Source organism: Tasmannia lanceolata, unplaced genomic scaffold (genome assembly GCF_043159265.1).
Source record: "Tasmannia lanceolata isolate RefF3 unplaced genomic scaffold, GAP_Taslan_0.1 ptg000002l, whole genome shotgun sequence".
In the NCBI taxonomy this organism is placed as follows: Eukaryota; Viridiplantae; Streptophyta; class Magnoliopsida; order Canellales; family Winteraceae; genus Tasmannia; species Tasmannia lanceolata.
The window spans coordinates 4,631,792-4,703,880 of NW_027518679.1; positions in this window are offsets into that span (position 1 = coordinate 4,631,792).

Below are 72,089 nucleotides of genomic sequence, written 5' to 3' on the forward strand. Positions count from 1 at the left end.
AGGTCCAGCCAAACCTTTAAAAATAAACATTTCAAATATTTCCAAAAATACAAAAAACTTCAAAACCTTTTCAAAAAGATCTTCCCCTAGAGTTAGGAGTCTGTCCAAGATATTTAGGGTGTTTTAGAGTTAGGAGTCGGTCCTGATTTGTATTGATATGGTGTGTCCTGTCGTGTGAGTGTCCCTAGAGTTAGGAGGCCTCAAGTCGATCGGTTAGACATTTAGTCGAACCGATGGCTAGACTAGGAAGCATATAGTCAACCCATGGTTTTCCTTAGAATGCACAGCCTAGATACACATAGGATATAGGGCCCACCTGCATTAGCTTAAGGCTAATCAACTTGCATTAGTTAGGGCATATAGAGTCCTAAAAATTACAATCCACTTGAATTTAAGCAATCGCACAAAAAGCTTTAAACATCAGTCGAGTCTAGTGGATCGAGTCTAGGATAGCGGTCCTAGAGTTTTAGGCATCGTAGTTTAGAATAGGGCACCGAACTACGTTGGCTCTGATTCTTCCCGAGGCCGGGATACGTAGTGCAGCTAGGATGGATGGCCATCCTGGTCCGAGTCAAGTATTGCATTAGAGTCTAGGGTTTGTCGTGTCGGGTCATGTGTCGAGTCGTGTTGTGTTGTGTGTTTTGCTGTGTTTTCTTATTTTTATGTACAGATCCTATACCTTTAGCTGTAGCATGCATGTGCTTGTCCACCAGAACTTAGACACCAATTAGGCATGGCACTCATAACCTAGCTATTCTTAGGCGACATATCTTTCATTTCTTTTGTGTGTGCTTCTTATTCATCTCTGAGACATGCATGATTAGCTAGACGTTACCTCGGGGATATCCGTTCCCATTTCGCATGATTTTCTCCCAAAACTCTTCAAAATTAATAATAAATGGCATGAGAGACCAGGTGCTAGCACTTGGGCGAATTGGGGGCGCCTAATCCCTTCCCCATTCGTCATCAGGCACGAACCCTATTTTATATCTCTGGTTATCCGTTGCAACAGAGCACAGCATGGGATCCAGGGCCCACTTCCTTGGATGGCGACTCTTTCTTTGTTTAAGGTACGCCTCGAATCTGGGCTAGTCCCCGAATCGAGAGGTATCTCACTTTACATCGCCGCTCATGCTGTGAGGGGCACTCTTTCGAGAGTTCCTTGGTGGGGCTCTCCTTCACGTGGACGATCTAGAGAGACTCGCGCGGGGGCCCGTCCCCTCACGCCCGTCCCGGATCTGGTTCCACAGTACATAATAAAACCCTAGAATAAATAAACAGCAGAACGTTTCTCCATTTCACAAATGAATGTCAAACATAAAACCCTAGCAGCAATAAACAACATTTACAAGCATTTACAACTATTTTACTCTGTAGGAGGAAATGTAGTAACTGACATGTATATGAACTGAAAAAAATTAAAAACATATTGCATGATTCCCCCCCCCCTTTTGCATCTCTCTCAACCTCATTTTCCTTTTAAAAAGTAAATAAAAATGAGATTGAATAAAGTAGAGGAAGAAAACGACGTACCAGGTAGGGTTTCCTTCAAATGCGAGGTTTGATACGTGCTTCCCCTTGGTCGAGATCGCCGTCGAGATCGCCGGAGTGATTGCCGTAAAGATCGCCGGAGGAGAGGACGAAAAACAGATGGTCGAGATCGCCGACGAGAGGAGAGAAGAGGGAAGACAGAAAACTTAAAAGCTTTTTTTATTTCTCTACGTCATTTCACTCGGTTTCTGCCAGAGGGGCATTCTCGTCATCCGAAATTTTCAAAACCAAATTTTGACCCCCTTCGGTCATTTTCAACAAACACTTGACCCCTCTGATATTATGCCTTTTATTTGTCCCCCTTATGTCAAATTTTGACCCCGGTTGAAATTTTCAGAAGATGGTCCTTAAGATCAAAGTCATGGGTTTTCAGCTACAAAAATGGGGTTACTAGTACCTAAGGGGGGCTTCTCATGGGTAATATAGGGGACCTGTGCATGGGGTAGCAGAAGAATCCATGGAGGGTCCATCGAATCCAGAAGATGGTCCTCAAATTCAAACTCAGGGGTTTTCAGCTACATAAATGGGGTTACTAGTACCCAAGGGGGGCTTCTCATGGGTTTTCAGCTACCGAGGTGGGGTTACTAGTACCTAAAGAGGGTTTTGAAGGGCAATATAGGGGTTTTTGAAGAAGGTGTTTCTGAAATCCCATTTCTCCACTCCAGAAATTGAAAAAATAAAAGCCGAGCATAAACAAATAGCAGTCGAGCATTTGCATTTATTTTACTCTGTAGGTGGAAATGCGGTAAGTGATATGTACATGAAATGAAATCGCATTTCTCCATTCCACAAATTAACGTAAAAAAATAAAACCCTAGCATAAATCCAGAAGATGGTCCTTAAGATCAAAGTCATGGGTTTTCAGCTACAAAAATGGGGTTACTAGTACCTAAGGGGGGCTTCTCATGGGCAATATAGGGGACCTGTGCATGGGGTAGCAGAAGAATCCATGGAGGGTCCATCGAATCCAGAAGATAGTCCTCAAATTCAAACTCAGGGGTTTTCAACTACATAAATGGGGTTACTAGTACCTAAGGGGGCTTCTCATGGGTTTTCAGCTACCGAGGTGGGGTTTTTAGTACCTAAAGACGGTTTTGAAGGGCAATATAGGGGTTTTTGAAGAAGGTGTTTTTGAAATCCCATTTCTCCACTCCAGAAATTGAAAAAATAAAAGCCTAGCATAAACAAATAGCAGACGAGCATTTGCATTTATTTTACTCTGTAGGTGGAAATGCGGTAAGTGATATGTACATGAAATGAAATCGTATTTCTCCATTCTAGAAATTAACGTAAAAAAATAAAACCCTAGCATCAACAAACACCATAGCATGCAACTCTATTTTACTCTGTAGGTGGATACGCATATATGAAATGAAATCCCATCTCTCCATTTCACAAATTAATGTACAAAAGAAAACCCTAGAATAAAAAAATAGCAGAACGTTTCTCCATTTCACAAATTAAAACAGAAAACCCTAGCAACAACAAACAGCATTTACAAGCATTTACAACTACTTTTACTCTGTAGGAGAAAATGCAGTAACTGACATCTATATGAACTCAAATGCCATAGAAAACGGTTGAAAAACGATTCCCCCCCCCCTTTTGCATCTCTCTCAACCTGATTTTCCTTTTAAAATGTCAAAAAATAAGAGATTGAATAAAGGAAGGGAACGAAACGACGTACCAGGTAGGGTTTCCTTCAAATGCGAGGTTTGATACGTGCTTCACCTTCGTCGAGATCGCCGGACAGATTGCCGGAGAGATTGCCGTAGAGATCGCCGGAGGAGAGGACGGAAAAAAAAAACGTAGACGGGAGGAGAGAAGAGGGAAGAGAAACAGAGGGAAAAAAGTCAAAAACTAAAATGCTTTTTTATTTTTAAAAGTCATATCACCTGTTTCTGCCAGAGGGGCATTCTCGTCATTGAAAATTTTGAAAACCAAATTTTGACCCCCTTCTGTCATTTCCAGCATACACTTGACCCCTCTGATATTATTTCTTTTATTTGTCCCCCCTCTGTCAAATTTTCTAGAAACTTTATAAAACATCCATCTTTTAGACATATGAAACCGTAGAGATGATGTCATGGAGATTTTATCGATGATTTGAGTTGAGAATGAGAGCGTATTAAATATCATATTTAGTTGCTGAAGGATGGAGATTGAAAAAATAAAAAATTTCTTATTTTAGTAACTTTATAAAACATGAATCTTTTATATTTAGTAAACCCTAGAGATGGTGTCTAAGAGCTTTTTGCCAAGTTTTGAGATTTGGATTAGATGGAATCTTAGATTTTGTTGACGAAGGATGGAGATTGAAAAGATAGAAAGTTTCTTATTTTAAAAACTTTATAAAACATCAATCTTTAAGACATAGGAAACCCTCGAGATTGTGGTAAGAAGCTTTTAGCCAAATTTTGAGATGGGGATGAGATGGTATTGAATTTTAGCTTTAGTTCATAAAGGATGAAGATTGAAAAAATAAAAAGTTTCCTATTTTAGAAACTTTATGAAACATTAATCTTTTAGAAATTGGAGACCCTAGAGATGGTGTGAAGGAGCTTTTAGCCAAGTTTTGTGATTAGGATGAGATGGTATTGAATCTTAGATTTAGTTGATGAAAGACCATATTTTATGGTATTGAAACCCTAGAGATGATGTCAACCAGCTTTTTGCCAAGTTTTCGGATGAGAATGAGTAGGTATTGAATCTTAGATTTAGTTTATGAAGGGTGGATATTGAAAAATAGAAAGTTTTTTTTTTTAGAAACTTTATAAAACATCCATCTTTTAGATATAGCAAACCATAGAGATGATGTCTAAGTGCTTTTAGCCAAGTTTTGAGAATTGGATTAGATTGTATTGATTCTTAGATTTAGTTGATGAAGGATGGAGATTGAAGAAATATAAAGTTTCCTAGTTTAGAAACTTTATAAAATATCCATCTTTTAGACATAGAAAACCCTCGTGGTTGTGTTAAGGAGATTTTAGCCAAATTTTGTGATGTGGATAAGATGGTATTAAACCTTAGCTTTAGTTGATAAATGATGGATATTGAAAAAATAATAGGTTTCCTATTTTAGAAACTTTATGAAACATTAATCTTTTAGACATAGGAGACCCTAGAGATGGTGTGAAGGGGCTTTTAGCCAAGTTTAAGGATTAGGATGAGATTGTATTGAATCTTAGATTTAATTGATGAAAGACCATATTTTATGGTATTGAAACCCTAGAGATGATGTCAACCAGCTTTTTGCCAAGTTTACGGATGAGTATGAGTGGGTATTGAATCTTAGATTTAGTTTATTAAGGATGGAGATTGAAAAATTAAAAGTTTCTTATTTTAGAAACTTTATAAAATATAAATCTTTTACACTTAGTATTGATTCTTAGATGGTATTGATTCTTATTTTAGAAAGTTTTTAGATTTGGATTAGATGGTATTGATTCTTAGATTTAGTTGATGAAGGATGGAGATTGAAGAAATATATAGTTTCCTAGTTTAGAAACTTTATAAAATATCCATCTTTTAGACATAGGAAACCCTCGTGATTGTGTTAAGGAGATTTCGCCAAATTTTGAGATGTGGATAAGATGATATTGAATCTTAGCTTTAGTTGATAAAGGATGAAGATTGAAAAAATAAGAGGTTTCCTATTTTAGAAACTTTATAAAACATCATTCTCTTAGACATAGGAGACTCTAGAGATGGTGTGAAGGAGCTTTTAGCCAAGTTTGGGGATTTTGATGAGATGGTATTGAATCCTAGATTTAGTTGATGAAAGACCATATTTTATGGTATTGAAACCAAAGAGATAATGTCAACTAGCTTTTTGCCAAGTTTTGGGATAAGAATGAGAGGGTATTGAATCTTAGATTTAGTTGATGGAGGATGGAGATTGAGAAATTAAAAGTTTCTTATTTTAGAAACTTTATAAAACATCAATCTTCTAGACGTATGAAACCCTAGAAATGATGTCATGGATCTTTTAGCGATGTTTTCAGTTGAGAATGAGAGCGTATTAAATCTTAAATTTAGTTGCAGAAGGATGGAGAATGAAAAAATAAAAAATTTCTTATTTTAGAAAGTTTATAAAACATCAATCTTTTACACATAGTAAACCCTAGAGATGGTGTCTAAGAGCTTTTAGCCAAGTTTTGAGATTTGGATTTGATGGTATTGAATCTTAGATTTTGTTGATGAAGGATGGAGATTGAAAAAATAGAAAGTTTCTTACTTTAAAAACTTTATAAAACATCAATCTTTAAGACATAGGAAACCCTCGAGATTGTGTTAAGGAGCTTTTAGCCAAATTTTGAGATGGGGATGAGATGGTATAGAATTTTAGCTTTAGTTGATAAAGGATGAAGATTGAAAAAAAAAGTTTTCTATTTTATAAACTTTATGAAACATTAATCTTATAGACATAGGAGACCCTAGAGACGGTGTGAGGGAGCTTTTAGCCAAGTTTTGAGATTAGGATGAGATGGTATTGAATCTTAGATTTAGTTGATGAAAGACCATATTTTATGGTATTGAAACCCTAGAGATGATGTCAACCAGCTTTTTGCCAAGTTTTTGGACGAGAATGAGTGGGTATTGAATCTTAGATTTATTTTATGAAGGATGGAGATAGAAAAATTAATAGTTTCTTATTTTAGAAACTTTATAAAACATCCATCTTTTAGATATAGCAAACCATAGAGATGATGTCATGGGCCTTTTAGCCATGATTTGAGTTGGGAATGAGAGCGTATTAAATCTTAGATTTAGTGGCTGAAGGATGGAGATTGACAAAATAAAAAGTTTCTTATTTTAGAAACTTTATAAAACATACATCTTTTGGATATAGGAAACCCTAAAGATGGTGTTAAGGAGCTTTTAGCCAAGTTTTGAGAAGAGGATGAGATGGAATTAAATCTTAGATTTAGTTGATAAAGGATGGAGATTGAAAAACTAGATAGTTTCTTATTTTAGAAACTTTATAAAACATCCATCTTTTAGACATAGGAGACCTTAGAGATGGTGTCGAGGAGCTTTTAGTCGAGTTTTGAGATATGGATGAGATGGTAGTGAATCATAGATTTAATTGATGAAGGACCATCTTTTATGGTCTTGAAACCCTAGAGTGATGTGAACGAGCTTTTATCCAAGATTTGGGATGAGAATGAGAGGGTATTGAATCTTAGATTTAGTTGATGAATGATGGAGATTGAAAAAATAGAAAGTTTCTTATTTTAGAAACTTTATAAAACATCCTTCTTTTAGACATAGGACACCCTAGAGATTGTCTCAAGTAGCTTTTAGCCAAGTTTTGAGACGAGAATGAGAGGGTTTTGAATCTTAGATTTAGTTGTGAAGGATGGAGATTGAAAATATAAAAAGTTTCTTATTTTAGAAACTTTATAAAACATTCATCTTTTACATTTAGTAAACCCTAGAGATGGTGTCTAAAAGCTTTTAGCAAAGTTTTGTGATTTGGATTAGATGATATTGAATCTTAGATTTTATTGATGAAGGATGGAGATTGAAGAAATATAAAGTTGCTTATTTTAGAAACTTTATAAAACATCTATCTTTTAGACATAGGAAACCCTCGTGATTGTGTTAAGGAGATTTTAGCCAAATTTTGAGATGGGGATAAGATGTTATTGAATCTTAGCTTTAGTTGATAAAGGATGAAGATTGAAAAAATAAAAAGTTTCTTATTTTAGAAACTTTATAAAACATCAATCTCTTAGACATAGGAGACCCTAGAGATGGTGTGAAGGAGCTTTTAGCCAAGTTTTGAGATTTGGATGAGATGGTATTGAATCTTAGATTTAGTTGATGAAAGACCATATTTTATGGTATTGAAACCCTAGAGATGATGTGAACCAGCTTTTCGCCAAGTTTTGGGATGAGAATGAGAGGGTATTGAATTGAGAATGAGAGGGTATTTGTAAGCCCAATGGTTCCATCCTTGGCATTACCTTCTTGTTTTGATGACTCCATACACAAGTGATTTTATATCTCTAATATGCTTTTGATTGTCTAAGTTGTAGATCTCATTAGTGTGCAATCAAGGAAGCTTGGATCAAGGCATTGAAGCTAAATTGGAATGCATTTGGAGTGCCAAAGCTAGGATGATCCAAGAAGCTTGGTGGACTTGAAGCCTTGAAGACTAAAAGAAGATTGTAGTGCTTTCCAAGTCAATAGAGCTTTTACTCCTCTCTTTGTTTTTAGAGATGTCAAAGGCATTAAACATAGGATAAAATTTATTTGAAATTGTATTTGAAAATGTAGGATTAAATCCCAAAGTCCATGGCCCAAAAGTCCCAAAAGTTTTTAAAGTAAAAAAGGAATTTCATATAGGGCCGGTCGACTCGGCTATGCCGGGCGAGCGCGAGATGGAACCTGGAATTCCAGGCATCTCGAAACTTATCGGGGCCGGTCGACCGAGGTAGTCCCTGCTGACCACAGATGTGTTGTTATTTCATACAGAAACAATCCAGCATGGTTGGGGTGGACGACCGCCAAGAGTCGGTCGACCGCGTAAAGGTTTTGAGCCGAATTTTTTGAGCGAACAGGTAGTCCTCGCCAGACGACCGCCATTGGGTCGGTCAACCACGATGAAAGAGAATTTGAAAGTAAAAAAGGAGTCAGATAAGGGCGGGCGACCGCTGTGGCCCGGTCGACCGTAGTGGCCTGGCAAAAGTGCCGTTGGGGCTTTTTCTTGTTGACTTTTTCAACTCCGTTTTTTACAGTTTTACCCCAAACGGTCATATTTTCAAATAGGCTTTATCTACACTATCTAAACCTTTCTAAACCATCTTTGAACATTATTTTGAACATTCTAAAGATCAAACCAAAGTGTTCTTAGTGCCTCTCTCATCTCTAAACAATTAAGTGGATTAGGCTTAAATGTGTACATCTACATCCATCCTTTGTAACCCTTGTAAAGGGATTTTTATTTTTCTTTCTTTGAAGAACATTGTATTTTTGGCAAGTGCGAAGACACGTGTAGCCATCTCAAGAGCGAGTGTTGGAGACGCAGAGCTTTCTCCGGTTCGTGGCTAGTCTTGCAAGGCGGAGCCGAACCATTGTAATTTGGTTGATTCCCCGCCATTAAGGGAATCTCTAGTGAAAGCACCAAGAGGTCTTGGTGGAGTGGAGTAGGTCCTTGAATGACCGAACCACTATAAATCTCGGGTGTATTCTCTGTATTTCTCTTACTCTCTTATTTTGTGATTGTGCATTTGTGGTTTATTTTCATTAGTGTTTAAAGTTTTAATTTGCCATTTAGTTTTTCATTTTCACAATTTTTTTGGCAAAATTTTTAAAAAAAAAACCTAATTCACCCCTCCTCTTGGGTTGCCATCACCCCTAGGATTTAACTTGGTATCAAAGCACAAGGCTCTTTTTTATGTTTTTGAAAAAAATTTCAAAAATAGAAGAGAAAAAGATATTGGCAACCCCATCCGGATATGTTGAAGGACAATCCGTATATAGACCTACATACTTTAATGGTTCAAATTATGGGTATTGAAAAACCCGGATGGATTTCTTTTTACAATCCTTAGACTTTGAAATGTGGGAGTTAATTGAAGATGGATACATTCCTCCCACAAGTGATAGAAGTGAGTGGTCGGCCGCTCAAAAGAAAGCCGCATTAAATGCTAAAGGAGTGAACACAATATTTTGTTCTCTATCTCCCAATGAATTCAATCGGGTGTCTACATGTAATACGGCTAAGGATATATGGACAATCCTTGAAACCACTCATTAGGGGACTTCACAAGTCAAAAAGTCTAATGTTAGTCATCTTGTTAGTGATTTAGAAGCTTTTAAAATGAACGAAAATGAATCCATTTCCCAAATGTATTCTCGTTTTACTAATATTGTTAATGAGCTTGAAGGTTTAGGTAAAACCTATGCAAATTTAGAATTGGTGACGAGGCTTCTCCAGTGTCTTCCATTTAGTTGGGACCCCAAGGTTACGGCGATCGAAGAATCTAAAGATCTTGACAATGTGAAGTTATATGAGTTAGTTGGATCCCTCATTACACATGAAATGAAGATGAAGAGAAGGGAAAACCAACAAGCCGAGGCTTCAAAACTCAAGGAGAAAGACAAAGGAAAATCCATTGCCTTCACCGCCAAATCATCGTCTTCTTCCTCAAGTTCCGATAGCGATGAATTGGAAGCTTTCAAGAAGTTTAAGAAGATGTAGAAGAAGAAAGGAAGAAAAGATAAGAAGAAAAAGGAGGAAAAGAGGAAGGAGGAGGACCTAATAAAATGCTATGAATGTGGCAAACCTGGACACATAAAGCCGGAATGCCCTCTCCTCAAGAACAAGAAGAAGAAATATGGGAAGAAGTTTAGAGCACACGTGGCAAATTGGGATTGGCTTAGTGATAGCACTAGTTCATCATCAAGTAAGAGCTCCAAGGAAGAAAAATCAAACTTCTGTATCTCGGCCCATGTTGAACCTACCGTATGTCTAATGGCGAATATCGAAGAAGATAAAAATGAGGTATGCTCCCATCCATCTTCTAGTTCAGGTTCTAATGATAATGAAATGACTTAATGAAGTTTGTGAAACCTTGGATTTGCAAATGTCAAAAAAAAAGCTTTAAAGAAAAATCTTTCTCATATTCAAAAAGAACTTGAATCTTTAAATCAAAACTTTTCTTCTAAGTTTCAAGCCCAACCCAAAATGGAAGGAGATTTAAAGTTTGAAAATGAGACCCTTAAGGGTCGCTTGAGTGAACTTGAGACTCATGTTTTGAGCTTTCAAAACATGGCAAGTTCATCCAAGTCTTTTGAAGATGAAAGATTTGAGTTTTCAAACTATTTAAATCATCTTCAAAATGAAAATGAGAGGCTAAGGATGTGGCTATATGGTTTTATGAATGGAGACAAAATTATAGACATAATCCTTAGAAAGGCTAGTGTAAGATCTAGAAGTGTATATCATAATGTAACTAGGCTAGCTAACCCCTCAATTCGATGCCATTATTGCAACCTTCATGGGCATTATCAAGTCCAATGTGCATCAAAATTGAGTAGAGATATCATTGGGACCAAAATTTCTTGGGTTCCCAAAGCCCCAACTTAATTTCATTTTGAAATTGGTTTAGTATTAGGGGCTTGTGATAAATCTTGAATATCCATTGCATTTAATGATATAAAGCCCAAGGTTCAAATGTATTCTTGGTTATTTGCTTACCTAGGCAAGTTTTGTTTTACATAAAAAAAAACTCCCTCTTGTTTTGAGTGTTTGTCTTTGATAGGAAGAGTTATTTTCATAAAAGGGGAGAGATTTAAACTTAGTTTGTATATTTTTTTCCAATCCCTCATTTATTATATTTGTCAATTAAATAGGGGGAGTTATACGTGTGCATATTTTCCTTGACTTAGGAGGAGTTTCCATATTGCATATATTTTCCCTTGTTATTATCTCCTGCCCCATCTTTTTGTTGATGCCATAGGGGGAGAGAAATGTATGTACTTATTAACAAATATCTTGTGAATGTCACCATAAAAAAGGGGTTGAATATAAACCCACTGGTTCCATCCTTGGCATTACCTTCATGTTTTAATGATTCCATACACTAGTGATTTTATATCACTAATGTGCTTTTGATTGTCTAAGTTGTAGATCTCATTACTGTGCAATCAAGGAAGCTTGGATCAAGGCATTGAAGCTAAATTGGAATGCATTTGGAGTGCCAAAGCTAGGATGATTCAAGAAGCTTGGTGGACTTGAAGCCTTGAAGACCAAGAGAAGATTGTAGTCATTTTCAAGTCAATAGAGTTTGTACTCCTCTCCTTGTTTTTAGAGATGTCAAAGGCACTAAACATAGGATAAAATGTATTTGAAATTGTATTTGAAAATGTAGGATTAAATCCCAAAGTCCATGGCCCAAAAGTCCCAAAAGTCCCAAAAGTTTTTAAAGTAAAATAAGAATTTCATACAGGGCCGGTCGACCGAGCAACCGCGAGATGGAACCTGGAATTCTAGGCATCTCGAAACTTATCGGGCCGGTTGACCGAGGTAGTCCTGGCCGACCGCGGATGTGTCGCTGTTTCATACAGAAACAATCCAGCATGGTTGGGGCGGACGACTGCAAAGGGTCGGTCGACCGCAAAGGGTCGGTCGACCGCGTAAAGGTTTTGAGCTGAATTTTTTGAGCGAACAGGTAGTCCTCGTCGGACGACCGCCACTGGGTCGGTCGACCGCGACGATAGAGAATTTGAAAATAAAAAAAGGCGCTCGATAAGGGCGAGCGACCGCTATGGCCCGGTCAACCGCCGCGGCCTGGCAAAAGAGCCGTTGGGGCTTTTTCTTGTTCACTTTTTCAACTTCGTTTTTTTCAGTTTTACCCCCAAACGGTCATATTTTCAAATGGGCTATATATACACTATCTAAACCTTTCTAAACCATCTTTGAACATTATTTTGAATATTCTAAAGAACAAACCAAAGTGTTCTTAGTGCCTCTCTCATCTCTAACCAAGGAAGTAGATTAGGCTTAAATTTGTACATCTACATCCATCCTTTGTAGCCCTTGTAAAGAGATTTTTAGTTTTCTTTCATTGAAGAACATTGTATTTTTGGCGAGTGCGAAGAGATGCGTAGCCATCTCAAGAGCGAGTATTGGAGACGCAGAGCTTTCTCCGGTTCGTGCTGAGTCTTGCGAGGCGGAGCCGAACCATTGTAATTTGGTTGATTCCCCGCCATTAAGGGAATTCATAGTGAAAGCACCAAGAGGTCTTGGTGGAGTGGTGTAGGTCCTCGAGCGACCGAGCCACTATAAATCTCGGGTGCACTCTCTCTATTTCTCACTCTCTTTATTTTGTGATTGTGCATTTGTGGTTTATTTTCATTTGTGTTTAAAGTTTTAAATTGCCATTTAGTTTTTCGTTTCCACAATATTTTTGGCAAAGTTTTTTTAAAAAAAAACCCAATTCACCCCCCTCTTGGGTCGCCATCACCCCTGGAATATCAGTATTAAATCTTAGATTCAGTTGCTGAATGATGTAGATTGAAAAAATAAAAAGTTTTTTATTTTAGAAACATTAAAAAACATCAATCTTTTACATTTAGGAAACCCTAGAGATGGTGACAAAGAGTTTTTAGCCAAGTATTGAGATTTGGATTAGATGTTAATGAATCTTAGATTTAGTTGATGAAGGATGGAGATTGAAGAAATAGAAAGTTTCTTATTTTAGAAACTTTATAAACATCCATCTTTTAGACATAGGAAACTCTCGAGATTGTGTTAAGGAGCTTTTAGCCAAATTTTGAGATGGGGAAGAGATAGTATTGAATCTTAGATTTAGTTGATAAAGGATGAAGATTGAAGAAATAAAATATTTTCTATTTTAGAAACTTTATAAAACATCAATCTTTTAGACAAAGGAGACCGTAGAGATGGTGTGAATGAGCTTTTAGCCATGTTTTGAGATTAGGATGAGATGGTATTGAATCTTTGATTTAGTTGATGAAAGACCATCTTTTATGGTATAGAAACCCTAGAGATGATGTCAACCAGCTTTTTGCCAAGTTTTGGGATGAGAATGAGAGGGTATTGAATCTTAGATTTAGTTGATAAAAGATGGAGATTGAAGAAATAGAAAGTTTCTTATTTTAGAAACTTTACAAAACATTCATCTTTTAGACATAGAAAATTCTAGAGATGCTGTCAACGAGCTTTTAGCCAAGTTTTGAGATGAGTATGAGATGATATTGAATCTTAGATTTAGTTGACGCATGGTGGAGATTGAAAAAATAGAAAGTTTCTTAATCTAGAAACTTTATAAGACATTCATCTTTTAGACATAGGAAACCCTAGAGAAAGTGTCAAGCAGCTTTTAGCCAAGTTTTGGGATGGGCATGAGATGAAATTAAATCTTAGATTTAGTTGATGAAGGATGGAGATTGAAGAAATAAAAAGTTTCTTATTTTAGAAACTTTACAAAACATTCAGCTTTTAGACATAGGAAACCCTAGAGATGGTGTGAAGGAGCTTTGATCCAAGTTTTAGGATGACTTAGCGATGGTATTGAATCTTAAATTTAGTTGATGAAGGATGGCGAAAAAATAAAAGTTTCTTATTTTAGAATTTTTAAAAGTCATCTATCTTTTTTACATATGAAACCCTAGGAGATGGTGTCATGGAGCTTTTCGCCAAGTTTTGATATGGGGATGATATGGTATTGAATCTAAGATTTAGTTGATGAATGATGGATATTGAAAAACAGAAAGTTTCTAATCTTAGAACTTTTATAAAACATCAATCTTTTAGACATAGGAAACCCTCTAGATGGTACCATGGACCTTTTAGACAAGTTTTGAGATGAGGATTACGTGGTACTGAATATTAGATTGAGTTGATGAAGGATGGAGATTGAAAATATACATCCATCTTTTAGACATAAGAAACTCAAGAGATGGTGTCAAAGTGGTTTTAGCCCAGTTATGGGATGAGATTGAGATGGTGCGAAGGAGCGCTGAGCCATGTTTTGGGATGAGTTAGCGATGGTATTGAGTCTTAAATTTAGTTGATGAAGGATGGGGAAAAAATAAAAAAGTTTCTCATTTTAGAAACTTTATAAAACATCTATCTTTTAGACATATGAAACCCTAGAGATTGTGTCAAGGGGCTTTTAGCCAAGTTTTGAGATGACGATGCGATAGTAATGAATCTTAATTTTAGTTGATGAAGGATAGAGAATGAAAAAAGAAAAAGTTTCTGATTTTAGAAACTTTAAAAAACATCAATTTTTTAGACATAGGAAACCCTATAGATGGTGTTAAGGAGCTTTTAGCCAAGTTTTAGGATGAGGATGAGAATTGAAAAAACAGAAAGTTTATGATTTTAAACACATTATAAAGCATACATCTTTTAGAAATAGAAAACCCTAGAGATGCTGTCAAGGAGCTTTTAGCCAAGTTTTGTGTTGATATTGAATCTTAGACTTAGTTGACGCATGATGGAGATTGAAAATATAGAAAGTTTCTTAATTTTGAAAGTTTATAAGATATCCATCGTTTAGACATAGGAAACCCTGGAGATAGTGTGAAGGAGAGTTTAGCCAAGTTCTGGGATGAAGATAAGATGAAATTTAGTCTTAGATTTAGTTGATGAAAGATTGAGATTGAACAAATAGAAAGTTTCTTATTTTAGAAACTTTACAAAACAATCATCATTTAGACATAGGAAACCCTAGAGATGGTGTCAATGAGCTTTTAACCAAGTTTTGAGATAAGAATGAGATGATATTGAATCTTGGATTTAGTTAACGGAGGATGGAGATTGAAAAAATAGAAAGTTTCTTAATTTAGAAACTTTAGAAGACATCCATCTTTTAGACGTACGAAACCCTATAGATGGTGTCAAAGAGCTTTTAGCCAAGTTTTGGGATGAGGATGAGATGAAATTCAATCTTACATTTAGTTGATTAATGACGGAGATTGAAAAAATAGAAAGTTTCTTATTTTTGAAAATTTACAAAACATCCATCTTTTAGACATAGGAAACCCTAGAGATGAAGTCAAGGAGCTTTTAGCTAAGTTTTGAGTTGAGAATGAGGGTATTGAATCTTAGATTTAGTTGAAGAAGAATGAAGATTGAAAAAATAGAAAGTTTCGTATGGTAGAAACTTTATAAAACATCAATCTTTTAGACTTACTGAACCCTAGAGATGTTGTCAAGGAACTTTTAGATTGATCTTTTATAGTATTGAAACTCTACAGATGATGTCAACGAGCTTTTAGCCACGTTCTGAGATGAGAAAGAGAGGGCAATGAATCTTAGATGAGAAAGATGAAGATTAAAAAAATAGAAAATTTCTTATTTTATAAACTTTATAAAACATCCATCTTTTAAACATATGAAAGCCTATAGATGGTGTCAATGTGCTTTTAGCGATGTTTTGGGATGATGATAAGAAGATTTTGATTCTTAGATTTAGGTGATGAAAAATGGTGATTGAAAGAATAGAAAGTTTCTTATTTTAGAAACTTTATAAAACATCCACCTTTTAGACATAGGAAACCCTATAGATGGTGTGAAAGAACTTTGAGCCAAGTTTTGGGATGAGGTAGCGATGGTATTGAATCTTAAATTTAGTTGATGAAGGATGGCGAAAAAATAAAAAGTTGCGTATTTTAAAAACATTTTAAAAGATCTATCTTTTAGACATATGAAAACTAGAAGATGGTGTAATGGAGCTTTGAGCCAAATTTTGATACGAGGATGAGATGGTATTGAATCTTAGATTTAGTTAATGAAGGATGGAGATTGAAAAACAGAAAGTTTCTAATCTTAGAAACTTTATAAAACATCCATCTTTTAGACATATGAAATCCTAGAGATGGTGTGAAGGAGCGTTTTGCCAAGTTTTGAAAAAAGGATGAGATGGTATTGAATCTTAGATTTAGTTGATGGAGGATGGAGAATGAAAAAATATGAAGTTTCTTATTTTAGAAACTTTAAAAAATATCTATCTTTTAGACATAGGAGACCCTAGAGATGATGTTAAAAAGCTTTTAGCCTAGTTTTGGGATGATGATGAGATGGTTTTAAATCTTAAATTTGGTTGATGAAGGATGGAGATTGAAGAAAAAAAAGCTTCTTATATTAGATACTTTATAAAACATCAAATTTTTAGACATAGGAAACCCTATAGATGGTGTGAAGGAGCTTTTAGCCAAGTTTTGAGATTAGGAAGAGATGGTGTTGAATCTTAGAATTGGTTGATGAAGGATTGAGATTGAAAAAACAGAAAGTTTCTAATTTTAGAAACTTTATAAAACATCCATCTTTTAGACATAGGAGACCCTAGAGATGGTGTCAGTGTGCTTTTAGCTAAGTTTTTGGATGACGATGAGATGGTATTGATTCTAGGATTTAGTTGATGAAGGATGAAGATTGACAAAATAGAAAGTTTCTTATTTTAGAAACTTTATAAAACATCAATCTTTTAGGAATAGGAAACCTTAGAGATGATGACAGCAAGCTTTTAGGCAAGTTTTGGGATGAGAATGAGAAGATATTGAATCTTAGATTTTTTTGATTAAGGATGGAGATTGAAAAAATAGAAAGTTTCTTATTTTTAAAACTTTATAAGACATCCTTCTTGTACACTTTGTAAACCCTAGAGAAGGTGTCCAAGAGCTTTTAGCCAAAGTTTGAGATGATGATTAGATGGTATTCAAACTTAGATTTAGTTGATGAAGGATGGAGAATGAAAAAGCAGAAAGTTTCTGATTTTAGAAACATTACAAAACATTCATCTTTTGCGCATAGGAAACCCTATAGATGGTGTCAAGTAGCTTTTAGCCAAGTTTTAGGTTAAGGATGAGAATTGAAAAAATAGAAAGTTTCTGATTTTAAAAACTTTATAAAGCATACATCTATTAGACATAGAAAACCCTACAGATGCTGTCAAGGAGCTTTTAGCCAAGTTTTGAGATGAGGATAAGATAATGTTGAATCTTATATTTAGTTGACGCATGATGGAGATTGAAAAAATAGAAAGTTTCTTAATTTAAAAACTTTATAAGACATCCATTTTTTAGACATAGGAAACCCTAGAGATAGTGTGTAGGAGCTTTTAGGCAAGTTTGGGGTGAGGATGAGATGAAATTTAATCTTAGATTTTGTTGATGAAGGATGGAGAATGAAGCAAATAGAAAGTTTCATATTTTAGAAACTTTACAAAATATTCATCTTTTAGACATAGGAACCCTAGAAATGCTGACTAGGAGCTTTTAGCCATGTTTTGAGATTAGGATGAGATGATATTCAATCTTAGATTTAGTTGATGCATGAGGGAGATTGAAAATATAGAAAGTTTCTAAATTTAGAAACTTTATACGACATATAAGAAAACTTAGAGATAGTGCCAAGGAGCTTTTAGCTAAGTTTTGGGATGGCGATGAGATGAAATTGAAACTTAGATTTAGTTAATGAAAGATGAAGATTGAAGAAATAGAAAGTTTCTTATTTTAGAAACTTTACAAAACATTCATCTTTTAGACATATGAAAGCGTAGAGATGGTGTTAAGGAGCTTTGAGCCAAGATTTGAGATGAGTTAGAGATGGTATTAAATCATAAATTTAGTTGATGAAGGATAGCGAAAAAAATAAAAAGGTTTCTTATTTTAGAAGTTTAATATTAGATCCATCTTCAAGATATAAGAAACCCTTTAGATGGTGTCAAGGAGCTTTCAGACAAGTTTTGAGAAGAGGGTTAGATGGTACTGAATCATAGATTGAGTTGATGAAGGATGAAGATTGAAAAAATAAAAAATTTCTTGTTTTAGAAACTTTTTAAAACATCCATCTTTTAGCAATAGGAAACCCAAGACATGATGACAAAGAGCTTTTGCCAAGTTTTGAGATGAGAATGGGATGGTGTCAAGGAGCTTTTAGCCAAGTTTTAGAATAAGAATGAGACGGTACTGAATCTTAGATTTATTTGTTGAATGATGGAGATTGAAAAAATAGAAAGTTTCATATTTTAGAAACTTTGTAAAACATCAATCTTTTACACTTAGTAAACCCTAGAAATGGTGTCAAGGAACTCCGAGCCATGTTTTGGGATGTGTTAGCGACGGTATTGAATCTTATATCTAGTTGATGAAGGATGGGGACAAAATAAAAAGTTTCTTATTTTAGAAACTTTATAAAACATCTATCTTTAGACATATGAAACCCTAGAGATTGTGTGAAGAAGCTTTTAGCCAGGTTTTGAGATGAGGATGCGATGGTAATGAATCTTAAATTTAGTTGATGAAGTTACAAGGGTAGGCCCAAGTACTATTCTAATGGCAACTTATGAGGAGGGAAATTTGGTTCCTAACAAGTTTTAAGCTTATGAAAACTCTAACCAAATTTGAAGATTTAAAAGATCAAAAGGCAATTAAGCATACAAGTTAAATCCTAAGTGCAATGAAAATGTAAAGCAAGAGATAAGAGAAAGTGCACCAAAGATTTAAAGTGGTTCGATCCTCAAAACGCGACGCCTACTTCACTCCACCAACCAAACCCGTTGGTGGCTTCACTATGTTGATCTTCTTAACTTCGGCGAAGATCGACTCTTAGGATATTCGAATAGGTTTTTAGAGTGTTAGGATTGATAGTTGGGAAGTTTAGAACCCACATATATATAGAAAACCCAAATATGACCGTTTGAGGGGCATAGTGGTAATTCTGGCAAAATCCCCAACTGCTACAATTTTGTTTCCGACATAGTGGTCTCGGAGTTCCGAGAATACAAACAGAAGATGAAAAAATGTTACTGGACCATTTCTCGGAGTTTCGAGCTCGGAGCTCCGAGAAGCCTAATTCCAGCTTGTTTTCAAATATGTTTTACAGTTTGTTTTGGGCTTCAAGACTTCCACATTTTATACAAGGTTGGGATTGTTATGAGTGTTTCAAAGGCTTGGAACACCACAAGGGCAATCACTTAAACATGTTAGTCTATTAGGGGTGTGTGATTACATTATTTATGCCTCTTAAAATCTAAACTAGAATTGGATCTTAATATAATCTAAACGACTTCGATCTTCAATTGCGATGCTTCAAGTCTTCATGCGTCTTGGATCTCCGATGTCTTTGGCCTTCTGAATGCGGTCCGATGAGAGCTTCTTGGCCTCAATCCAAGCAATTTTGTCTTAACACAATCATGATCTACAACTTAGATAATCAAACACATTAGTGATATAAAATCACTTGTGTATTGGAATCATCAAAAGAAGATGGGAATGCCAAGGTGGGAACCATTGGGCTTACAGTTGATGAAGGATGGAGAATGAAAAAACAGAAAGTTTCTGATTTTAGAAACTTTATAAAACATCCATCTTTTAGACATAGGAAACCCTATAGATGGTGTCAAGAAGCTTTTACCAAGTTTTAGGATGAGGATGAGAAATGAAAAAACAGAAAGTTTCTGATTTTAGAAATATTATAAAACTTACATCTTTTTTACATAGAAAATCCTAGATATGCTGTCAAGGAGCTTCTAGCCAAGTTTTGAGATGAGGATGAGATGATATTGAATCTTAGATTTATTTGACGCATAATAGAAATTGAAAAAATTAAAAGTTTCTTAATTTAGAAGCTTTATAAGACATCTATATTTTAGACGTAGGAAACCGTAGAGATGGTGTAAAGGAGCTTTTAGCCAAGTTTAGGGAAGAGGATGAGATGAAACTGAATCTTAGATTTAGTTGATGAATGATGGAGACTGAAAAAATAGAAAGTTTCTTATTTTAGAAACTTTATAAAACATCCATCTTTTAGACATAACAAACCCTAGAGATGATGTCAAGGAGCTTTTAGCTAAGTTTTGACTTGAGAATAAGAGGGTATTGAATCTTAGATTTAGTTGATGAAGAATGAAGATTGAAAAAAAAAAGTTTTGTATTTAAGAGACTTTTAAAAACATCAATCTTTTAGACTTAGTAAACCCAGGAGATGTTGTCAAGGAGCTTTTAGAATTATCTTTTATAGTATTGAAACTCTACAGATGATGTCAACAAGCTTTTAGCCAAGTTTTGAGATGAGAATGAGAGAGTAAGGAATCTTAGATTTAGTTGATAAAGGATGGAGATTGAAAAAATAGAAAATTTCTTACTTTATAAACTTTATAAAACGTCCATCTTTTAGACATATGAGACCCTATAGATAGTGTCAATGAGCTTTTAGCCATGTTTTAGGATGAAGATAAGATGATTTTGAATCTTAGTTTTAGTTATTGAAAAATGGAGATTTAAAAAATAGAAAGTTTATTATTTTAGAAACTTTATAAAACATCCACCTTTTAAACAGAGGAAACCCTAGAGATGGTGTCAAGGAGCTTTGAGCCAAGTTTTGGGATGAGTTAGCGATGGTATTGAATCTTAAATTTAGTTGATGAAGGATGGCGAAAAAATAAAAAGTTTCTTATTTTAGAAACTTTATAAAAAAATCTATCTTTTAGACATATGAAACCCTAGGAGATGGTTTCAAGGAGCTTTTAGCCAAGTTTTGATCCTAGGATGAGAATGTATTGAATCTTAGATTTTGTTGATGAAGGATGGAGATTGAAAAATAGAAAGTTTCTAATCATAGAAACTTTATAAAACATCCATCTTTTAGACATATGAAACCCTAGAGATGATGTGAAGGAGCTTTTTGCCAAGTTTTGATAATAGGATGAGATGGTATTGAATCTTAGATTTAGTTATTTGAGGATGGAGAATGAAAAAATAGGAAGTTTTAAATTTTAGAAACTTTATAAAACATCCATCTAATAGACATATATGACCCTAGAGATGGTGTCCAAGAGCTTTTAGCCTGGTTTTGGGATGATGATGAAATGGTTTAAAATCTTAGATTTTGTTGATTGAGGATGAAGATTGAAAATATAGAAAGTTACTTAGTTTAGAAACTTTGTAAAACATCCATTTCTTAGACATAGGAAACCTTAGAAATGGTCTTAAGGAGCTTTTAGCGAAGTTTTGAGATTAGGATGAGATGGTATTGAATCTTAGAATTAGTTGATGAAGGATTGAGATTGAAATAATAGAAAGTTTGTAATTTTAGAAACTTTATAAGACATCCATCTTTTAGAAATGGGAGACCCTAGAGATGGTGTTAATGTGCTTTTGGCCAAGTTTTGGGATGATGATGAAATGGAATTGAATCTTCGATTTAGTTGATGAAGGATAGAGATTGACAAAATAGAAAGTTTCTTATTTTTGAAACTTTATGAAACATCCATCTTTTATGGTATTAAAACCCTAGGGACGTACCAACTAGCTTTTAGCCTTGCTTTGGGATGAGAATGAGAGGGTATTGAATCTTAGATTTAGTGGATGAAGGATAGAGATTGAAAACATAGAAAGGTTTTGATTTTTGAAACTTTATAAAACATCCATCTTTTAGTCGTAGTAAACCCTAGAGATGATGTCAACTAGCTTTTATCCAAGTTTTGGGATGAGAATGAGAGGATATTGAATCTTAGATTTACTTGATGAATGATGAAGATTGAAAAAATAAAAAGTTTCTTATTTTAGAAACTACGTAAAACATCAATGATTTACACTTAGTAAACCCTAGAAATGGTGAGAAGGAGCTCTGAGCCAAGTTTTGGGATGGGTTAGCGATGGTATTGAATCTTAGATTTAGTTGATGAAGGATGGGGAGAAAAAAAGTTTCTTATTTTAGGAACTTTATAAAACATGTATCTTTTAGACATATGAAACCCTAGAGATTGTGTCAAGGAACTTTTAACCATGTTTTGAGATGAGGATGCGATGGTAATGAATATTTAATTTAGTTGAAGATGGATGGAGAAAGAAAAAACAGAAAGTTTTTTATTTTATAAACTTTATAAAACATTAATCTTTTAGACATTGGAAACCCTATAGATGGTGTGAAGGAGCTTTTAGCCAAGTTTTAGGTTAAGGATGAGAATTGAAAAAGTATAAAGTTTCTTATTTTAGAAACTTTATAAAACATACATCTATTAGACATAGAAAACCCTACAGATCTGTCAAGGAGCTTTTAACCATGTTTTGAGATTAGGATGAGATGATATTGAATCTTAGATTTAGTTGACGCATGATGGAGATTGAAAAAATAGAAAGTTTCTTAATTTAGAACCTTTATAAGACATCCATCTTTGAGACATAGAAAACCCTAGAGATAGTGTCAAGGAGCTTTTAGGCAACTTTTGGGAGGATGAGAGGAAATTGAATCTTAGATTTAGTTTATGAATGATGTAGATTGAAGAAATAGAAAGTTTCTTATTTTAAAAACTTTGTGAAACATTCATCTTTTAGACATAGAAAACCCTAGAGATGGTGTCAATGAGCTTTAAGCCAAGTTTTGAGATGAGAATGAGATGATATTAAATCTTAGATTTAGTTAACGGATGATGGAAATTGAAAAAATAGAAAGTTTCTTAATTTTAAAACTTTATAGACATCCATCTTTTAGACATAGGAAACCTTAGAGATGGTGTAAAGAAGCTTTTACCCAAGTTTTGGGATGAGGATGAGATGAAATTGAATCTTAGATTTAGTTGACGAATGATGGAGATTGAAAAAATAAAACTTTATAAAACATCCATCTTTTTGACATTGGAAACCCTAGAGATGATGTCAATGTGCTTTTAGCTAAGTTTTCACTTGAGAATGAGAGGGTATTGAACCTTAGATTTAGTTGATGAAGAATGGAGATTGAAAAAATAGAAAGTTTCGTATTTTAGAAACTCTATAAAACATTAATCTTTTAGACTTAGTAAAGCCTAGAGATGTTGTCAAGGAGCTTTTAGATTGATCTTTTATAGTATTGAAACTCTACAGATGATGTCAACGAGCTTTTAGTCAAGTTTTGAGATGAGAATGAGAGGGTAATGAATCTTAGATTTTGTTGATAAAAGATGGAGATTGAAAAAATAAAAAATTTCTTATTTTTGAAACTTTATAAAACATCCATCTTTTAGACATATGAGACCCTAAAGATGGTGTCAAAGCGCTTTTAGCCATGTTTTGAGATGAAGATAAGATGATTTTAAATCTTAGATTTAGTTGATGAAAAATAGTGATTGAAAAAATAGAAAGTTTCTTATTTTAGACATAGGAAACCTTAGAGATGGTGTCAAGGAGCTTTGAGCCAAGTTTTGGGATGAGTTAGCGATAGTATTGAATCTTAAATTTAGTTGATGAAAGATGGCAAAATATAAAATGTTTCTTATTTTAGAAACTTTATAAAAAATCTATCTCTTAGACACATGAAACCTTAGGAGATGGTGTCAAGGAGCTTTTAGCCAACTCTTGGGATGATGATGAGATGGTATTGAATCTTAGATTTTATTGATGAATGATGGAGGGTGAAAAATAAAAAGTTTCTTTTTTAGGAAACTTTATGAAACATCCATCTTTTAGACATATGAGACCCCAGAGATCGTGTCAATGTTCTTTTACCTAAGCTTTGGGATGATGATGAGATGGTATTGAATCTTAGATTTAGTTGACAAAAGATGGAGATTGACAAAATAGAAAGTTACTTATTTTAGAAACTTTATAAAACAACTATCTTGTATGGTATTGAAACCATAGAGATGATGTCAACGGAATTTCACCCATGTTTTGGGATGAGAATGATAGAGTATTGAATCTTATATTTAGTGGATGAATGATGGAGATTGAAAAGACAGAAGGTTTCTTATTTTAGAAACTTTATAAAACATTAATCTTTTAGACATAGGAAACCCTGTAGATGGTGTCAATGAGCTTTTAGCCAAGTTTTAGGTTGAGGACGAGAATTGAAAAAACAGAAAGTTTCTGATTTTAGAAACTTTATAAAACATACATTTATTAGACATAGAAAACCCTACAGATGCTGTCAATGAGCTTTTAGCCAAGTTTTGAGATGAGGATGAGATGAATTTGAAACTTAGATATAGTTGACACATGATGGAGATTCAAAAAATAGAAAGTTCTTAATTTAGAAACTTTATAAGACACACATCTGTTAGACATAGAAAATCCTAAAGATAGTGTCTAGGAGCTTTTTGCCAAGTTTTGGGATGGGGTTAAGATGAAATTGAATCTTAGATTTAGTTGATGAATGATGGAGATTGAAGAACTATAATGTTTCTTATTTTAGAAACTTTACAAAATATTCATCTTTTACACTTAGCAAACCCTAGAAATGATGTGAAGTAGGTATGCGCCAAGTTTTGGGAGGAGTTAGGGATGGTATTGAATCTAAGATTTAGTTGATGAAGGATGGTGAAAAAATAATAAAACATCTATCTTTTAGACATATGAAACCCTAGAGAGTGTGTCAAGGAGCTTTAGCCAAGTTTTGAGATTCGGATCCGATGGTAATGAATCTTCAATTTAGATGATGAAGGATGGAGAATGAAAAAACAGAAACTTTCTGATTTTAGAAACTTTATAAAACATCCATCTTTTAGACATATGAAACCCTATAGATGTTGTGAAGGAGCTTTTAGCCAAGTTGTAGAATGAGGATGAGAATTGAAAAAGCAGAAAGTTTCTGATTTTAGAAACATTATAAAACATACATCTTTTAGACATAGAAAATCGTAAAGATGTTGTCAATGAGCTTTTAGCCAAGTTTTGAGATAAGGTTGAGATGATATTAAATCTTAGATTTAGTTGACGCATGATGGAGATTTAAAAAGTAGAAAGTTTCTTAATTTATAAACTTTATAAGACATCCATCTTTTTGACATGGACCCGTAGAGATAGTGTCATGGAGCATTTAGCCAAGTTTTGGGATGGGGATGAGGATGAGATGAAATTTAATCTTAGATTTAGTTGATGAAAGATTGAGATTGAAGAAATATATAGTTTCTTATTTTGGAAACTTTACAAAACATTAATCTTTTAGACATAGGAAACCCTAGAGATGGCGTCAAGGGGGTTTTATCCAAGTTTTGAGATGAGAATGAGATGATATTGAATCTTAGATTTAGTTAACGGAGGATGGAGATTGAAAATATAGAAAGTTTCTTATTTTAGAAACTTTATAAGACATCCATCTTTTAGACGTAAGAAACCCTAGAGATGGTGTCATGGAGCTTTTAGCCAAGTTTTGGGATGAGGAGGAAATGAAATTGAATCTTAGATTTAGTTAATGAATGATGGAGATTGAAAAAATAGAAAGTTTCTTATTGTAGAAACGTTTTTAAACATCCATCTTTAAGACATAGGAAACCCTAGAGATGATTCAAGGGGCTTTTAGCCAAATTTTGAGTTGAGAATGAGATGGTATTAAATCTTAGATTTAGTTGATGAAGAATGGAGATTGAAAAAATGGAAAGTTTCGTATGTTAGAAACTTTATAAAACATCAATCTTTTAGACTTAGTAAACCCTAGATATCTTGTTAAGGAGCTTTAAGATTGATCTTTTATAGTATTGAAACTCTATAGATGATGTCAACGAGCTTTTAGCCACGATTTGAGATGAGAATGAGTGGGTAATGAATCATAGAAAAAATAAAAGTTTCTTATTTTAGAATTTTTATAAAACATCTATCTTTTAGAGATATGAAATCTTAGGAGATGGTGTCATGGAGCTTTTAGCCAAGTTTTGATATGAGGATGAGATGGTATTGAATCTTTGATTTAGTTGATGAAGGATGGATATTGAAAAACAGAAAGCTTCTAATCTTAGAGCCTTTATAAAACATCTATCTTTTAGATATAGGAAACGCCTCTAGATGGTGTCAAGGAGCTTTTACACAAGTTTTCAGATGAGGATTAGATGGTACTAAATCTTTGATTGAGTTGGTAAAGGATGGAGATTGAAAAAATATAAAGTTTCTTATTTTAGAAACTTTATAAAACATCCATCTTTTAGGCATAGGAAATCCAAGAGATGGGGTAAAGGTGCTTTTAGCCAAGTTTTTGGATGAGAATGAGATGGTGTCATGGAGCTTTTAGCCAAGTTTTAGGTTAAGAATGAGACGGTATTGAATCTTAGATTTATTTGTTGAAAGTTTCTTATATTAGAAACTTTGTAAAACATCAATTTTTTACACTTAGTAAACCCTAGAATTGGTGTCAAGGACCGCTGAGCCAAGTTTTGGGATGAGTTAGCGATGGTATTGAGTCTTAGATTTAGTTGATGAAGGATGGGAAAAATATAAAAGGTTTCTTATTTTTGAAACTTTATAAAACATTAATCTTTTAGACATACGAAACCTTATAGATGGTGTCAAGGAGCCTTTAGCCAAGTTTTAGGATGAAGATGAGAATTGAAAAAACAGAAAGTTTCTGATTTTAGAAACATTATAAAACATACATCTTTTAGAAGTAGAAAACCCTAGAGATGCTGTCAAGGAGCTTTTAGCCAAGTTTTGAGATGAATGTTTTATTAAAGATGGATGTTTTATACAGTTGCTAAAATAAGAAACTTTCTATTTTTTAATCTCCATCCTTAATCAACTAATTCTAAGATTCAATACCCTCTCATCATCATCTCAAAACTTGGCTAAAAGTTCATTGACACCATCTCTAGGGTTTTCTATGTCTAAAAGATGGATGTCTTATAAAGTTTAAGAAATAACAAATCAATCTCCATCCTTCATCAACTAAATCTAAAATTCAATTCCCTCTCATTTTCATCTCAAAACATGGTTAAAAGCTCGTTCAATTCCCTCTCATTTTCTGGGGTTTCATATGTCTAAAAGATTGATATTTTATAAAGTTTCTAAAATAAGAAATTTTCTATATTTTCAATCTCCATCCTTCCTTAACAAAATCTAAGATTCAATATTATCTCATCATCAGCCCAAAACATGGCTAAAAGCCCTTTGACACCGTCTCTAAGGTCCCCCATGTCTAAAAGATGGATGGTTTATAAAGTTTCTAAAATTTCAATCTCCATCCTTCATCAACTAAATTTAAGATTTAATACATTCTCATCCTCATCTTAAAACTAGGCTAAAAGCTCTTTCACACCATCTCTAGGGTTTCCTATGCCTAAAAGATGGATGTCTTATAAAGTTTCAAAAATAAGAATTTTTCTATTTTTTCAATCTCCATCCTTTATCAAGTAAATCTAAGATTCAAATCCTCTCATTCTCATCCCAAAACTTGGCTAAAAGCTCGTTGACATCATCTCTTGGGTTTACTATGTCTAAAAGATTAAAGTTTTATAAAGTTATTAAAATAAGTAACTTTCTATTTTTTCAATCTCCATCGTTTATCAACTAAATCTAAGATTCTATACCATCACATTATCATCTCAAAACTTGGCTAAAAGCTCCTTCACACCATCTCTAGGGTTTCCTATGTTTAAAAGATGTCCATCTTACAAAGTTTCTAAAATAAGAAACTTTCAATTTTTTCAATCTCTATCCTTCATCAACTAAATCTACGAATCAATATCATCTCATCGTCAATCCAAAACAAGGCTAAAAGCTCATTGACACTATGTCTAGTGTTTACTAAGTCTAAAAGATTGATGTTTTATAAAGTTTCTAAAAAAAGAAACTTTCTTCTTTTTAATCTCCATCCATAATCAACTAAATCTACGATTAAATACCCTCTCATTCTCATCCCAAAACTTGGCTAAAAGGTCCTTCATCTTTAGGGTTTCAATACCATAAAAGATGGTCCTTCATCAACTAAAACTAAGATTCAATACCATATCATGCTCATATCAAAACTTAGCAAAAAGCTCCTTGACACCATCTATATGATCTCCTATGTCTAAAAGATGGATGTTTTTTAAAGTTTCAAAAATAAGAAACTTTCTATTTTTTCAATCTCCATCCTTTATCAACTAAATGTAAGATTCAATACCATCTCATCCTCATATCAAAACATCGCTTAAAGCTACTTAAGACCATCTCGAGGGTCTCCTATGTCTAAAAGATGGATATTTTACAAAGTTTCTAAAATAAGAAACTTTCTAATTTCTCAATCTCCATCCTTAATCAACTAAATCTAAGATTGAATACCATCAAATCCTCATCTCAAAACTTGGCTGAAAGCCCTTTAACAACATCTGTAAGGTTTACTAATTGTAAAAGATTGATGATTTCTAAAGTTTCTAAAATAAGATACTTTTTATTTTATCAATCTCCATCTTTCAAAAACTAAATCTAAGATTTAATACCCTCTCATTCTCAACTCAAACTTTGCTAAAAGCTCCTTGACATCATCTCTACGGTTTCCTATGTCTAAAAGATGGATGTTTTATAAATTTTCTAAAATAAGAAACTTTCTATTTTTTCAATCTCCATCCTTGATCAACTAAATCTAAGATTCAATACCCTCTCATTCTCATTCCAAAACTGGGCAAAAAGCTGGTTGACATCATCTCTAGGGTTTCAATTCCATAAAAGATGGTCTTTCGTTAACTAAATCTAAGATTCAATACCAACTCATCCTAATCTCAAAACTTGGCTGAAAGCTCATTCACACCATCTCTAGGGTCTCTTATGTCTAAATGATTGATGTTTTATAAAGTTTTTTTAAATAAGAAAGTTTTTATTTTTTGAAACTGCTTCCTTTATCAACTAAATCTAAGGTTCAATACCATCTCATCCTCATCTCAAAATTTGGCTAAAAGCTCCTTAACAAAATCTCGAGGGTTTCCTATGTCTAAAAGATGGATGTTTTATAAAGTTTCTTAAATAAGAAACTTTCTATTTCTTCACTCTCCCGCCCTCATCAACTAAATCTAAGATCAATACCATCTAATCCAAATCTCAAAACTTGGCTAAAAGCCCTTTCACACAATCTCTAGGATTTACTATGTGTAAAATATTGATGATTTATAGAGTTTATAAAATGAGAAACTTTTATTTTTTCAATCTCCATCCTTCAGCAATAAAATCTAAGTTTCAATACCCTCTCATTCCCATCTCAAAACTTTACTAAAAGCTCCTCGACAACATCTCTACGGTTTCTTATGTCTAAAAGATGGATGTTTTTTAAAGTTTCTAAAATAAGAAACTTTCAATTTTTTCAATCTCCATCATTCATCCACTAAATCTAAATTGGCTAAAAGCTCGTTGACATCATCTATAGGGTTTCAATACCGTAAAAGATGGTTCTTCATCAACTAAATTTATGATTCAATACCATCTCATTCTCATCTCAAAACTTCGCTAAAAGCTCCTGGGCACCATCTCTAGGGTCTCCTATGTCTAAAAGATGGATGTTTTAAAATAAGAAACTTTCTAGTTTTTCAACCTCTATCCTTTATCAACTAAATCTAAGATTCAATACCATCTCATCATCATCTCAAAACTTGGCTAAAAGCTCCATAACACCATCTCTAAGGTTTTCTATGTCCAAAAGTTGGTTTTTTATAAAGTTTCTAAAATAAGAAACTTTATATTTTTTCAATTTACATGCTTCGTCAACAAAATCTAAAATTCAATAAAATCTAATCCACATCTCAAAACTTGCCTAAAAGCTCAATCCTTCATTAACTAAATCTATGATTCAATACCCTCTCATTCTCATCTCAAAACTTGGCTAAAACCCCTTTAACACCATCTCGAGGTTTTTCTATTTCTAAAAGATGGATGTTTTATAAAGTTTTAAAAATAAAAAACTTTCTATTTTTCCAATCTCCATCATTTATCAACAAAATCTAAGATTCAATCTCATCTAATCCTCATCTCAAAACTTAGCTAAAAGCTCTTTGAACCCATCTCTAAGGTTTACAAAAAGAAAACGTTTACTGTTTTATGAAGTTTCTAAAATAAGAAACTTTTTATTTTTTAAATCTCTATCCTTCAGCAACTAAATCTATGATCCAATACCCTCTCATTCTAACATCAAAACTTGACTAAAAGCTCCTTCATACCGTTTGTAGGGTTTCTTATGTCTAAAAGATGGATGTTTTAGAAAGTTTCTAAAATAAGAAAGTTTCAATTTTTTCAATCTCCATCCTTAATCAACTAAATCTAAAATTCAATAACCTCTAGTTCTCATCCCAAAACTTGGCTAAAAGCTGGTTGACATCATCTCTAGGGTTTCAATACTATAAAAGATAGTCCTTCATCAACTAAATCGAAGATTCAATACCATCTAAGATTCAATACCATCTATAGAGTTTCTAAAATAAGAAACTTTCTGTTTTTTCAATCTTCAAACTTTATCAACTAAATCTAAGATTAAATACCATCTCATCCTAATCTCAAAACTTAGCAAAAAGCTCATTAACTCAATCTCGAGGGTTTCCTACGTCTAAAAGATTAATGTTTTACAAAGTTTCAAAAATAAGAAACTTTCCATTTCTTCAATCTTCATCTTTCAACAACTAAATCTAAGATTCAATACTATCTAATCTTCATCTCAAAACTTCGCTAAAAGCTCTTTGACATCATCTATAAGGTTTACTAAGTATAAAAGATTGTTGTTTTATAAAGTTTCTAAAATAAGAAACTTTTTATTTTTTCAATCTCCATCCTTCAGCAACTAAATCTAAGATTCAGTACCATCTCATTCTCATCTTAAAACTTTGCTAAAAGCTCCTTAACACAATCTCTAGGGTTTCCTATGTCTAAAAGATGGATCTTTTATAAAGTTTCTAAAATATGAAACTTTCTATTTTTTCAATCTTCATCTTTCATAGACTAAATCTAAGATTCAATACCCGCTCATTCTCATTCCAAAACTTGGCTAAAAGCTCGTTGACATCATCTTGAGGGTTTCAATACCATAAAAGATGGTCCTTCATCAACTAAATCCATAATTCAATACCATCTTATCTTCATCGCAAAACATGGCTAAAAGCTCCTTGACACTATCTCTAGGGTTAACTAAGTGTAAAAGATTTATGTTTTATAAAGTTTCTAAAATAAGAAACTTTCTAGTTTTTCAATTTCCATCCTTCATCAACTAAATCCAAGATTCAACACCCTCTCATTCTGATCTCAAAACTTGGGTAAAAGCTCCATGGTACCTTGTCCAGGGTTTACTATGTTTAAAAGATGGAAGTTGTATAAAGTTTCTAAAATATGAAACTTTCTATTTTTTCAATCTCCATCCCTCATCAACTAAATCTAAGATTCAACTCTTTCTCATTCTCATCCCAAAACTTGGCTAAAAGCTCGCTGACATCATCTTTAGGGTTTCAATACCATAAAAGATTGTCCTTCATCAACTAAATCTATAATTCAATATCATCTCATTCTCATCTCAAAACTTGGCTAAAAGCTCCTTCACACCATCTCTAATGTTTCCTATGTCTGAAAGATTGATGTTTTATAAAGTTTCTAAAATTAGAAACTTTCTACTTTTTCAATCTCCACCCTTCATCAACTAAATCAAAGATTCAATACCCTCTGTTTCTCATCTCAAAACTTGGCAAAAATCACCTTAAAACCATCTCTAGGGTTTCCTATGTCTAAATGAATGATGTTTTATAAAGTTTCTAAAATAAAAAACTTTCTATTTTATCAATCTTCATCCTTCATCAACTAAATCTAGGATTCAATACCATTTAATCATCATCTCAAAACTTGGCTGAAAGCTCAATGACACCTTCTCTAGGGTTTACTAAGTGTAAAAGATTAATGTTTTATAAAGTTTCTATATTAAGAACTTTTTTTTTTCAATATCCATCGTTTATCAACTACATCTAAGATTCAATACCATCTCATCCTCATCTCAAAATTTTGCTAAAAGCTCCTTAAGACCATCTCTAGGGTTATCTACGATTAAAAGACGTATGTTTTTTAAAGTTTCTATAATAAGAAACTTTCTATTTTTTCAATCTCCCTCGTTCAGCAATAAAATCTAACATTCAGTACCATCTAATCCTCATCCGAAAACTTGGTTAAAAGCTCCTTGACACCATCTGTTGGGTCTCGTATGTCCTATATCTAAAAGATGGAAGTCATATAAAGTTTTTAAAATAAAAAAATCTCTATATGTTCAATCTCAATCCTTCATCAACTAAAATCTATGGTTCAATATCATCTCATCCTCATCTCAAAACTTAGCTAAAAGCTCCTTCACCCTATCTTTAGGGTTGTGCTATGTCTAAAAGATGGAGGTTTTAAAAAAAATTAAAATAAGAAACCTCCTATAATTTCAATTCCCATCCTTGATCAACTAGATCTAATATTCCAATAAGAAAAGCTCCTTGACACCATCTCTATGGGTCCCTATGTATAAAAGACAGATGTTTTATAAAGTTTCTAAAATAAGAAACTTTCAATTTTTTCAATCTCCATTCTATATTAACTAAACCAAAGATTCAATACCATCAGATCCTCATATCAAAACTTGGCTAAAAGCTCCTTCACACCATGTCTAGGGTTTCCTATGTCTAAAAGATGGATGTCTTACAAAGTTTCTAAAATAAGAGACTATCTATTTTTTCAATCTCCATCCTTCATTAACTAGATCTAAGATTCAGTATCATCTCATCCTGATTCCAAAACCTGGCTAAAAGCTCATTGACACAATGTCTAAGGTTTACTAAGTCTAAAACATTAATGTTTTTTAAAGTTTCTAAAAAAAGAAACTTTTTTTTTCAATCTCTATCCTTAATCAACTAAATTTAATATTCAATACCCTCTCATTCTCATCCCAAAACTTGGCTAAAAGCATGTTGAGATCATCTCTTGGGTTTCCTATGTCTAATTATGGATGTTTTATAAAGTTTCTAAAATAAAAAACTTGCTGTTTTTTCAATCCCCATCCTTTATGAACAAAATCTAAAATTCAAAAACATCTCATCCTCATCTCAAGACTTGGCTAAAAGCTCCTTGACAACATATCAAGGGTATCTTATGTCTAAAAGATGGATGAGTTATTAAGTTTATAAAATAAGAAACTTTTTATTTTTTCAATCTCCATCCTTCATCAACTATATCTAAGATTCAATACCATCTCATCCTACTATCAAAACTTGGCTAAAAGCTCCTGTATACCATCTCTAGGGTTTATCAAATCTAAAAGATTGATATTTTATAAAGTTTCTAAAATAAGAAACTTTCTTTTTTTCAATCTCCATCCTTCATCAATTAAATCTAAGATTCAATATCATCTCATCCTCATCCCAAAACATGGCTAAAAGCTCATTGACGTCGTGCTAGGGTCACCTATCTCTAAAAGATGGATGTTTTATGAAGTTTCTAAAATAAGAAACTTTCTATTTTTTCAATCTTCACCCATTATCAAGTAAATCTAAGATTCAATGCCTTTTCATCATCATCTCAATACTTGGCTAAAAGACCCTTGACACCATCTTTAGGGTCTCATGTCTAAAAGATGGTTGTCTTACAAAGTATCTAAAATAAGAAACTTTCTATTTGCTTCAATACCATCTCATCCTTCTCTCAAAACTTGGCTAAGAGCTCCTTTACACCATCTGTAGGGTGAGCTAAGTCTAAAACAAATATATTTTATTAAGTTTTTAAAATAAGAAATATTCTGTTTTTTCAAACTCCATCCCTCATAAACTAAATCTACAATTCAAAATCATCTCATCCTCGTCTCTAAACTTGGCTCAAAGCACCTTCACACCATCTGTAGGGTTTCTTTTGTCTAAAAGATGGATGTTTTATAAAGTTTTTAAAATAAGAAACTTCCTATTTTATCAACCTCCATCCTTTATCAACTAAATCTAAGATTCAATACCATCTCATCCTCATCTCAAAACTTAGCTAAAAGCACCTTCACACTATCTCTAAACTAGTTTCTAAAATAAGAATTTTTCAATTTTTTCAGTATCATCTCATCCTCATTCTAAAACACTGCTAAAAACTTCTTAACACCATCTCTAAGGTCTCCTAAGTCGAAAAGTTAGATATTTTATAAAGTTTTTAAAATAAGAAACTTTCTATTTTTATCAATCTCCATCCTTTATCAACTAAATCTCAGATTAAATACCCTCTCATTCTCCTCCCAAAACATGCATAAAAGCTCGTTGACATCTTCTCTAGGGTTTCCTATGTCTAAAAGATTGATGTTTTATGAGAAACTTTCTATTTTTTTAATCTCTATCATTTATCAACTAAGTCTAAGATTCAATACCATTTCATCCTCATCTCAAAACTTGGCTAAAAGCTTCTTGACACCATCTCTAGGGTTTCCTATGTCTAAAAGATGGTTGTTTTATAACCTTTTAAAAATTAGAAATTTTCTATTTTTTCAATCTCCATCCTTTATCAACTAAATCTAAGATTCAATACCATCTCAACCTCATTTCAAAACTTGGCTAAAAGCATCTTAACACACTCTCTAGGGTTTTCAATGTCGAAAAGATGGATATTTTTTAAAGTTTCTAATAAGAAATTTTCTATTTTCCAATCTCCATCCTTCACCAACAAATTCTACGATTCAATACCATCTCATCATCATGCCAAAATTAGGCTAAAAGCACATTGACACCATCTCTAAGGTTTCCTAAGTCTAAACGATTGATGAATTATAAAGTTTCTAAAATAATAAACAATCTATTTTTTCAATCTCCATTTATCATCACCTAAATACAAGATTCAAAACCATCGCATCATCATCATAAAACTAGGTTAAAACCCCTGACACCATCTCTAGCGTCTCCTACGTCTAAAAGAAGGTTGCTTTATAAAGTTTCTAAAATAAGAAACTTTCTATTTGTTCAATCTCCATCCTTCATCAACTAAATCTAAGATTCAATACCACCTCATCCTCATCTCAAAACTTATCTAAAAGCTCATGGACATAATTTTTAGGGTGTCCTACGTCTAAACGATAGATGTTTTATAAAGTTTCTAAAATAAGAAACTTTCTATTTTTTCAATCTCAATCCTTAATCAACTAAATCTAAGATTCAATTCCATCTCATCCTCTTCTCAAAACTTCGCTAAAAGCTCCTTCACACCATCTCTAGGGTTTACTAAGTCCAAGTGATTAATATTTTATAATGTTCCTAAAATAAGAAGCTTTCTATTTTTTTCAATCTCCTTACTTAATCAACTAAATATAAAATTCAACACCCTCTCATTCTCATCCCAAAACTTGGTTAAAAGCTCGTTGACATCATCTCTAGGGTTTTCCATGTCTAAATATGAATGTTTTATAAAATTTTTAAAATGTGAAACTTTCTATTTTTTCAATCTCCATCTTTCATCAACTAAATCTAAGATTAAAAATACCATCTCATCATCATCTCAAAACTTGGCTAAAAGGAACTTTACACCATCTCTAGGGTTTACAAAGTCTAAAAGATTGATGTTTTATAAACCTTATAAAATAAAAAACTTTATATTTTTTCAATCTCCATCCTTCATCAACTATATCTAAGATTCCATACCAACACGTTCACATCCCAAAACTTAGCTAAAAGCTTGTTGACTTCATCACTAGGGTTTCCTATGTCTAAAAGATGTATGTTTTATAAAGTTTCTAAAATACGAAACTTTTAATTTTTTCAATCTCCATCCATCATTAACTAAATCTAAGATTCAATATCATCTCATCCTCATCCCAAAACATCGTTAAAAGCTCCTTGACACCGTCTCTAGAGTCTCTTATACCTAAAAGATTGATGTTTCATAAAGTTTCTAAAATAAGAAACTTTCTATTTTTTCAATCCTCATCCTTTATAAACTAAATCTAAGATTCAATACCATCTCATTCTCATCTCAAAACTTGGCTAAAAGCTACTGGACACATTCTCTAGGATTTTCTATGTCTAAAAGGTTGATGTTTTACAAAGTTTCTAAAATAAGAAACTTTCTATTCTTTCAATCATTATCATTCATCAACTAAATCTAAGATTCAATACCATCTTATCCTCATCCCAAAACTTGGCTAAAAGCTCCTTGATACCATCTCTACAGTTTACTAACTCTAAAAGATTTATGTTATATAAAGTTTCTAAACTAAGAATCTTTTTATTTTTTGAATCTCCATCCTTCATCAACTAAATCTAAGATTCAATACCCTCTCATTCTCATCTCAAAACTTTGTTAAAAGCTCGTTAGCATCATCCTTAGGGTTTCCTATGTCTAAAAGATAGTTGTTTTATTAAGTTTCTAAAATAAGAAATTTCTATTTTTTCAATCTCCTTCTTCATCAACTAAATGTAAGATTAAATATCATCTCATCCTCATCCCAAAGCATGGCTAAAAGCTTATTGACGCCTTGCTAGGGTCTTCTATCTCTAAAAGATGGATGTTTTATAAAGCTTCTAAAAATAAGAAACTTTCTATTTTTCCAATCTTCACCCATTATCAACTAAATCTAAAATTCAATGCCTTTCCATCCTCATCTCAATACTTGGCTAAAAGCTCCTTCACCCCATCTTTAAGGTTTCCCATGTCTAAAAGATTGAAGTCTTATAAAGTTTCTAAAATAAGAAACTTTCTTTTTTTTCAATATCCATCTTTCCCCAACTAAGTATATGATTCAATACCATCTCATCCTTATCTCAAAACTTGGCTAAAAGCTCCTTTACATCATCTGTAGGGTGAACTAAGTCAAAAAGAAATATATTTCATAAAGTTTTTAAAATAAGAAACATTCTGTTTTTTCAAAGTCCATCCCTCATAAACAAAATCTACGATTCAAAATCATTTCATCCTCGTCTCTAAACTTGGCTCAAAGCACCTTGACACCATCATTAGGGTTTCTTATGTCTAAAAGATGGATGTTTTATAAAGTTTTTAAAATAAGAAACTTTCTATTTTTTCAACCTCCATCCTTTATCAACTAAATCTAAGATTAAATACCATCTCATCCTCATCTCAAAACTTAGCTAAAAGCAACTTTACACCATCTCTTGGGTTTACAAAGTCTAAAAGATTGATGTTTTGCAAACCTTATAAAATAAGAAAATTTATATTTTTTAAATCTCTGTCCTTCATCAACTATATCTAAGATTCAATACCAACACGTTCACATCCCAAAACTTAGCTAAAAGCTTGTTGACATCATCTCTAGGATTTCCTATGTCTAAAAGGTTGATGTTTTACAAAGTTTCTAAAATAAGAAACTTTCAATTCTTTCAATCTTTATCATTCATCTACTAAATCTAAGATTCAATACCATCTTATAATCATCCCAAAACTTGGCAAAAAGTTCCTTGATACCATCTCTACGGTTTACTCACTCTAAAAGATTTATGTTTTATACAGTATCTAAACTAAGAAACTTTTTATTTTTTAAATCTCCATCCTATCAACGAAATCTAAGATTCAACACCCTCACATTCTCTTCCCAAAACTTTGTTAAAAGCTCGTTAACATCATCCTTAGGGTTTCCTATGTCTAAAAGAAGGTTGTTTTATTAAGTTTCAAAAATAAGAAATTTCTATTTTTTCAATCTCCATCCTTCATCAACTAAATCTAAGGTTCAATATCATCTCATCCTCCTCCCAAAGCATGGTAAAAGCTCGTTGACGCCGTGCTAGGGTCTCCTATCTCTAAAAGAATGATGTTTTATAAAGTTTCTAAAATAAGAAACTTTCTATTTTTTCAATCTTCACCCATTATCAACTAAATCTAAGATTCAATGGCTTTTCATCCTCATCTCAATACTTGGAGAAAAGCTCCTTGACACCATCTTTAGGGTTTCCCAGGTCTAAAAGATGAGGGTCTTATAAAGTTTCTAAAATAAGAAACTTTCTATTCTTTCAATCATTATCATTCATCAACTAAATCTAAGATTCAATACCATCTTATCCTCATCCCAAAACTTGGCTAAAAGCTCCTTGATACCATCTCTACAGTTTACTAACTCTAAAAGATTTATGTTTTATAAAGTTTCTAAAATAAGAAACTTTCTATTTTTTCAATCTCCATCCTTCATCAACTAAATCTAAGATTCAATACCCTCTCATTCTCATCCGAAAACTTTGTTAAAAGCTCATTAACATCATCCTTAGGGTTTCCTTTGTCTAAAATATGGTTGTTTTATTAAGTTTTTAAAATAAGAAATTTCTATTTTTTCAATCTCCATCATTCATCAACTAAATCTAAGATTTTATATCATCTCATCCTCATCCCAAAACATGGCTAAAAGCTCATTGACGCCGTGCTAGGGTCTCATATCTCTAAAAGAAGGATGTTTTATAAAGTTTCTAAAATAAGAAACTATCTATTTTTTCAATCTCCATCATTCATCAATTAAATCTAAGATTTAATACCATCTCATCATCATCCCAAAACATGGCCGAAAGCGCCTTGACACCATCTCTAGGATCTCCTATGTCTAAAATATGGAAGTTTTTTAAAGTTTTTAAAATAAGTAACTTTCTGTTTCTTTCAATCTCCATCCTGGATCAACTAAATCTATGATTCAATAACATCTCATCATCATCCCAAAACATGGCTAAAAGCGCCTTGACACAGAAAATCCTATAGATGGTGTGAAGGTGCTTTTAGCGAAGTTTTGAGATGAGGATTAGATGTTATTGAATCTTAGATTTAGTTGATCAATGATAGAGACTGAAAAAATAGAAAATTACTTATTTTAGAAAATTACTTTTAGCCAAGTTTTGAGATGAAGATGAGATGTTATTGAATCATAGATTTAGTTGATCTAGGATAGAGATTGAAAGAAATAGAAAGTTTCTTATTTTTGAAACTTTAAAAAACATCCATCTTTTAGACATAGAGATCCTAGAGATGGTGTCAATGCGCCTTTAGCCATGTTTTGGGATGATGATGAGATGTAATTGAATCATAGATTTAGTTGATCCAGGATGGAGATTGAAAGAAATAGAAAGTTTCTTATTTTAGAAACTTAAAAAAACATCAATATTTTATACATTTAACTTCCTAGAGATGGTGTCAAGGCGCTTTTAGCCATGTTTTGGGATGATGATGAGATGGTATTGAATCTTAGATTTAATTGATGAATGAAGGAGATTAAAAAAATAGAAAGTTACCTATTTTAGAAACATTATAAAACATCAATCTTTTATGGTATTCAAACCCTAGTCGACGAGCTTTTAGCCAACATTTGGGAAGAGAATGAGAGGGTATGGAATCTTAGATTTAGTTGATGAATAATGGAGATTGAAAAAACAGAGAGTTTCTTATTTTCGAAACTTTATAAAACATCAATCTTTTAGACATAGGAAACCCTATAGATGGTGTAAAGGAGCTTTTAGCCAATTTTGAGATTAGGATTAGATGGTATTGAATCCTAGATTAAGTTAATCCGCCTCGCATTAATGCCATTTTTTTTAGTGTATTTTTTTTTGGGAAAACTACTAGAAACCCCTTTGAATCAAAACATATCTACAAGATTCCCCCAGAATTTTCATAATTTCCATTACTACAGTTTTGTCCCTTAAATAGCTTTTTATGTTTTCTTTTACCCATAATCCATTGGGCATTGTCCCTCATTATATTAGTATATTACCCTTCGAAATCCTTAAAATCTCTCCATCGAACCATCACTGTAAGGCAACATTAAATTCTTTGAAAATCTCCCTCCCCCAAATAAAGGCAACATCTCTCTGATGAGTGATGAGATTTTATATGGTGTGCGCTCGTATAGTCCATTATTTTTCAAAAAGTAATGTATGGGTTACGCCATAGGATGATCCAAACCGTCCATTTGATAGGCTACAATTTAAAAGCACTTTACAGGCCACACCATAGATCATCCAAACTGTCCATTTGATGGGCCACAACGTAAATAAATTGTGGCCCAAAAATCATTTCCATAGGATGATTGCAACCCTCCGATCTATAGAAGGTACCATAATATGGAATTCCTCTATAGATCAGAGGGTTGGGATTATCATATGGAAATGATTTTTGGGCCACAACCTATTTACGTTGCGGCCCATCAAATGGACAGTTTGGATCATCCTACAATGTGCCCATCAAGTGGAAGGTTTGGATCATCATATGCCTATGGTAGTATGGTGTGCCCATCAAATGGACGGTTTGGATCTTCCTATGGTGTGGCACGTACAGTACTTTTTGGCAAGTGGGATTGGGAATTAGGGATCTGCTAGGGACTATTGATCAATTAAATGAATCTAAGAGCAACCACCTTTGTCCCCAGGTTAATAAACTGAATATGACAAAATCTTAGCCTATGTGTGGGTTGTGTGGTCTCACATGCAATAGCCAAGCTACAACATGCCTGAAGTGATTGTCCCTAGCAAATCTTTAGTTTTAAACCTAACATTTAACAAAGTCAAGTGATTGTCCCTAGCAAATCTTTAGCTTTTAGCCATGTTTTAGGATGACGATGAGATGATGTTGAATCTTAGATTTAGTTGATAAATGATGGAGATTGAAAAAATAGAAATTTCTTAATTTTGAAACTTAATAAAACGACCATCTTTTAGTCATAGGAAAGCCTAAGGATGATGTTAACGAGCTTTTAACAAAGTTTTCAGATGAGAATGAAAGAGTAATGAATCTTAGATTTAGTTGATGAAGGATGAAGATTTAAAAAATAAAAAGTTTCTTATTTTAGAGACTTTATAGAACATAAATCTTTTAGAGGTTGTAAACCGTAGAGATGGTATCAAGGAGCTTTTGCCAAAGTTTTTGGATGAGGATAAGATGATATTGAATCTTAGATTTAGTTGATAAATGATAAAGATCGAAAGAATAGAAAGTTTTTTATTTTAGAAACTTTGTAAAACATCAACCTTTTAGACATAGAAATTCCTAGAGAAGGTGTCAATGAATTTTTAGCCAAGTTTTGAGATGAGAATGAGATGGTATTGAATCTTAGATTTAGTTTATAAAGGATGGGGATTAAAAAAATAGAAAGTTTCTTCTTTTATAAACTTTATGAAACATCAATCTTTTACAAATAAGAGACTTTAGAGACGGTGTCAAGGAGCTTTTAGCGATGTTTTGGGATGAGGATGAGATGATATTGAATCTTAGATTTAGTTAATGAAGGATAGAGATTGAAAAAATTAAAAGTTTCATATTTTAGAAACTTTATAAAACATTCATCTTTTAGACATAGGAAACCCTAGAGATGATGTCAACAAGCTTTTAGCTAAGTTTTGGGATGTGAACGTGTTGGTATTGAATCTTAGATATAGTTGATGAAGGATGCAGATTGAAAAAATATAAAGTATCTTATTTTAGAAGGATTATAAAACATCAATCTTTTAGACTTTGTAAACCCTAGAGATGGTGTAAGTTGCTTTTAGCCAAATTTTGAGATGAGGATGAGATGGTATTTAATCTTAGATTTAGTTGATGAAGGATGGAGATTGAAAAAATAAAAAGTTTCACATTTTAAAAACTTTATAAAAATTCCATATTTAGACATGGAAAACCCTAGAGAAGATGTCAACGAGCTTTTAACCAAGTTTTGTGATAAGAATGAGAGGGTGTTGAATTTTATATTTAGTTGATTAAGTATGGAGATTGAAAAAAATAGAAAGCTTCTTATTTTAGAAACATTATAAAACATTAATCATTTAGACTTAGTAAACCCTAGAGATGGTGTGAATGAGCTTTTAGCGTAGGTTTTGGATGAGGATGAGATGGAATTGAAGCTTAGATTTAGTTGATGAAAGATGGAGATTGAAAAAATAGAAAGTTTCTTATTTTAGAAACTTTATATAACATCTATCGTTTACATATAGGACACCCTAGAAATTATGTCCACGAGCTTTTAGCTAAGTTTTGAGATGAGGATGAGAAGATATTGAATCTTAGATTTAGTTGATGAAGGATGGAGATTGAAAAAATAGAAAGTTTCTTATCTTAGAAACTTTTTAAATAATCAACCTTTTAGACATAGAAAATCCTAGAGAAGGTGTCAATGAGCTTTTAGCCAAGTTTTGAGATGAGAATGAGATGGTATTGAATCTTAGATTTAGTTTATAAAGGATGGGGATTGAAAAAATAGAAAGTTTCTTATTTTAGAAACTTCATAAAACATCAATCTTTTAGACATAAGAGACTCTAGAGATGGTGTCAAAGAGCTTTTAGCGATGTTTTGGGATGAGGATGAGATGATATTGAATCTTAGATTTAGTTAGTGAAGGATGGAGATTGAAAAAGTAGGAAAACTTCAATTTTTTAGCCGTAGAAAACCCTATAGATGGTGTAAATAAGCTTTTCGCCATGTTTTGAGATGAGGGTTAGATGACATTCAATCTTAGATTTAGTTGATCAATCATAGAGATTGAAAATATAGAAAGTTTCTTATTTTAGAAACTTTATAAAATATCAATCTTTATGACGTTGGAAATCCCATAGATGGTGTTAAAGTGCTTTTAGCAAGGTTTTGAGATGAGGATGAGATGATATTGAATCTTAAATTTAGTTAATAAAGGATGGACATTGAAAAAATAGAGAGTTTCTAATTTTTGAAACTTTATAAAATATCCATCTTTTAGACATAGGAAACCCTAGAGATGGTGTCATGGATAGGGCTGGCAATTTCACCCCGGAAAGCGGGGATCCGCCCCGCTCCGCCCCGCTTGGGGAGGGGATTCCCCGATTTGAGTGGGGAAGGGGACGGGGAAGGGGATTTGAAAATTTTCCCGGTTCGGGGAAAGGGAGGAGAAGGGGATGGAGTTGGCCCCGTCCCGCTCCGCCCCGCATTAATGCCATTTTTTTCTTGTATTTTTTAAGTGTATTTTTTTTTGGGAAAACTACTAGAAACCCCTTTGAATCAAAACATATCTACAAGATTCCCCCAGAATTTACATAATTTCCATTACTACAGTTTTGTCCCTGAAATAGCTTTTTATGTTTTCTTTTACCCATAATCCATTGGGCATTGTCCCTCATTTTATTAGTATATTACCCTTAGAAATCCCCTAGATATGATGTCAACATGCTTTTAAAACATCCATCTTTTAGACATAGGAAACCCTAGAGATGATGTCAACAAGCTTTTAGCTATGTTTTGGGATGTGAACGTGTTGGTATTGAATCTTAGATATAGTTGATGAAGGATGGAGAGCGAAAAAATATAAAGTTTCTTATTTTAGAAGGTTTATAAAACATCAATCTTTTAGACTTTGTAAACCCTAGAGATGGTGTAAAGTAGCTTTTAGCAAAGTATCGAGATGAGGATGAGATGGTATTTAATCTTAGATTTAGTTGATGAAGGATGGAGATTGAAAAAATAGAAAGTTTCACATTTTCAAAACTTTATAAAACATCCATATTTAGCCATGGGAAACCCTAGAGACGATGTCAACGAGCTTTTAACTAAGTTTTGGGATGAGAATAAGAGGGTGTTGAATTTTATATTTAGGTGATTGAGTATGGAGATTGATAAAAATAGAAAGCTTCTTATTTTACAAACATTATAAAACATTAATCTTTTAGACTTAGTAAACCCTAGAGATGGTGTGAAGGAGCTTTTAGCCAAGTTTTGAGATGAGGATGACATGGAATTGAATCTTAGATTTAGTTGATAAGGATGGAGATTGAAAAAATAGAAAGTTTCTAATTTTAGAAACTTTATAAAACATTTATCGTTTAGACATAGGATATCCTATAAATTATGTCAATGAGCTTTTAGCTAAGTTTTGAGATGATGATGAGATGCTATTGAATCTTAGGTTTAGGTGATGAAAGATTGAGATTGAAAAAATAGAAAGTTACTTATTTTAGAAACTTTAGAAAGCAAGCTTCTTTTAGACATAGGAGACGCTAGATATGGTGTCACGGGGCTTTTAACCTAGTTTTAGGATGATGATGCGATGGTTTTGAATCTTATATGTAGTTGATGATAGATGGAGAATGAAAAAATAGATTATTTCTTATTTTAGAAACTTTATAAATCATCAATCTTTTAGACATAGGAAACCCTAGAGATGGTGTCAAGGTGCTATTAGCCAAATTTTGGGATGACGATGAGATGGTATTGAATCGTAGAATTTGTTGGTGAAGGATGGAGATTGGAAAATAGAAAATTTCTTATTAGAAACTTTACAAACTATCCATGTTTTCGACATTGAAAACCCTAGGGAGTGTGTCCAGGAGCTTTTAGCCAAGTTTTGAGATGAGGTTGTGATGGTATTGAATCTTAGATTTAGTTGATGAAGGATGGAGATTGAAAAATAGAAAGTTTCTAATTTTGGAAAGTTTATAAAACAACAATCTTTTAGACATAGGAAACCCTAGAGATGGTGTCAAGAAGCTTTTAGACAAGTTTTGAGATTAGGATGAGATGGTACTGAATCTTAGACTTAGTTGATAAAGGGTGGAGATTGAAAAAATAGATAGTTTCTCATAATAGAAACTTTATAAAACATCAATCTTTTAGACATAGGAAACCCTAGAGAGGATGTCAACGAGGTTTTAGCCATGTTTTGGGAGGAGAATGAGATGGTATTGAATCTTAGATTTAGTTAATGAATGATAAAGATTGAAAGAATAGAAAGTTTCTTATTTTAGAAACTTTCTAAAACATCAACCTTTTAGAAATAGAAAATCATAAAGAAGGTGTCAAGGAGCTTTTATCCAAGTTTTGAGATGAGAATGAGATAGTATTGAGTCTTAGATTTAGTTTATCAAGGATGGGGATTTAAAAAATAGAAAGTTTCTTATTTTAGAAACTTTATAAAACATTAATCTTTTAGACATAAGAGACTCTAGAGATGGTGTCAAGGAGCTTTTAGCGATGTTTTAGGATGAGGATGAGATGATATTGAATCTTAGATTTACTTTATGAAGGATGAAGATTTAAAAAATTAAAAGTTTCATATTTTAGGAACATTATAAAACATCCATCTTTTAGATATTAGAGACCATAGAGATGATGTCAACAAGCTTTTAGCTAAGTTTTGGGATGTGAACGTGTTGGTATTGAATCTTAGATATAGTTGATAAAGGATGGAGATTAAAAAAATATAAAGTTTCTTATTTTAGAAGGTTTATAAAACATAAATCTATTAGACTTTGTAAATCCTAAAGATGGTGTAAAATTGCTTTTAGCCAAGTTTTGAGATGAGGATAAGATGGTATGTAATCTTAGATTTAGTTTATAAAGGATGGAGGTTGAAAAAATAGAAAGTTTCTTATTTAAAAAACTTTATAAAACATCCATCTTTTAGACATAAGAAACCCTCATGATGGTGTCAAGGTGCTTCGACCTAAGTTTAGAGACGAGGATGAGATGATTTTGAATCTTAGATTTAGTTTATGAGGGATGGAGTTTGAAAAAACAGAATATGTCTTATTTTAAAAACTTTATAAAATATATTTCTTTTGGACTTAGTTCATTCTATAGATGGTGTAAAGGAGCTTTTAGCCAAGTTTTGAGATAAGGATGAGATGATATTAAATCTTAAACTTAGTTGGTGAAAGATGGATATCGAAAAAATAGAAACGTTATAAGACATCCATCTTTTAGACATGGGTAACCCTAAAGATGGTGTCAAGGAGCTTTTAGCCAAGTATTGAGATGAAGATGAAAAGGCATTGAATCTTAGATTTAGTTGATAATGGGTGAAGATTGAAAAAATAGAAAGTTTCTTATTTTAGAAACTTTATAAAACATCCATCTTTTCGAGATAGGAGACCCTAGCACGGCGTCAATGAGCTTTTAGCCATGTTTTGGGTTGAGGACCATATTGAATCTTAGATTTATTTGATAAAGGAAGGAGATTGAAAAAATAGAAATTTCTTATCTTAGAAACTTAATAAAACAACCATCTTTTAGACATAAGAAACCCCAAGGATGATGCTAACAAGCTTTTAACAAAGTTTTGGGATGCGAATGAGAGGGTATTGAATCTTAGATTTAGTTGATGAAGGATGTAGATTTAAAAAATAAAAAGTTTCTTATTTTAGAAACTTTATAAAACATAAATCTTTTAGAATGAGTAAATTATAGAGATAGTGTAAAGGAGCTTTTAGCCAAGTTTTACGATGAGGATGAGATGGTATTGAATCTAAGATTTAGTTGATGAATGATAAAGATTGAAAGAATAGAAAGTTTCTTATTTTAGAAACTTTGTAAAACATCAACCTTTTAGACATAGAAAATCCTAGAGAAGGTGTCAAGGAGATTTTAGCCAAGCTTTGAGATGAGAATGAGATGGTATTGAATCTTAGATTTAGTTTTTAAAGGATGGGGATTGAAAAAATAGAAAGTTTCTTATTTTAGGAACTCTATGAAACATCAATCTTTTAGACACAAGAGACTCTAGAGACAGTGTCAAGGAGCTTTTAGTGTTGCTTTGGGATGAGGATGAGATGATATTGAATCTTAGATTTAGTTAATGAAGGATGGAGATTGAAAAAATTAAAAGTTTCATATTTTAGAAACTTTACAAAACATTCATTGTTTAGACATAAGAAACCCTAGAGATGATGTCAACAAACTTTTACCTAAGTTTTGGGATGTGAACGTGTTGGTATTGAATCTTAGATATTGTTGATGAAGGATGGAGATTGAAAAAATATAAAGTTTCTTATTTTAGAAGGTTTATAAAACATCAATCTTTTAGACTTTTAGCCAAGTTTAGAAATGAGGATGAGATGGTATTTAATCTTAGATTTAGTTGATGAAGGATGGAGATTGAAAAAATAGAAAGTTTCACATTTTAAAAACTTTATAAAACATCCATATTTAGACAGGGGAAACTTAGAGGTTATGTCAACGAGCGTTTAACCAAGTTTTGGGATGAGAATGAAAGGGTGTTGAATTTTATATTTAAGTGATTAAGTATGGAGATTGAAAAAAATAGAAAACTTCTTATTTTAGAAACATTATAAAACATTAATCATTTAGACTTAGTAAACCCTAGAGATGGTGTGAATGAGCTTTTAGCATAATTTTTGGATGAGGATGAGATGGAATTGAAGCTTAGATTTAGTTGATGAATGATGGAGATTGAAAAAGTAAAAAGTTTCTTATTTTAGAAACTTTATAAAACATCTATTGTTTAGACATAGGAAACCCTAGAAATTATGTCCATGAGCTTTTAGCTAAGTTTTGAGATGAGGATGAGATGGTATTGAATCATAGATCTAGTTGATGAAGGATGGATATTGAAAAAATAGTAAGTTTCTTATTTTAGAAAGTTTATAAAGCAACCTTCTTTTAGACATAAGAGACGCTAGTGATGGTGTCAGGGGGTTTTAACCTAGTTTTAGGATGATGATGCGATGGTTTCGAATCTTATATTAAGTTGATGATATATGGAGATTGAAAAAATAGATTGTTTCTTATTTTATAAACTTTATAAATCATCAATGTTTTAGACATAGGAAACCTTAGAGATGGTGTCAAGGTGCTTTTAGCCAAATTTTGGGATGACGATGAGATGGTATTGAATCGTAGAATTTGTTGGTGAAGGATGGAGATTGGAGAATAGAAAATTTCTTATTAGAAACTTTATAAAATATCCATCTTTTCGACATTGAAAACCCTAGAGAGTGTGTCAAGGAGCTTTTAGCCAAGTTTTAAGATGAGGTTGAGATGGTATTGAATCTTAGATTTAGTTGATGAAGGATGGAGATTGAAAAAATAGAAAATTTCTAATTTTAAAAAGTTTATAAAACAACCATCTTTTAGACATAGGAAACCCTAGAGATGGTGTCAAGAAGCTTTTAGCCAAGTTTTCAGATGAGGATGAGATGGGGTTGAATCTTAGACTTAGTTGATAAATGAGGAAGATTAAAAAAATAAAAAGTGTGTCATAATAGAAACTTTATAAAACATCAATATTTTAGACATAGGAAACCCTAAAGAAGATGTGAACGAGCTTTTAGCCATATTTTGGGAGGAGAATGAGAGGGTATTTAGTCTCTGAATTAGTTGATAAAGGATGCAGATTGCTAAAAATAAGAAATTTCTTATTCTAGAAACTTTATAAAAAATCTAACTTTTGGACTTAGGAGACCCTAGAGATAGTGTGAAGAAGTTTTTAGCACTGTTTTGGGTTGAGGATGAGATGATATTGAAAAAATTGAAATTTTTTTATTTTAGAAACTAGTATAGAGATAGTGTGAAGGTGCTTTTAGCTAAGTTTTGAGATGGTATTTAATCTTAGATTTAGTTGATAAATGATGGAGGTTGAAAAAATAGAAAGTTTCTTATTTTAAAAACTTTATAAAACATCAATCTTTTAGACATAAGAAACCTTAGAGATGGTGTCATGGTGCTTTGAGCTAAGTTTAGAGACGAGGATGAGATGATTTTGAATCGTATATTTAGTTTATGAGGGATGGAGTTTGAAAAAACAGAATGTTTCTTATTTTAAAAACTTTCTAAAATATATTTCTTTTACACTTAGTTCACCCTACCGATGGTGTAAAGGAGCTCTTAGCCAAGTTTTGAGATAAGGATGAGATGATATTGAATCTTGTACTTAGTTGGTGAAAGATGGATATTGAAAAAATAAAAAGTTTCTTATTTTTAAAACTTTATAAGACATCCATCTTTTAGACATGGGAAACTCTAAAGATAGTGTCAATGAGCTTTTAGCCAAGTATTGAGATGGGGATGAAAAGGCATTGAATCTTAGATTTAGTTGATAATGGGTGAAGAATTAAAAAATAGAAAGTTTCTTATTTTAGAAACTTTATAAAACATCAATCTTTTAGAGATAGGAGACCCTAGCACGCCGTCAATGAGCTTTTAGCCATGTTTTGGGATGAGGATGAGATAATATTGAATCTTAGATTTAGTTGATGAAAGGATGGAGATTGAAAAAAAGAAAGCTTCTTATTTTAGAAACTTTATAAAATATCAATCTTTTAGATTTGATAAACCCAAGAGATGGTATAAAGGAGCTTTTAGCCAAGTTTTGAGATTAGGATGAGATGATATTAAATCTTAGATATAGTTGATGAAGGATGGAGATTGAAAAAATAAAACGTTTCTTATTTTATAAACTTTATAACTCATCTATCTTTTAGACATAAGATACCCTTGATATGTTGTCAATGAGCTTTTAGCCAAGTCTTGAGATGAGGATGAGATGGTATTGAATCTTAGATTTTGTTCATAAAGGATAGAGATTGAAAAAACAGTAAGTTTTTAATTTTAGAAACTTTATAAAACATCCATAATTTAGACATTGGAAACCCATGAGATGATCTCAACATGCTTTTAGCCAAATCTTGGGATGAGAATGATAGGGTATTGAATATTAAATTTAGTTGATTAAGGATAGAGGTTGAAAAAAAAAATTTCTTATTTTCGAAACTTTATAAAACATTAATCTTTTAGACTTAGTAAACCTTAGACATTGTGTCAATGTGCTTTTAGCCAGGTTTTGGAATGAGGATGAGATGATATTGAATCTTAGATCTAGTTGATGAAGGATGGAGATTGAAAAAATAGAAAGTCTCTTATTTTAGAGACTTTGTAAGACACCCATCTTTTAGAGATAGAAAATCATAGAGATGGTGTGAAGGAGCTTTTAGCCAAATTTTGAGATGAGGATCTGATGGTAACGAATCTTTGATTTAGTTGATACGGAATGGAGATTGAAAAAATTGAAAGTTTCTTATTTTAGAAACTTTATAAAACATCTGTCTTTTAGACATAGGAAGTCATAGAGATTGTGTCAAGGAGCTTTTCACAAAGTTTTTTGATGAGGATGAGATGGTATTGAATCTTAGATTTAGTTGAAGAATGATGGAGATTGAAAAAATAGAAAGTTTCATATTTTAAAACATCCATCTTTTAGACATAGGAGACCCTGAAGACGGTGTCAAGGAGCTTTTAGCCAAGTATTGGGATGAGGATGAGATGATATTGAATGTTAAATTTAGTTGATAAAGGATGGTGATTGAAAAAATAGAAATTTCTTATTCTAGAAACTATATAAACCATCATTCTTTTAGACTTAGGAAACCCTAGAGATGAAAGTCATAGAGCTTTTTGAATGAGGATGTGATGATATTGAATCTTAGATTTAGTTGATGAAGGATGGATATTGAAAAATAGAAAGTTTCTTATTTTGACTAAAAGCTCATTGACACCTTCATCTACTAAATCTAAGATTCAATACCATCTCATCATCATCCCAAAACTTAGCTAAAAGCTCATTGACACCATCTCTAGGGTTTCCTATGTCTAAAAGATGGATGTTTTATAAAGTTTCAAAAATCAGAAACTTTCAATTTTTTCAATCTCCATCACTTATCAACAAAATCTAAGATTCAATACCATCTAATCCTCATCTCAAAATGTGGCTAAAAGCTTCTTGACACCATCTAGAGGGTTTCCTATATCGAAAATATGGATGTTTTATAAAGTTTCTAAGATTACAAACTTTCTGTTTTTCAATCTCCATGTTTCGTCAACTAAATTTAACATTCAATACCATCTCATCATCATATTAAAACTTGGCTAAAAGCTCCTTAACACCCTCTCGTAGGGTTTCATTCGTCTAAATGATAGATGTTTTATAAAGTTTTTAAAATAAGAAACTTTTTTTTTCTCCATCCTTCATCAACTAATTTTAAGATTCAATACCACCACAGACTCATCCCAAAACTTGTCTCAATGCCCCTTGACACCATCTCCAGGGTTTCCTAAGTCTAAAAGGTGGATGTTTTGTAAAGTTTCTAAAATAAGAAACTTTCTATTTTTTCAATCTCCATCCTTTATCAACTAAATCTAAGATTCAATACCCTATCTTTCTAATCTCAAAACTTTGCTAAAAGCTCATTGACATCATCTGTAGAGTTTCAGTAGTCTAAAAGATTGATGTCTTATAAAGTTTCTAAATTAAGAAACTTTCTATCTTTTCAATCTACATCCTGCGCCAACCAAATCTATGATTCAATATCATCTAATCCCCATATCAAACCTTGGCTAAAAGCTCATTGACAGCATCTCTAGGGTTTTATATGTCTAAAAAATTGAAAAAGTAGAAAGTTTCTAGGAAACCCTATAGATGGTGTCAAGGAGCATTTAGCCAAGTTTTGAGATTAGGATTAGATGGAATTTGAATCTTAGATTTAGTTGATCAAGGATGGGGATTGAAAAAATAGAAAGTTTCTTATTTTAAAAACTTTATAAGACTTCCATCTTTTAGACATACGAGATAGGAGACCCTACAGATGGTGTCAAGGAGCTTTTAGCCAAGTTTTCGGATGAGGATTAGATGGTACTGAATCTTAGATTTTATTGGTGAACGAGGGAGATGGAAAAATAGTAAGTTTCTTATTATAGAAACTTTAAAAAACATACATCTTTTCAACATAGATAACCCTAGAGATGGTGTTAAGGAGCTTTTAGCGAAATTTTGAGATGAGGACGAGATGGTATTGAATCCTAGATTTAGTTGATAAAGGATGGAGATTGAAAAAATAGAAAGTTTCTTAATATAGAAACTTTATTAAACATTAATCATTTACACTTAGTAAACCCTAGAGAAGGTGTCATTGAGCTTTTAGCCAAGTTTTAAGATGAGGATTAAATGATATTGAATCTTATATTTAGTTGATGAAGGATGGAGATTGATAAAATAGAAATTTTTTATTTTAGAAACTTTATAAAAGATCATTCATTTAGACATAGGAAACCCTAGAGTTGGTTTTAAGGAGATTTTAGCCAAGTTTTGAGATGAGAAACAGAGGGTATTGAATCTTTGATTTAGTTGATTAAGGATGGAGATTGATCAAATACAAAGTTTTTTTATTTTAGAAACTTTATAAAACATCATTCATTTAGACATAGGAAACCCTAGAGATGATTTGAAGGAGATTTTAGCCAAGTTTTGACATGAGAAACAAATGGTATTGAATTTTTGATTTAGTTGATGAAGGATGGAGATTGAAAAAGTAGAAAGTTTCTAATTTTAGAAACTTTATAAAACATCGATCTTTCAGACATAGGAAACATTAGAGATGGTGTCAAGGAGCTTTTAGCCAAGTTTTGAGATGAGAATGAGATGATATTCAATCATAGATTGAGTTGAAGAAGGACAATCTTTTATGGTATTGAAACCCTAAAGATGATGTCAGCGAGCTTTTAGCCAAGTTTTGGGATGTGAATGAGAAAGTGTTGAATCTTAGATTTAGTTGATGAGGGATTGGGATTGAAAAAATAGAAAGTTTCATATTTTACAAACTTTATCAAACTTCCATCTTTCAGACATCTAAACCCTGGAGATGGTGCCAAGGAGCTTTTATCCAAGTTTTGAAATGAGAATGAGAGGGTGTTGAATCTTGGATTTAGTTGATGAAGGATGGAGACTGAAAAACTAGAAAGTTTCTTATTTTAGAAACTTTATAAAACCTGAATCTTTAACACTTAGTTAACCCTAGAGATTGTGTCAAGGAGCTTTTAGCCATGTTTTGTGATGACGATGAGATGGTATTGAATTATAGATTTGGTTGATGAAGGACCATCTTTTATGGTATTGAAACCCTCAAGATGATGTCAACGAGCTTTTAGCTAAGTTTTGGAATGAGAATGAGAGGGTATTGAATCTTAGATTTACTTTATGAAAGATGAAGATTGAAAAAATAGAAAGTTTCTTATTTTAGAAACTTTATAAAAGATCCATCTTTTAGACATAGGAAACCTTAGATATGGTGTCAATGATCATTTAGCAAAGTTTTGAGATGAGAATGAGATGGTACTGAATCTTAGATTTAGTTGCTGAAGGATGGAGATTGAAAAAATAAAAAGTTTCTTATTTTAGAAACTTTATAAAATATCCATCTTTTATACTTAATAAACCCTATAGATGGGGTGAAAGAGCTTTTAGCGAAGTTTTGGGATGAAGATTACATAGTATTGAATCTTAGATTTAGTTGTTGAAGGATGAAGATTGAAGAAATGAAAAGTTTCATATTTTAGAAACTTTGTAAAATATTAATCTTTTAGACGTAGGAAACCCTCGAGATTGTGTTAATAAGCTTTTTGCTAAGTTTTGAAATCATGATGAGATGGTATTTAATCTTAGATTTAGTTGATAAAGGTTGAAGATTGAAAAAACAGAAAGTTTCTTATTTTAGAAACTCTATAGATGGTATTGAATCTTAGATGGTATTGAATCTTCGATTTAGTTGATGAAGGACTATCTTTTATAGTATTGAAACCCTAGAGATGATATCAACCAGCTTTTAGCCAAGTTTTGGGATGAGAACCAGAGGTTATTGAATTTTAGATTTAGTTCATTAAGGATGGAGATTGAAAAAATTGAAACTTTCTTATTTTAGAAACTTTCTAAAACATCCATCTTTTAGACATAAGAAACCCTAGAAACGGTGTCAATGAGCTTTTAGCCAAGTTTTGAGATTAGAATGAGAGGGTATTGGATCATAGATTTAGTTGCTGAACGATAGAGATTGAAAAAATAAAAAGTTTTTTATTTTAGAAACTTCATAAAACAATAATTTTTTTCTTTTGGTAAACCTTAGAGATGGTTTCAAAGGGCTTTTAGCTAAGTTTTGAGATGAGGATTAGATAGGATTGAATCTTAGATTTTGTTGATAAAGGATGGAGATTGAAAAAATAGAAAGTTTTTTATTTTTAAAACTTTATAAAACATCCATCTTTTAGAAATAGGAAAACTTTGAGATGGTGTTAAGGGGCTTTTAGCCAAGTTTTGAGATGAGAATGAGAGGGCTTTGAATCATAGATTTAGTTAATGAAGGATTGAGATTGAAAAACTGGAAAGTTTCTTATTTTAGAAACTTTATAAAGCATCAATCTTTTACACTTAGTATACACTAAAGATGCTGTCAATGAGCTTTTAGGCAAGTTTTGAGATATGGATTAGATGATATTGAATTTTAAATTTTGTTGACGAAGCATGTAAATTGAAAAAGTAGAAAGTTTCTTATTTTAGAAACTTTATAAAATATCATCTTTTGGACATAGGAAACCATAGAGATGGTGTTAAGGAGCTTTTAGCCAAGTTTTGAGATAAAGATGATATGGTATTGAATCTTAGATTTAGTTAATAAATGATAGAGACCCTAGTGATGGTGCCCAGGAGCTTTTCGCCAAGTTTTGAGATGAGAATGAGATGGTATTGAATCATAAATTTAGTTGATGAAGAATCCTCTTTTACGGTATTGAAACCCTATAGATGATGTCAACGAGCTTTTAGCAAAGTTTTGGGATGAGAATGAGACGGTATTGAATCTTAGATTTAGTGGATGAATGATGGAGATTGAAAAAATAGAAAGTTTCTTATATTTGAAACTTTAAAAAACATCCATCTTTTAGACATAAGAAACCCTAGAGATGGTGTCGATGAGCTTTTAGTCAAGTTTTGAGATGAGAAGGAGAGGGTATTGAAACTTAGATTTAGTTGCTCAAGGATGGAGATTGAAAAAATAAAAGTTTCTTACTTTACAAACTTTATAAATCATCAATATTTTACACATAATAAATCCTAGAGAATGTGTCAAAGAGCTTTTAGCCAAGTTTTGAGATTTGGATTTGATGGTATTGATCTTAGATTTAGTTGATGAAGGCGGGAGATTGAAGAAATAAAAAGTTTCTTATTTAAGAAACTTTATAAAACATCCATCTTTTAGACATAGGAAACTCTCGAGATTGTGTTAAGGAGCTTTTAGCCAAATTTTGAGATGAGGATGAGATGGTATTGAATCTTAGATTTAGTTGATAAAGGAAGCAGTTTGAAAAAGTAAAAACTTTCTTATTTTAAAAACTTTATAAAACATCAATCTTTTAAACATAGGAGACCCTAGAGATGGTGTGAAGGAGTTTTCAGCCAAGTTTTGAGATTAGGATCAGATGGTATTTAATCTTAGATTTCGTTGATGAAAGACGATATTTTATCGAATTGAAACCCAAGAGGTGATGTCAACCAGCTTTTTGTCAAGTTTTCGGATGAAAATGAGAGGGTATTGAAACTTAGATTTACTTGATAAAGGATGGAGATTGAAAAAATAGAAAGTTTCTTATTTTAGAAAATTTCTAAAACATCCATCTTTTAGACATAGGAAACCCTAGAGATGGTGTCAAGGAGCTTTTAGCTAAGTTTTGAGTTGAGAATGAGAGGGTATTAAATCTTAGATTTAGTTTTTGAAAGATGGAGATTAAAAAAATAAAAAGTATCTTATGTTAGAAACTTTAGAAAACATCAATCTTTTAAACTTTGTAAACCCTATAGATGGTTTGAAAGAGCTTTTAGCCAAGTTTTGAGATAAGGATTTGATGGTATTCAATCTTAGATTTAGTTGATTAAAGATGGAGATTGAGAAATTAGAAAGTTTCTTATTTTAGAAACTTTGTAAAACATCCATCTTTTAGACATAGGAAACGCTCGAGATGGTCTTAAGTAGCTTTTAGCGATGTTTTTAGATGAGGATGAGATGGTATTGAATCTTACATTTAGTTGATAAAAACTGGAGATTGAAAAAATAAAAAAGTTTCTCATTTTAGAAACTTTAGAAAACATCAATCTTTTAGACATAGGAGATCATATAGATGGTGTCAATGAGCTTTTTTCCAAGTTTTGATATGAGCATGAGATGGTATTGAATCTTTGTTTTAGTTGATGAAGGACCATCTTTAATGGTATTGAAACCCTAAAGATGATGTCAAGGACCTTTTAGCCAAGTTTTGGGATGAGAATGAGAGGGTATTGAATCTTAGATTTAGTTGATTATGGATGGAGATTAAAAAGAAGAAAGTTTCCTTTTTTAGAAACTTTATAAAACATCAATCTTTTAGATTTAGTAAACCCTAGACATAGTGTCAAGGAGCTTTTAGCCTTGTTTTGGATTGACGATGAGATGATATTGATTCTTAGATTTAGTTGATGAAGGATAGAGATTGAAAAAATTGAAAGTTTCTTATTTTAGAAACTTTGTAAGACGTACATCTTTTAGACATAGGAAACCCTAGAGATGGTGTGAAGGAGCTTTTACCCAAGTTTTGAGATGATGAGGAGATACTATAGAATCTTAGATTTAGTTGATGAAGGATGGAGATTGAAAAAAGAGATAGTTACTTATTTTAAAAACTTTATAAAACTTCAATCTTTTAGACATAGTAAACCTAAGAGATGATGTCAACAAGCTTTTAGCTAAGTTTTGGAATGAGAATGAGAGGATATTGAATGTTAGATTTACTTGATGAAGGGTGGAAATTCAAAAAATAGAAAGTTTCTTATTTTTGAAACTTTATAACACATCCATCTTTTAGGCATAAGAAATCCTACAGATGGTTTGAAAGAGCTTTTAGCCTAGTTTTAAGATGAGGATGAGAATGTATAAAATCTTAAATTTAGTTGATGAAGGATGGAGATTGAAATTTTAGAAACTTTATAAAACATCCATCTTTTAGACATAGGGGGCCTTAGAGACGGTGTCAAAGGGCTTTTAGCCATGCTTTGGGATGATGATGAGATAATATTGATTCTTAGATTTAGTTGAGGAAGGATGGAGATTGAAAATATAGAAAATTTCTTATTTTAGAAACTTTATAAAATATCAATCTTTTAGACATATGAAACCCTATAAATGATGTCAACGAGCTTTTAACCAAGTTTTGGGATGAAAATGAGAGGGAATTGAATCTTAGATTTAGTTGATGAAGGATGGAGATTGAAAAAATAGAAATTTTGTTATTTCTTAAACTTTATAAAACATCCATCTTTTAGACATAGTGAACCTTAGAGATGGTGTTAAGGAGCTTTTAGCAAAGTTTTGAGAGGATGATGAGATGGTATTGAATCTTAGATTTAGTTGATTAAAGATTGAGATTAAAAAATAGAAAGTTTCTTATTTTAGTAACTTTATAAAATATCCGTCTTTAATAAAACATTAATCTCAAAACTTGGCTAAAAGCTCATTGACAACATCTATAGGGTTTTCTACTTCTAAAAGATGTATGTTTTATAATCTTTCTAAAATCAGAAACTTTCTATTTTTTGAATTCTCATCTTCATCCTAAAACTTGGCTAAAGGCTCCTTGACACCATCTATAAGGTTTCCTATATCTAAAAGATTGATGTTTTATAAAGTTTCAAAAATAAGAAACTTAATATTTTTTCCCCATCCTTTATCAACTAAATCTAAGACTCAATGCCATCGCTAACTCATCCCAAAACTTGGCTCAGCGGTCCTTGACACCATTTCTAGGGTTCACTAAGTGTAAACGATTGATGTTTTACAAAGTCTCTAATATAAGAATCTTTATATTTTTTCGATATCCATCATTAAACAAATAAATCTAAGATTCAATACCGTCTCATTCTTAACCTAAAACTTGGTTAAAAGCTCCTTAACACCATCTCATTCTCATCAAAAAACTTGGCTAAAAGCCCTTTCACACCATCTCTTAGGTTTCCTATGTCTAAAAGATGGATGTTTTATAAAGTTTCTAAAATAAAAAAATTTATATTTTTTCAATCTCCATCCTTCATCAACTCAATCTAAGATTCAGTACCATCTAATCCTCTTCTCAACACTTGTCTAAAAGCTCGTCGACACCATCTAGATATTTTCCTATATCTAAAAGATAGATGTTTTATAAGGGTTCTAAGATTAGGAACTTTCTATTTTTCAATATCCATCCTTCATCAACTAAATCAAAGATTCAATACCATCTCAGCCTCATATCAAAACTTGGCTAAGAGCTCCATGACATCATCACCTAGGATTTCATATGTCTAAAAGATAGATGTTTAATAAAATTTCTAAAATAAGAAACTTTTATTTTTTTGCCATCCTTCATCAAATAAATTTAAGATTCAATATCATCGCTAACTCATTCCAAAACTTGACTCAATGCTGAATGACACCATCTTTAGGATTTCCTATGTCTAAAAGATGAATATTTTGTAAAGTTTCTAAAATAAGTAACTTTTTATTTCTTCAATCTCCATTCTTCATCAACTAAATCTACATTTCAATTTCATCTTATCCCTATCCCAAAACTTGCCTAAAAGCTCATTGACACTAACTCTAGGGTTTCTTATGTCTAAAAGATGGATGTCTTATAAAGTTTCTAAACTAAGAAATTTTTTATTTTTTCAATCTCCACCATGCGTCAATTAAATCTAAGATTTAATATCATCTCATCATAATCTCAAAACTTAGCTAAAAGCACCTTGACAGCATCTCTAGGGTTTTCTATGTCTAAAAGATGAATGTTTTGTAAAGTTTTTAAAATTAGGAACTTTCTATTTCTTCAATCTCCATCCTTCATCAACTAAAGCTAACATTAAATTTCATCTAATCCTCATCCCAAAACTTGCCTAAAACCTCCTTGAGACTATCTCTAGGGTTTCATATGTCTAAAAGAATGACGTCTTTTAAAGTTTCTAAATTAAGAAACTTTCTATTTTTTCAATCTCCATCATCAGTTAACTAAATCTAAGATTCAATATCATCTCATCCTCATCTCTAAACTTGGATAAAAGCTCCTTGGCAGCATCAGTAGGGTTTCCTATGTCTAAAAGATTAATGTTTTTTATAAGGTTTCAAAAATAAGAAACTTTATATTTTTTTGATCTCCATCCCCCATCCACTAAATCTAAGATCCAATACCATCTAATCCCCATCTCAAAACTTGGGTAAAAGCTCCTTGACACCATCTAGAGGGTTTCCTAAGTCTAAAAGATGGATGTTTTATAAATTTTATGAGATTAGAAACTTTATGTTTTTCAATCTCCATCCTTCAATAACTAAATCTAACATTCAATACCATCTCATCCTCGTATCAAAACATGGCTAAAAGCTCCTTGACACCATCTCTTAGGGTTTCATATGTCTAGAAGATGTATGTTTTATAATGTTTCTAAAATCCGAAACTTTCTGTTTTTTCAATTCTCATCCTCATTCTAAAACTTGGCTAAAAGCTTCTTCAAAACATCTATAAGGTTTCATATGTCTAAAAGATGGATGTTTTATAAAGTTTCTAAAATCAGAAAGTTTCAGTTTTTTCATTCTCCATCCTTCATCATCTAAATTTAAGATTCATTACCATCGGATCCGAATCTCAAAACTTGGCTAAAAGCTCCTTGACACACTCTCTAGGATTTCATATGTCTAAAAGATAGATGTTTTATAAAGTTTCTAAAATAAGAAACTTTTTATTTTTTCACCATCCTTAATCAACTAAATCTAAAATTCAATACATTCCCTAACTCCTCCCAAAACTTGGCTCATAGCCCCTTCACATCATTTGTAGGGTTTGCTAAGTGTAAAAGATGAATGTTTTGTAAAGTTTCTAAAATAAGAAACATTATAGTTCTTCAATCTCCATCATTCATCAACTAAATCTAAGATTCAATTTCATCTCATCCCCATCCCAAAACTTGGCAAAAAGCTCCTAGACACTATCTCTAGGGTTTTCTATGTCTAACAGATGTGTGTCTTATAAAGTTTCTAAATTAAGAAACTTTCTATTTTTCTCAATCTCCATCATGCGTCAAGTAAATTTAAGATTCAATATCATCTCATCATCATCTCAAAACTTGGTTAAAAGCTCATTGACAGCATCTCTAGGGATTTCTATGTTTAAAAGCTGAATGTTTTGTAAAGTTTCTAAAATAAGAAGCTTTCTAATTCTTCAATCTCCATCCTTCATCAACTAAATCTAAGATTAAATTTCATCTCATCCTCATCCCAAAATTGCGTAAAAGCTCTTTGACACTATCTCTAGGGTATCCTATGTCTAAAAGATGGATGTCTTAAAAAGTTTATAAATGAAGAAACTTTCTATTTTTTCAATCTCCGTCATGCGTCAACTAAATCTAAGTTTCAAATTCATCTCATCCTCATCTCAAAACTTGGCTAAAAGCACATTGACAGCATCTGTAGGGTTTTCTATGTCTAATAGATGTATATTTTATGAAGTTTCTAAAATCAGAAACTCTCTGTTTTTTCAATTCTCATCCTCAACCTAAAACTTGGCTAAAAGCTCATTGACACCATCTACAGGGTTTCCTATGTCTAAAAGATGAACGTTTTATAAAGTTTCTAAAATCAGAAACTTTCTATTTTTTCTTTGTCCATCATTCATCAACTAAATTTAAGATTCATTACCATCGCATTCTCATTTCAAAACATGCCGAAAAGCTCCTTCACACAATCTTTTGAGTTTCAAATGTCTAAAAGATAGATGTTTTATAAAGTTCATAAAATAAGAAACTTTTTATTTTCTCCCCATCCTTCATCAACTAAATCTAAGATTCAATACCATCGCTAACTCATCCCAAAACTTAGCTCAGAGCTCCTTGAAACCATTTCAACGGTTTACTAAGTGTAAAAGATTGATAGTTTACAAAGTTTCTAAAATAAGAAACTTCCTATTTAATATCTATCATTCAACAAGTAAATCTAAGATTCATTATTATCTCATTCTCATCCCAAAACTTGGCTAAAAGCTCGTTGGGATCATCTCTAGGGTTTCCTATATCTAAAAGATTGATGTTTTATAAAGTTTCTAAAATCAAGAACTTTCTGTCTTTTCAATCTCCATCCTTCATCCACTAAATATAAGATTCAATACCCTATCATTCTCATCCCAAAACATGGCTAAAAGCCCGTTGACATCATCTCTATCGTTTCAATACCATACAAGATGGTTGTTTTATAAAGTTTCTAAAATAAGAAACTTTCTATTTTGTCAATCTCCATCTTTCATCACCTAAATCTAAGATTCAATACCATCTCATCATTATCCCAAAACTTAGCTAAAAGAACATTGACACCATCTCTAGGGTCTCCTCTGTCTAAAAGATTGATGTTTCATAAAGTTTCTTAAAATAAAACTTTCTATTTTTCAACCTCCATCCTTCATAAATAAAATCTAAGATTCAATACCATCTCATCATCGTCCCAAAAGTTGGCTAAAAGCTCCTTGACACCATCTCCTAGGGTTTCATGTGTCTAAAAGAGAGATTTTTTATAAAGTTTCTAAAATAGGAAACATTTTATTTGTTTTGCCATCTTTCATCAACTAAATTTAAGATTCAATCCCATTGCTAACTCATCCCAAAACTTGGCTCAAAGATCCTTGACACCATCTCTAGGGTTTCGTATGTCTAAAATAAGAAACTTTCTCATTTTTCAGTCACTATTTTTCATCAACTAAATCTAAGATTCAAAATCATCTTATCGTCATCCCAAAATATGGCTAAAATCCCTTTGACACCATCTTTAGGGTCTCTTATGTCTAAAAGCTGGATGTTTTATAAAGTTTATAAAATAAGAAATTTTTTATTTTTTCAATCTCCATCTTTTAACAACAAAATCTAAGATTCATTACCCTCTCATTCTCATCTCAAAACTTGGCGAAAAGCTCGTTGACATCATCTGTAGAGTTTCAATACTATAAAAGATGAATCTAAAAGCTCCTTGACAACATCCCTAGGGTTTACGAAGTCTAAAAGATTGATGTTTTATAGAGTTTCTAAAATACGAAACTTTCTATTTTTTCAATCTCCATTCTTCATCAACTAAATCTAAGATTCAATACGCTCTAATTCTCAAGTCAAAACTTAGCTAAAAGCACCTTGACATCATCTCTAGGGTTTCCAATGTCTAAAAGATGGATGTTTTGTAAAGTTTTATTTTTTCAATCGCCATCATTCATCAACTAAATTTAAGATTCAATTTCATCTCATCCTCATCCCAAAACTTAGCTAAAAGCTTCTTGACACCATCTCTAGGGTTTCCTATGTCTAAAAGATGGATGTCTTATAAAGTTTCAAAATTAAGAAACTTTCTATTTTTTCAATCTCCATCCTCCGTTAACTAAATCTAAGATTCAATATCATCTCATTGTCATCTCAAAACTTGGCTTAAAGCTCCTTGACACCATCTCTAGGGTTTTGTATGTCTAAAAGATGAATGTTTCGCAAAGTTTTTAAAATAAGAAACTTTCTATTTCTTCAATCTACATCCTTCATAGTCTAAATCTAAGATTCAATTTCCTCTCATCCTCCTAAAACTTGCCTAAAAGCTCCTTAACACAATCTCTAGGGTTTCCTATGTCTCAAAGATGGATGTGTTATAAAGTTTCTAAATTAAGAAACTTTCTATTTTTTCAGTCCCCATCATGCGTCAACTAAATCTAAGATCCAACATCATCTCATCGTAATTTCAAAACTTGGCTTAAAGATCATTGACACCATCTATAGGGTTTCCTATGTCTAAAAGATTAATGTTTTATGAAATTTCTAAAATAAAAAACTTTCTGTTTTTTCTTTCTCCATCCTTCTTCAACTAAATTTAAGATTCATTACCATCGCATCCTCATCTCAAAACATGGCTAAAAGCTCCTTGACACAATCTCTAGGGTTTCATATGTCTGAAAGATAGATGTTTTATAAAATTCAAAAAATAAGAAACTTTTTTTTCTCCCCATCCTTCATAAACTAAATCTAAGATTCAATACCATCGCTAACTCATCCAAAAACTTGGCTCAGAGCTCCTTGTCACCATTTCTAGGGTTTACTAAGTGTAAATGATTGATATTTTACATAGTTTCTAAAATAAAAAACTTTCTATTTTTTCAATCTCCATCTTTCATCAAGTAAATCTAAGATTCAATATCCTCTCATTCTCATCCCAAAACTTGGATTAAAGCTAGTTGACATCATCTCTAGGGTTTCCTATGTCTAAAAGATGGATGGTTTATATAGTTTCAAAAATTTAAAACTTTCTATCTTTTCAATCTCCATCCTTCATCCACTAAATCTAAGATTTAATACCCTCTCATTCTCATCCCAAAGCATGGCTAAAAGCTCGTTGACATCGTCTCTAGGGTTCTAATACCATAAAAGATGAATGTTTCATAATGTTTGAAAAATAAGAAACTTTTTATTTTGTCAATCTCTTTCCTTCATCAAATAAATCGAAGATTCAATTCCATGTCTTCGTGATCCCATAACTTGGCCAAAAGCACATTAACACCATCACCATCTCTAAGGTCTTATATGTCTAAAAGATGGATGTTTTATAAAGTTTCTAAAATTAGAAACTTTCTATTTTTTCAATCTCAATCCTTCATCAAGTAATTCTGAGATTCAATACCATCTCATCCTAATCTCAAAACTTGGCTAAAAGCTCCTTCACACCATTTCTAAGGTCCTATGGCTCAAAAACAGATGTGATACAAAGTTTATAAAAGAAGTAACTTTCTATTTTTTCAATCTTCATCCTTCATCAACAAAGTCTAAGATTTTAAACCATCTCATCATCATCCCAAAGCTAGGCTAAAAGCACTTTGACACCATCTTTAGGGTCACATATTTCTAAAAGATGGATGTTTTATAAAGTTTCTAAAATAAAAAACTTCCTATTTTTTCATTCTCCATCCTTCAATAACTAAATCTAAGATTCAATACCATCTCATCCTCTTTCTCAAAACTTGGCAAAAAGCTCATTCACACCATCTTTAGGGTTTGATACGTCTAAAAGATGGATGTTTTATAAAGTTTCTACGATTAGAAACTTTCTGTTTTTCAGTCTCCATCCTTCATCAACAAAATCTAAGATTCAATACATTCTCATACTAGGATCAAAACTTGGCTAAAAGCTCCTTCAAACCATCTCCTAGGGTTTCATATGTCTAAAAGATAGATTTTTTATAAAGTTTCTAAAATAAGAAACTTTTTATTTTATCGCCATCCTTCATCAACTAAATTTAAGATTCAATACCATCGCTAACTCATCCCAAAACTTGGCTCAAAGCTCCTTGACACCAACTCTAGGGTTTCCTCTGTGTAAAAGATGGATGTGTTATAAAGTTTTTAAAATCATAAAATTTCTATTTTTTCAATCTCCATTTTTCAATAACTAAAACTAAGATTCAAAATCATCTTATCTTCATCCTAAAACATGGCTAAAAGCTCACTGACACTATCTATAGGGTCTCATATGTCTAAAAGATGGATGTTTTACAATATTTCTAAAGTAAGAAATTTTCTATTTTTTCAATCTCCATCCTTTATCAACTAAATCTAAGAATCTCTACCCTCTCATTCTCATCTCAAAACTTGGCTGAAAGCTCGTTGACATCATTTGTAGAGTTTCAATAATATAAAAGATAATTCTAAAAGCACCTTGACAACATCTCCAAGGTTTACTAAGTCTAAAAGATTGATGTTTCTAAAGTCTCTAAAATACAAAACTTTCTTTTTTTTTCAATCTCCATTCTTCATCAACTAAATCTAAGATTCAATACCCTCTTATTCTCAAGTCAAAACTTTGATAAAAGCTCATTGACATCATCTCTACGGTTTGTTATGTCTAAAAGATGGATGTTTTATAAAGTTTCTAAAATAAGAAACTTTCTCTTTTTCAATCTCCATCATTCATCAACTAAATCTAAGATTCAATTTCATCTCATCCTCTTCCCTAAACTTGGCTAAAAGCTCCTTCACACCATCTCTAGGGTTTCCTACGTCTAAAAGATGGATGTCTTATAAAGTTTCTAAATTAAGAAACTTTTTATTTTTTCAATCTCTATTATGCGTCAAATAAATCTAAGATTCAATATCATCTCATCCTCATCTCAAAACTTGGCTAAAAACTCATTGACAGCATATCTAGGATTTTCTATGTCAAAAAGATGTAAGTTTTATAATGTTTCTAAAATCAGAAACTTTCTGTTTTTTCAATTCTCATCCTCATCCTAAAACTTGGCTAAAAGCTTCTTGACACCATCTATAGGCTTTCCTATGTCTAAAAGATGGATGTTTTATAAAGTTTCTAAAATCAGAAACTTTCTGTTTTTTCATTTTCCATCATTCATCAACTGTAAGCCCAATGGTTCCCACCTTGGCATTCCAATATTCTTTTGATGATTCCAATATACAGGTGATTTTATATCACTAATGTATTTGATTATTTAAATTGTAGATCATGATTGTGTTAAGACAAGATTGCTTGGATTGAGGCCAAGAAGCTCTCATTGGACCGCATTCGGAAGGCCAAAAATATCAGAGATCCAAGACGCATGAAGACTTGAAGCATCGCAATTGAAGATCGAAGTCGTTTAGATTGTATAAGATCCAATTCTAGTTTAGATTTTAAGAGGCATAAATAAAGTAATCAGACACCCTTAATGGACTAACATGTTTAAGTGATTGCCCTTGTGGTGTTCCAAGCCTTTGGAACCCTCATAACAATCCCAACCTTCTATAAAATGTGGAAGTCTTGAAGCCCAAAACAAACAGCAAAACAAATTTGAAAACCAGCTGGAATTAGGATTCTCGAAACTCCGAGAATAGTCTCGGAGCTCCGAGAAATGGTCCAGTAACATTTTTTCATCTTCTGTTTGTATTCCCGGAACTCCGAGACCACTATGTTGGAAACAAAATTGTAGTCGTTGGGGATTTTGCCAGAATTACCACTATGCCCCTCAAACGGTCATATTTGGGTTTTCTATATATATGTGAGTTCTAAACTTCCCAACTATCAATCATAACACTCTAAAAACCTATTGGAATATCCTAAAAGTGTATTAAGCTTGTTTATGCCTCTCATCCTCTAGAATTAGGATTTGGATCACAGGCTTCAATTTGTACATCTTCTTCAAACTTTGTAAACCCTTGTGAGGGATTTTTTTGTTCTTTCTTTTTGTGCTAAACGATTGTATTCGGGCGAGTGTTCGGAGAAGCGAAGCCCTCTCTCCGTGGTGAGGGTTGCCACCAAGGTTAAAGGCAATTGGAATTGTAATTGGCACCGATCTTCGCCGAAGTTAAGAAGATCAACATAGTGAAGTCATCAACGGGTTTAGTTGGTAGAGTGGAGTAGGCCTCGCGTTTTGAGGACCGAACCACTTTAAATCTCGGGTGCCCTCTCTCTTATCTCTTGCTTTACATTTGCATTGCACTTAGGATTTAACTTGTATGCTTAATTGCCTTTTTGATCTCTTAAATCTTCAAAATTGGGTTAGAGTTTTCAAAAGCTAAAAACTTATTAGGAATCTAATTTTCCCTCCTCACAAGTTGCCATTAGAATAGTATTTGGGCCTACCCTTGGAATTTCAATTGGTATCAGAGGCTTGGCTCTTAAAAGATTTTCTTTTTTTTAAAATCTTTGGTAAATTTTATTTTTAAAATTTAACATGGGAAAGATCGTAAGATCATTTGCAACTTTCTATTTGTGAAATGACAAACAAGATTGGAACCGGACTTCCGGAAGGCCATTCCACAACTATACCTCCTTTCTTTGATGGGTCTAACTATGGACATTGGAAGACAAGGATGCGCATCTATCTTCTTTCGATAGATGCGGAGCTCTGGCATATTGTTGAAAATGGATACACTTTGCCTTCCAAGCCATTTGAAGAATTGGATGTTGTAGAGAAAAGGCAAGCAAATTTAAATTACAAAGCTATAAATTCTTTGTTTTTGTAGACACCCCCACTTTGCTCCGCTTTAGTCAATAAAGAAGTTATTGTTTTTCTATCGGTTTTCTAATTTCTCTCATTTCCGCATCTGTCTCTTACATTTCTAAATCTTTTTAGTCATTTCCACCATCTTTCGCATTTTCCTGCTAAGTGTTGAGAAGGCTTGTTCGCGAGAATCTGAACCAGAGAGAATTTGGACCCATTTGGTGGGCCCGCATTGAGCATTTTGATTTGATTTGGATCAAGCAAGTGTGCCCCGATTTGTTTTTTTTATGAAAAACATGAGTTTTGAATCTAAAAAAACAACATCTATTTCCGTGGGTCGCCCATATATGTTTTCGGTCAATATGCAATGGGTTCACTAAGTTGAAACAAGCAGGGCTTGCCAAAATTTTAAAATTGAATTTTTTTGTTCTGGGTTTCGGTCAAAATGGGTGTGACCCACCAATCAAGTGATTCTGAATCATCGTATGGAGGCAATTTGAAGGGTGTGATTTATTTATGTTATCACCCATCCAAGGAACAATTAAGATCATCTTTCGGAAACAGTTTGAGGGGCGCAACCAAGTTATATTTTGGCCCATTAAATTGGATGGTTTGGATCATCTTACGGAAGCGATTTAGGGGGTACGATACATTTACATCGTGGCCCGGCAATTGGATGGCTTGGATCATCATAGGGAAATAATTTGTGGGGCATGACCCGTGAATGGCTCGTTAAATGAACATTTCGGATCATCCTATGGGCTTCTCTTTGCCAAATATGCACAAGATCTCTTATTCCTTTTACTTGTGGGCTTCTCCTTATTCGATAGTCCATTCGCATAGGAGTTAGCCCTTGATTAGAAAGTCTTTGACTCATTCATCCTTTAGATAGTGTTATTAGAGAGTCTTTGACTCATTCGCCTTTTAGGTGATGTTATAGGAGAGTCTTTGACTCATTTGCATTTTCGGTGGTGTTGTAGGAGAGTCTTTGACTCATTTGTCTTTCAGGTGTTGTTATTAAAGAGTTTTTGACTCAATCTTTCTCTTATTGGTTTTTCTAGAGAGTCTTTGACTCATTTATCTTTTAGTTGGTAATAGTGGAGTCTTTGACTCATGTTCATTTTCTTTTAGGGAGTCTTTGACTCGTTTATTCTTTAGTTGGTGTTAGTGGAGTCTTTGACTCGTGTTTCCATTTCTTTTAGAGAGTCTTTGACTCATTTATCCTTTAGTTGGTGTTATTGGAGTCTTTGACTCATTTTTCCATTTCTTTTAGAGAGTCCTTGACTCATTTATCTTTTTAGTTGGTATTGTTAGAGTCTTTGACTCATATTCCTTTTCTTTTAGAGAGTCTTTGACTCACTTGTCCTTTGCGGTGTTATTAGAGAGTCTTTGACTCATTTGCTCTTATAATGGTATTATTAGAGCCTAGTTTCCCCTTTTAGCCCTAGGATTTGGCCGTAGGGTGTTGTTTTTTGTATTCCCTTAGGTCTTTGACCAAAAGGGTGAAAACTCTTTAAACTTCAAAAAACATTTGAAAAGCTTTAAAACCCAAAAAAAAATTAAATACATTTAAAACTCAAAAATATTAGAAATTTAAAACATCAAAAACATTTAAAAACCTTAAAATAATCTAAAGTGTTGAGTGTTTTAGAATTAGCAATTAGGAGAGTTCGTTTCGAACTACGTTGGCTTGATCCTCTTCCGAGGTACGTAGTGCAGCTTGGGATCCATATCCCAAGTCCAGCCAAACTTTTTTGTAAATAAATGTTTTAAACTTTCTTTAAAAACCTTTAAAACTTTCATTTTCAAAAGATCTTCCTCTAGAGTTAGGAGTTTCTCCTAGATAGAGAGTTTTACAGTTAGGTTGTGTCTTTTGATAAGTTGTTTGTTTTTTTGCTTGTCGTGTGCTTGTTTTAGAGTTACGGGTCTGTCCTAGAGTTATAGGAGCGCCTCCGTCTGATCAGTCGGCGATCCACATCGCCGAGTGATGACTAGAGCAGGATACGCTAGTCCACCCTTGGTTTTCCTTAGGAAATACAGCCTAGTCACACATAGGTTGTAGGAATCACCTGCATTAGCTTTGGGCTAATATGCATTTAGTTACGGCATATAGGGTGTCCTAAAATCCATAATTCACTAGAATTTAAATAATCGTACAAGAAACATTAATAACTGGTCCGGTCTTTTAGATCGAGTCTAGGATAGAGGGCTAGGTGTCTTAGGCATCATAGCTTAGAATAGGCGTGAAGAACTACGTTACCTTGATTCTCGTGGAGGCGGGGATACGTAGGCTTCTTTGGATGAATACCAGACCATCCGAAGACTCGGGCTAATTCGTTTAGTGTCTTAGGATTTGTTGTGCTGTTATTGTAGGATTTGATATGTTTTCTTACTTTATTGTACTGATCTTATACCTTTAGCTATAACTTGCATGTGTTTGCACATCAGAACTTAGACACCCATTAGGCTTGTCACTCATAACCTAGCTATGCTTAGGTGACACATCTTTCATTTCATTTTATATGTGTTTATTATTTTTATCCTCAAGAAATGCATGCTTAGGTAGACGAGTCCTGAGGATTGTTCCCATTTCACATTATTTTTATTGAAACTTCTTTGGAGTTACTAAAAATGGCATAAGAGACCAAGTGCTTGCACTCGGACGAATTGGGGGTGCTCTCAGACCTTCCCCATTCGTAACCAGGCACGAACCCATATATATTTCTGGTTATCCATTGCACAGAGGATTTGATTTTAGGGTTCCATGGCATATCCATGGATGGCGACTCTGAGTTTATTTCAGGTATGTCTCGGTTTCGAACCTCGGTTCCGGATCGAGACATATCTCTTTCTTTTTATATCGCCACTCGTGCTATGCTATGAGGGTGGCATCCATTTTGAGAGTTCCTTGGTAGAGCTCTCCTTCACACGTGGATGATCTAGAAGGTGGTAGGGATCAGTTCCCTTGCACTCGCCTATCTCGGATCGGGGTCCACAGGCTGGCGACTCTGATGGGGAGTTCTTGAAACATTGCCTAACTCTGTAAAAATGCCATTTTTTACTAACTTTGGAGGAATTTGGGTTAAAATCATTTTAAATGGGAACCTTTTCGCTTAGAATCCAGGTGCATCAGATAGGTGCGTAATTAAAACAAGGGATTCACACACTGCACATCATGCATTATCATATATGTTATTTCTTTCATTGTTTTTTCTTGTTTTTTATTCTTGGCTCCACGGGATAGATTCAATGCGTGCCCGACTGGGATGTCTTTACCCTGATGGTACTGTTGAATCTATTTCCAAGCTATGCGCCAGCGCTGCAGCCGTAAACACTCGGTGCACTTGTGTTTACAACAGCCGATGAGCAATGAAGCATACTATGTATAACACTCGGTGCACTTGAGTTATACATATTAAGTATGTTTCATACGCATAGTACCCTTTAGATTGAGTCCGGAGCCCTACTTTGTTTTATATATTATATATATACTTACTGACCTAGTGAAATCCAACTAGAAAGTACCCTTGTTTATATAAGTATATTGCATTCATATAAGGGTCGAACATGTGTTGCTTACACATGTGGAGCCTAGAGTTAGGAGCTTTGTCCCATTTGTAGACTAGGGTGGCTCATTTTACATGGCTACAGTACGGTCCTAGTACACTTATCAGTCTGTCTTGAGTCGAGATTTTCTTGACTCAGCTAGATTAGAATTAGGGCTGGTACCCCTGGTTAGGATTTGTGTGTATGTGTATATACTTGTATATACTGATTATGTATATTAGGGTTCTCCTCTTAGTTAGAATTCCTTATTCATTTCATTTGGTTATATCCATTTTCTGTTCAGATCTAGATCTAGTCAGTGACTTTTGACCGCCATTACCTTGGCCAGGTTTAGTCCTTGATCTGTAGATTATAGGGTTGGACCCGTTGTTGTATGATCTCACCTTTGGTTAGTTCATCAATTCATTACCTTTCTCTGGTAACCATTATTCATATACCTTTGATTGAGCTGTGGGAATCCTTTGTCTAGCCGTTATGCTGCCGGATTTTATCCAGAGCATTTTTTAGCATAACCGCCATTTTTTAGAATTAGGAAAACCATGAGTTTACCTTACCATGGGCTTTCTTGTTTAGCCGTTATGCTGTCGAATTTTTCGCAATACATTTTGAGCATGACTGCTACTCTTTAGAGTCAGTTTACTTAGTCTGGACCTTGACCTCCTCGTATAGCCGTTATGCTGCTGGATTTTATCCAAAAATATGTTAAGCATGATTGCTATCCTTTGGAGTCAGTCTACTTTGTCTTGATTCCCATATAGTTTACCTGTTTTGTCTTGAGATCTGGCCGATAGCTCGTTTGCTGTCCTTATGACCATGATCTATCATTTCTGATCATATTGATCGTACAGTTGTTGATATCCATCATTCAGATTTTAGATCTGGTCCTTGACCCTACTTTTGTCAATCTTATGGCCATGATCTATTATCTGAGCCATTGATTTTTCATTGATCCATGTTTACCTATCATATATCTTTTACCCTTGGATCATATCGAAATCATTAATGGGAAAGTTTGATCTTACCTATATTCTTTGAGTGCATGATTATCGCTGAGATCGAAATTTATTTAGATCAGGGATGTTTATCGTTCCTGACTCTTTCATTCCCAAAAGAAGAGCAGTTATACTAAAAAATACTTAAAGGTGTGGATTGAGAATTCATTGAGACCCTGTTGATGTAGGTCATATTATCACTGTCTATTTTTCTTTAACCTTCATAGACAATATTTCTTTGATTTTCAGAATAAAATACCCTTTGGTGTGTTTCAAGATTACTCTTTTCTCTATGTGTTCAGAATCTTTATCCCATGACTATTGATCTAGTGTGTGTGCTTCCAAGTCAAGAGTCTATGTTTAGCGAAAGACCATTCTTTCTAAAGACTGACCATTTCCAATCATACTTGATCCTGGCAGTCTATTGTTTTACCCACATTGTCAACATAAGCCTTTTGTTGCCCCATTTAACCTAGACCTTGTGGAGTTGCCTTTTCTGGGATTCCTACTCTGGGATTGAACTTTATAGTTATCATTATCATGAGGAAAGGTGTATCATCTATAAACTTTTAGTGTTAGTTCACTACCTTTGAAGAAGTGTCCTGTGTTTTTAGATTTGTCTTTCATTGAGTGTACATCAACTTTCTTCTCTCTAAGTTGAAAAAGTTCAGTTATGTAGATGTTAAAAAAAAAAAAAGTGACATATCTGTCAGTCTTTCTTATATAGAGTCAGTGTTCTGTTTTCTATCGGAACTGGTGAAGAGCCCATTGAGGCGTGTCAAAAATCATCAATGAACTTAAAGTCTTCAATTCTATAAAGTGGTTGATTTCGTATCTTTGATACTCTATGATTCACTCTTCGATCTAATGTTTAAATAACTAAAGACCCCCTTCTCGGATGAGAATGCAGACGAAATTCACCTCGAGATCTGAAAGATGGTCAAACGAGAGGAAGAGCGTCGAGCATAGCCACTTAAAGAAGAAATCGAAGCCATTGATAGTGGTATTGAAATCCGAAACTCGGGAAAGATGGAGTGGCAAAACTTTATCTCCCGAGGAGCGCAAAGAATTGATAAACCTGTTTAGAGGGGTTTGAGGTAGTCTTGCTTGATCCTATAAGGATAAACCAGGAAAATACCCTGTTGTTGAGCAGAGCAAGACTCCATTGGATTTAAACATTTAGTTGAAAGTGAAGATTTTAAAAAGTGGAAACGTCAGACATCCTGTGGAGCTGATGAAATATTGAGAGAAGATTTTCAGAGGGAGTGGAGCACAGTGGTTGA